The sequence below is a fragment of the Cetorhinus maximus genome, chromosome 16 (assembly GCF_964194155.1).
Source record: "Cetorhinus maximus chromosome 16, sCetMax3.hap1.1, whole genome shotgun sequence".
Classification (NCBI taxonomy): domain Eukaryota; kingdom Metazoa; phylum Chordata; class Chondrichthyes; order Lamniformes; family Cetorhinidae; genus Cetorhinus; species Cetorhinus maximus.
This window is the reverse complement of record NC_135894.1, coordinates 70774702-70846790: the sequence shown is the minus strand read 5'-3', so window position 1 is coordinate 70846790 and position 72089 is coordinate 70774702. Positions and strand designations below refer to the sequence as shown.

Below are 72089 nucleotides of genomic sequence, written 5' to 3'. Positions count from 1 at the left end.
TACTGCTCCAAAAGGTATACACAAGCTACAAATGAATTTATTCTTTACTTAATTGAATGAATTATTTTGAATTTTATATATTTAGCATTTAATTTACCTTGCAGCTATCAAAATATGCATTTTTATGATTCAGTGAGGGTTAAATTCATTAGCCCCAAAAATGGGCAGGGGGATTAACTAGACTGCTTGTCTAGTATCCAGTACTGGATGAACAGAAATTTCTTCCAATTAAATATTGAGAAGACCAAAGCCATGGTAATAAACATGAGAGGACATGACTTTAGAGTGAAAGGGGAAAGGTTTAGGGGTAACATTAGGGGGAGCTTCTTCACTCAGAGAGTGGTGAGAGTGTGGAACGAGCTACCATCTGACATGGTAAATGCAGGCTCACTCTTAAGTTTTAAGAATAAATTGGATAGATACATGGATGGGAGAGGTCTGGAGGGTTATGGACTAGGTGCAGGTCATTGGGACTAGCGGAATAATATTTCGGCACAGACTAGAAGGGCCAAATGGCCTGTTTTCTGTGCTGTAGTGTTCTATGGTTCTATGGTATTCAGGCCCCATAATAATTCCATTCCCTAGTCATCCCACTCTGTGGCAAATTTCGAATGCTGAGCCAGGCTGTTCTCAACCTTGCGGTAGTGTATTGAAAATTACATTGTGCATTTTGTCCACTTAGGGGTACCATACCCATATTCCAGCAGAGCGAGTCTAGAAGGAGAATAAAGGAATCCATGATTTAACTGCATGTGCTGCAGTTCTGCTTCTTACTGACCCTTGCTGATTCTTCCAAAAAAATTTGACATTGAGCAATGTAAGGAGATATTAGGTCAGATAACCAAAAGCTTGGTCAAACAGGTAGCTTTTAAGGAGTGTTTTAAAGGTATCATATTCGATCTCGAGATTAGACCCCCCCACATAACCACGCCATCACTCAGGCTGTTTTTTTCCACCAGTACCATTGCTTGACTCTGTCGCTGCCTCCACTCATCTGCTGCTGAAACCCTCATTCATGTCTTTGTTATCTCTATACTTGACTATTCGAATGCGCTCCTGATTGCCGGTCCATGTTTTAAACTCCATAAACTTGAGAAATAGGCTCCTGGCTGAGCAACGCCTCAATTTCAAAATTCTCATCCACATTTTCAAATTCCTCCACGGCCTCACCCTTCCCTATCTCTAAACTCGGGCTCTATAACTCTGTTAACGTATACTCCAATTCTGGCTTCAAACATTCCCGATTTTAATTGCTCCATCACTCAGGATTGTGCCTTCAGTTGCCAAAGCCCTAAACTCGGGAATTTCCTCTGTAAGCCTCTCCATCTCTCTTTCCTCTTTTAAATCACTCCTTAAAACCTACCTGTTTGACCAAGCTTTTGATTATCTGCCCTAATATCTTCTTACATTGCTCAATGTCAAATTTTGCTTTACAATGTTCGTGTAAAATGCCTTGGTTCATTTTTATTATATATAAAGCTCTATATTAATACATGTTGTTGTTTTTTGAAACCTGAACCAACTATAGAAATTGCACAAACTTCATAGAATTGCAACAAGACCCAGAACAAATAAACCAGCAAGAGGACTCTGCCAGCCAACACACTGAAATGGATCCACATGTGGACAGTAGCTAATAATCTCTTTAAACACTGCTGGTGTTTCAGGGGAATTTTTCATGCTATTGAATATGTGCTCAGTTGTGTTTGGCTAAGACTTGGTGTAGTTTCAGTGTTAAGCTCCAAATTTACAGTACTGTCAACTGCACAATAAAGGATTCAATTTTAAAGAGGTTGCAGGTATATGCACAAAAGCAAGGAAGTTATGGTGAACCTCTATAAAACACTGATTTGGCCTCAATTGGAGTATTTCAGGGAGGACAAAGGTCAGGGGCATGGAGGAGTGAAGTAGGAAGAGCCTGACATTCTGGGTGTGGTGGGGACTATCAGTCAAGGTAAGAAAATGAGGGGCCTAAAGAGCAGTGTCAATACTGTCCACATGTGGATCCATTTCAGTATGTTGGCTGACAGAGTCCTCACAGGGCTTTGAGATCACATACAGCACCTATACAGAGCTCTTGACCTCATTACAGCCTTGGTTCAAACATGGACAAAAATGCTGAACTCCCGAGGTGAGGTGAGAGTGACTACTTTTGACATAAAAATAGCATTTTACCGAGTGTGGCATCAAGGAGCCCTAGCAAAACTGGAGTCAATGGGAATCAGGGGGAAAACTCTCCTCTGGTTGGAGTCATACCTAGCACAAAGGAAGATGATTGTGGTTGTTGGAGGTCAATCATCTCAGCTCCGGGACATCACTGCAGGCGTGTCCTAGGCCCAACCATCTTCAGGTACTTCATCAATGACCCTCCTTCCTTCATAAGGTCAGAAGTGGGAATACTCGCTGATGATTGCAGAATGTTCAGCACTATTCATGACTCCTCAGATACTGAAGCAGTCCATGTCCAAATGCAGCAAGACCCAGGCAATATCCAGGCTTGGGGTAGAAAGTAACATTTGAACCACATAAACGTCAGTCAATGACCATCTCCAACAAGAGAGAATTTAACCATTGCCCTTGACATCCAATGATATTATCATTGCTGAATCCCCCACTATCAACATTCTGGGGGTTACCATTGACCAGAAACTGAACTGGACCAGCCATATAAGTACTGTGGCTACAAAAGCAGGTCAGAGGCTAGGAATCCTGTGGTGAGTAACTCACCTCCTGACTCCCCAAAACTTGTCTACCATCTACAAGGCACAAGTCAGGAATGTGATGGAATATTCTCCACTTGCCTGGATGAGTGCAGCTCCAACTACACTCAAAAAGCTTGACATCATCCAGGACAAAGCAGCTGGCTTAATTGACACCCCATCCACAAACATTCACTCCCTCGACCACCGATGCACAGTAGCGGCAGTGTGTACCATATACAAAATGCACTGCAGGAATCACGAAGAATCCTTAGACAGCACCTTCCAAACCTACGACTGCTACCATCTAGAAGGACAAGGGCAGCAGCACATGGGAACACCACCACCCGGAATTCCCTTCCAAGCCATACACCATCCTGACTTGGAAATATATCGCCGTTCCTTCACTGTCACTGGGTCAAAATCCTGGAACTCTCTCCCTAACAGCACTGTGGGTGTACCACTACCACATGGACTGCAGCAGTTTAAGAAGACAGTTCACCACCACCTTCTGAAGGGCAATTATGGATGGGCACTAAATGCTGTCCTAGCCATTGACACCCACATCCCATGAATGAATGAAAAAAAGAGGTTATTTAGGAAATGTCATGGACCCACATGATAGGCTACTTTGAAACAAGTCAATGTTAAATGCAAAACATTGGATACCAAGTTAATTCTCCCAAGGGCAGATTGAATGAGCCTTGGTTCTTAAGGTGGAGATTGTGGTGTATTGGTAATGCCACTAGACTAATAATTGTGATGTCACTAGACTAATAATTGTGAAGCCCAGGCTAATGCTCTGGGGGTATGGGTTCAAATCCCACCATGACAGCTGGTGGAATTTAAATTCAATTAATAAAAAAATTTGGAATAATAAAGCTACAGTAATGATGACCTTTAAACTATCATTGATTGAAGTGAAAATCCACCTGGTTCACTTTTCTGTCTCTTTAGAGAAGGAAATCTGTCATCCTTAATCAGTGTGGCCTTCTTGTGACTCCAGACCCACAGCAATGTGGTTGACTCTTAACTGCCCTCTGAAATGGCCTTGCAAAGTCACTCAGTTCAAGGGTAATTAGAGATGGGCAACAAATGCTGGCCTTGCTAGCGACAGCCACATCCAGTGAAAGAAAAAAAAATCTATACACACTCTGAATTTCAGTATTGACATTACTTTAAAACATATTTACATTGAAGTAGAGAAATGTTGCAAGAGAAAGCAAGTGAATTACTACATGTAGAAGTGCACAGAGAAAATAACTGAAATGTAAATCATTCTTCTTGTCTGTTCAACAGGTTATAGAACATTATTTTAAACATATTTAAAAGTACTATGTTGATAGCACTTCATAACCCCATTGAACAATTATCTTTTCTCAAAAGAAACCTAAATTTACATTCTGACTGGACTTCAAGGTTGTCTCACATATGCTGAGCTTTTAACAACAGTTTTGTGGTAACACATAATCTATTGATTTTAAAGATGGAGTTCAATTAAAATTCTTTTTTGTTGTAGAAATATGATAATCAACAAGCTCCCTTTCAGTGGATGCAATGTAAACTTTAAAACTTTGAAAATTTAATGGCTTTGATTCTGTTCTAGCCTGTATGCGGGTGCATGTTCTGACCACGGACAAGCTGCAACTCATAGTTGGGGTAACTACAGTTCATACGCTGTGAGGTTATACATCTGCCATCATACTGGTTATGCCCATGTGCTTTTACTTCCTGTCACCTGTGGCACTTAGCAATTTAGATCTGACAGTTCCAGCAAAGAACTAAGAATCTTTTGGTCGCTTTTGTGTTTGTCGCTTAAGCTATTATCTATATTTCTTCTTCATATTAAGTAACAGGAGTAACAGGAAAGTGAACATTAAAAGCAACAGACGGTCTTTTGAAAGAAACAAAGATCCCTCAAAGCCACTGAACTGGGGGACCCAGACCATTTTGCAACCGATAGTTTTTTCACTCACAAACTAGTGAGAATCAATGGCAATAGTAACTCCAACAGCAAAACCCTTACAACATTTTTTAAAGACGTATTTAACTGGAATGACATCTCTGGGAACTTTAATTTTGCTCTGCTTGGCCATGGAGAGTGAACTTATCTACTGCAAAGGTAGGACTGAGCAGACGGTCAGATTGAAATTCTTTCCTACACTGTGATAGGGAAGCTGTAGGCTTTGATCTGAATGATATCAAAAGATACACCTGAAGAACGTATTGCTTATTATTTGTTAAAATTATTCTATTAAAGTAATATTATTGGTCTGCCTATGACAATTGCTAGTTTTATTATTCCATATCATGAACCTGAGTATGTATATTTTTCACAATTATCTGCTGGAGAGGTTTCTAATCTAATAAAAGTCACAGAGAAATGCAAATAATGGAGACATGGATAACGGGAACTAGAGGGATCCATTAAACTAAATCTGCATACAGCCTTTGAACAGTCCTAATATTAGTTCAGTACTGCATTAATCCTTTAAGGTGTATTATGGTGATAGGATTGTTTCAGAAATACACTTATGACTGATGTTGATTTTCCTCAAAGTATTCAGAAATTGCAATTACAGTTTTTTCATGTTTACTTTTCTGATCATGGTTTATCCCAAATTGTATTTTCTCCAAAAGGCTGTGGAAATGTTTCCAAACATGCTAATTCAGAGTGAAAATCTGCCACTACTTTTGTTTTTCAGCAGACCCTTCTTTTGATAAGCACAATTATAATTTTCATACTATTTCATTTTCAAAGTCTCAGTGTTTCCCATTTAGAGCCATAGAAAATGGCAGGACTGTAAAGACCATTGTCCAGCTGGCTGGTACCAACGTGCCATATGGATCCTGCTATAATTCTTTCTTTTCAATCATCCTTATATTCACATAAAGTCTTGATCCCAAAGTTACCAGATCCTGTTCTTGAATATTTTGAATGTTCTCTATCAAAAATATTGTAGTGGATTAATGAAAAATATCAAGTTTTACTTACAAAGAAAACAATAAAAAGAAAGATCTAATTTTTAGCACCAATATTTGACAACATCCATATTGAGGAGTTTTTTTTTAAGTGCATTAAACTTTATTTTAATTGTCTAGGCTAAAGTTGAGTGTCACAGTTACTCACATGCCCAGGATCAGGATTTTCTCAGCAGATTTTTAAATGATGATATATATTTTACATTTTTCATTTGTCAAAACTTGCAAGTTTTGGCACATTGTGCCCCTTTGAATTTATTTGCATTTTATCTCAGTTGCTTAGCTGTTAATTTATATTTATCCCACAGTTATGCTATCACCCTTGTGTCACTATGAGGCAACTTGGATTGCTCACTAATGCAAATGTGCCAGTTAACTCAGCAGACATATGCAAAGCAATCCGCAGCAAAGTGGTGTGAGAAATCCTTCAATAGGTCATCACACACCACTCGGGCTTAGCATTGACTGTGGTATTGCTCTGTTCTGGTGTGAAGGTGAGTATAAAATGTGTGCAAGCAGTCCCCCTTGGGCGCTGAATACACTTGTAACATTAGAATTACTGAAGCTGCCAACATTCGCTCCTATTGTTAATTAATCACTGAAGTGCAGGGGGACATTTTGGGATATTTTACATAAGAACCATTTGCATCCATTCAAGTGTGCATATGCACAGCTCGCATCTGGAGAGCAGAGCATGAATCACAGCCAGGTGAGGTTTAGATATAACACAGGTTTTGTTGGCTGCACTTCATATTCATTTGATGTGCAACAACTGCACTCATTTTGTTTGTGAAGCATTTATTAGAAGTCATTTTTTTAAATTAATCTGAATGATGAGAAATCCCTGATTGCTTGACTTTGAATTTATGAAATACTTGTTTAAATTTGCCAGGTGCAGTAAGACTGAAGGGGAAGAGTGGTATCAATAAGACTGTTTCTGGTCACTTTACTGTGAGATCAGTATCATTAATAAATATCATTAAATTTGCAGGTTAGATGTTGTAGCTTATAAAATCTTATAGAAGGCAAGTGATTTACTCATGATTTTCTACTAACTCTTATTAGGTTATGGCAATAGTTGTTAAAAATACAACTACTGATCAAACCGTTGTTAATATTAATTCTGAATACATAAATACTAACTCTTTCTAGCCAAGAGATAATTTAAAATTTAGCGCAAATTCTTAATTTAATAATTAGATTCAAAATTCACACCCCTTTCCAGTGATTTCACAATTCCAGCTTAACTTAATTAAGTTAAAAATAAACTAAAAGTGGTGCAAGGCACAGAGCATGGCCACAAGTTTCTTTTAAAAACTAAGATAATGTGCAAAAAATTTCACCAAGAAAACAAATTAGATTAAAGCAATCAAAAAGTTAAACTGATGTCTTTCACGAAATCATGAGGCAATTATTCTTAGACTCCATAAAAATAACTTGGACACCATTGACGGCTCAGCTGGTTAAGGTAGTTAGTAACTGAGCCATTCAAACCAGGAAAGTTGCAGGTTAATTATATGATCTGTGCTGCATAAACTGATCTTAGGCTAGGTGTGGGTAGGATGTTACACTAGTCCTCAGCATTCCTGGCAAACAGAGATGAAATTGGGTGGATTTTGGCTTTGATTTCTAACCTGCAGCCCCAGTGTAAACGTGCATATTTGAAAATCAGGTGGCAATAGGATTGAGCATGAGTGTGTTTCATTTGGGGAAGGCTTACCAAGGCAAGGGAATACACAATAAACGGTAGTATATTGAGAAGTGTAAAAGGGACAGAGGGACCTGGAGTGCATGTCCACAGGTTTCTGAACGTGGCAGGACAGGTAGATTAGATGGTTAAGAAGGCGTAGTGGATATTTGCCTTTATTAACCGAAGCATAGAATATAAGAGCTGGGAGGTTATACTGGTTATGCTGTATAAAACCCTAGTTAGGCCACAACTGGAGTAATGCATGCAGCTCTGGTCACTGTACTATATGAAAGATGTCATTCCACTAGAAATGATACAGAGAAGATTTGTGAGGATGTTGCCTGGACTTTAGTAATTTAGTTATGAGGAAAGATTGGATAGACTACATTGTTTTTTGGAACAAAGGAGGCTGGAGGGAGATGGAATTGAAGTGTATAAAATTATGAGGGGTCTAAGTAGAGTGGTAGGAAGGTCTTATTCCCCTTGATTGAGGGGTCCATAACCATGGCATAGATTTAAGGTAAGAATTTGGAGGCTTAGAGGAGAATAGAGGGAAAGCTTTTTCACCCAAAGCATGGTGAGGATCTGGAACTTACTGCCTGAAAGAGTGATCGAGGTAGAAACCTTCATAACATTTAAAAAGTACTTGGATATACACTAAAAAGCTATGGACCAAGAGCTGGAACATGGGACTAGGCTAATGGCTACTTGTCAACTGGCTCAGACACAATGAACCGAATGGTCTCCATCCATGCTTGAAATTCCTATGATTCATTCTGAGCTCAGGCAGTAAGAGTGGGCTCTTGACCAATTTCAAAGAGGAGTCCTTAAACATGTGTTAGGGACCTTAGCACATATGCAAGGGGCTTAATGTTTATTATGCTATACAGAGTATTTCATGCCTCTTTGGGGCATGGAAATAGCCCCGTGAAACTGGACTTCTTTGTTGCTGTTTCATGAATAAATGGGCAAAGGAGCTACTAATTTGGGCCTTATATCTTCATACCTTTTAAACAATGAAATTAAGAAGTGGCTATTAAAGCCAGAGACTTTGCAGCAATTGTCCCATAATTTATATCATACTACTACTGTTACCTAATTGTTAGCTGATTAAAAATGCCTTCCAATGGATAACTGTGTAAGAGGTATATTGCCTTTATAACTACAGGAGTTGAAGCACTATATGCAATAAAATGTGGAATAAAGATCAAAATCAGCGAAAAGCATGTTCCACAATTACAAAACATGTTAGTCAATCACAAGTGAAACCTGATAACTTAACTTGGTTCTCTGTGTGTAGCTTAAAACTTTCAAATGACATAATATCTGAGCTAACATTGTAAGCTTCAGATGCTACATAACACATAGAATTTGTGAACTTTAAGGAATATTAAAACATTTAAGGTTATAATTGACAGATACTAACTTGCCCGCAACTGCATAAACAGCTTTAGCATAGACAAGCAAAATATTTAAATACATCATGTGTCTTTAGTACTGTGGTATAAAGAATTTACTTCATACTCCGTGTTATACTATCATGCTTAAGTTGGTGTCACATCAAAATGAGAATGAACTTTTTCTAATGCAGTAACTTCAGATATTACTGTTCAGCCATCTTGATGTATACTTCAGTGTTGGTGAAAATGGCGATCCATGGTTTTAACTGTTAGTGTAACTAAAGCTATAAAATATAGGCAATTACTGTTGTTGGGTAGATATTTGACTGTGAGTCCAAATAGAAAATGTAATGACCGACTTGAAAACCTAACTTGCAATTATTATTAGAAACCACCAGAGAAAAGGATTTTTTACATTATTGTGTCCTTTGCATATGTCTTAATAATTACCTTATCTGCAAAAATTAAGAATTAACTTTACTTAATACTACCCTCAATTTCACAATTGATTAGATCCTAAAATTGCAATGGTAGGTGTGTGTTACAGTGTCTGAAGCACTAGCATTTGGACTTTTGGGTTTCTTTTATTAGAAGAAATAGTCCTCAATATAGGAAGCTGACTGGTTTCAGAGAATAAGAGTCTCCCAGTAATATTCCCAGCCTTGACCTTTACAAGAGCTGGATGAAACAATGCAAATCAGCATAGGAGATTAGAATACAAAACTAGAATGTGGTCAGTCACAATACAATGAGAAGAGATACTGCCCATCTAAACAGGCAAATTCTAATGCCTGAAGCTTATGTCTGAAAGTCCTCAATATATAGGCTTTTACAAATAAAGTTCTGACTTAACTTTCTGGAACCACAGAGCTTTTCTCGATGTATTGATTAGATAATCAAACCAAAATGTGTTTGTTACTCATCACTAGATTAATAACAGATCAAGTGATTGTTTTTTGTCTTTGCCTTTTATTCCTACAGAGATTCCTATAAAGCAGTATCCTTTGCATCTTAGTGTTGAACCTGGGCATTCAGCTACCATCATTTGTACTTTTGAACTTGATGTTGGGAATGAAGATGAGATTGACATTTACTGGATTAAGCAAGTAAACCAAAGTGAAACTCATGATTTACTCCACATTTCTTCAAAGAGGTTTCCCACACTGAATATAAGTACAATTCACAATGGCTTTGAAGGACCCTTCAGTTTCTCTGGGAATCTAACACGAGGTTTAATTGTTCTAGAAATTAAAAACATGCAAAAAATAGACTTTGGCTTGTACATCTGTCGGGTAACTAGAACTATACCCCCTCCACCAATGGAAGGAAGAGGGAGTGGTACCAGCATTGTTGGTAAGGGTCACTGTTTTTTGTCACTATTGAACATTTGTATTCATTAAGATGAATGATGACCTGGTTAGGCCATGGCATCCTTTTTGTCACTACTACAGAATTATTTGAGAAACTGTAATCTCATTTAGAATTCCTATGATAATGCAGAAATGTTTAGATTTAATGTAGAGTACTCTCTACACACCCCAACATTGTGCCTCATTTTTTAGTATAAGCAGAGCAGTCATAATGCATTGCTACCTGTTAGACAATGAGTGACTGTAGCTGTTTAATAGGAAATGTTCTGTATAAATCCATTTGGGATTTGGTTTCAAAATTTCTATCGAACCTCCTATTTGAAGATAAGCTAGCAAATGCTCATTGTAAATGCAGAATCTTGGACATTGCTGTGTGGTATTTACAAATTATAGTTTAAGTTTAGACTGACTTGAGTGCATAGGCATTATGCCGTGAACAACAAACATTAAATAAAAGTCAATGAAAAATTATTTTTAGAAAAGTTAGGCATATTAATTATTTATCATAGTGAGAGATGTCTGGGCTAAGGAATGGAACTCTCCACCACTCCTAATCTCCAGTGTCAGCATCTAGTGCTGTTAGATAAAAGTAGGCCAGATATAGCATAAAGCTTTCTCTGCTGTATTCAAACAAAGGTTTTTAATGCTAATCACAGAATTATACAGCTACTTCACCAGAGCAACAATTCTAATGTCTGGAACATATTTTAGCCTCTCCATGATACGGCCAGTTTGTGCCGCAATGTTGTCATCCCATTTCCATTGGAAACCAGGTTGAGTCGGCCCATAGCATATTTATATCGGAATTTACATTCAGCAGAGAGAGCAGAATCTTATTGCATTAGTCTGGACTGTCTTTGAACTCATGTCCCAATGGTGAACGAATACACTGGGCCATAATTTGCTGTGGCAGGGCATCTCTCAGTCTCCCTGGCACATTTAGGCTTTATAATTTTTGCATGGCAAGTTGCAGAAAGAGCAAACTGATAATGGCACTGTGAGAAAGCCTGGGCATCTGGGACCGGGGTGAACGGGGCAAACAACTGGGTGGCTCCTTAACCGATCAGATTGAAGGATTGTGAAATTAATAGTGTGAAGAGAAAGGAAGGTGAATTAAAAAAGGTATATTCAAAGCCAAATCAGGTACATTGAGTGACAGAAAGATTGGATAGAAAGAAATAAAAGAGACAGAAGAGAAATGTAAAAAAAACAACACTTTTTAAAATCTCCATCAATTAAAGCCCGAAAGAATGAGACTCCATACTTTTAATTATTTATTTTCAGTGCCAAGGAGATTATTTGGCAGTAATTAGCTTACCCTTTAAAGAAATTTAAAAGGGTATTTAGACTGAAATTGACAAGATTTATCATATCGTGGCAAACTTAGATTGTATCTACAGTGCAAATACAGCAAGTTCACACTGTTCAATACATTTCAATGGTGATGCAGACAGATAGGTGCTGTTTTCACAAATCTAACAGTGGAACAGAACAACTTGGGCAGCAATTTTTGGATTTCAACATTTAGTCATGCATTTGCCCACGCCAAAGTTGCTTTACCATTTGTGCACAAATAAAAGTGAGTGTTATTAACCTCACCGTTTTTTGATAGCAAATTATGGGCCAATGCTTCAACCAACTGGATTAAAATCATATCTCATCTATTTAGCAATGTATTGATTCCTCGTGGTTTTCATATTGTAACAGCCTTTGTCAAGCTCCCAATGTTATTAGAAACAGTAGATATATTGTCCAATTAGAACTTGCGTTTATAGACATCAGTAGCATATCCAAAAGCACTCCACGGGCAGTGAAGTACTCTTGGGCCAGGATTTTTCAGTCGGCGTGTGGGGGCGGGCCCGACACGCCAACGTGTAAAATGATGAGCAATGACATCGGGTGTGTGTCCTGACGTCATCACGCTGTCTCACGATGTTTCGTTCGGCAGGCACGCATCAGAGTCAGCTGCATGCCCGCCGATATGTAAACAGCCTATTAACGCCATTAAGGAACTGATTAAGATCATTGTTAACGCTGCCCGTCCAACCTTAAGGTTGGCGGGCAGGTGAAAAGGCCAAACAGCCTTCGTGTTTTTTAGGAAGCCTCATCCACAAGCGGGATGAGGTTTCCTAAAGCTTTTATTAATTAAATAAAAAACTTTTCATAAATATAAAAACATGATATAGTCACATGAGGGGACATGCTTAAATAAATTTTTAAACTTTTTATTCATTATTTACAATAGTCAGGATTTTCCCCTCAGCGATTTGGGGGCAGGGCCTACTCGCCAAGGGGAAAATGACGCGGGATGACGTCAGGAGGAACCCCCGACGTCATCCCGGTCCATTTAAATCCCCAGGAAGGCGGGTGGACAGCGAAATCAGCTGTCCGCCCGCCGGCCTGTCAATAGCCAATAGCCAGGCTAATTAACCTTGTTAAAGACCCTGCCCGTCCAAGTTTAAGGCTGGCGAGCAGACCAGGAGCCCCAGCAGGTTCCAGATTATTCATGAAACTTCATCCACTGGCGGGATGAAGTTTCATGTCCGTTTTTTAAAAATTTAATCAACTTGTGTTTCTTATTAACATGTCCCATCTCGTGTGACATTGTCACATGAGGGGGACATGTTAATAATTTTAATATTTCTCTATTTTTAGAGTTTACCTACCTCTCACGAATCTCCCTGAGACAGGACTTTGCCTCAGGGAGCAGTGCGCTCTTTCGCGCGCATGTGTGAAAGAGCGCAATTTGACAGATGGGGATTCCCTCCACCCCCTGCACAGGAAGTGCATAGCACTTTCTGTCGGGCAGGCTACTGGGCGGGCCTTAATTAGCCCGCCCACTCAAAATGGCGGTGGGCCCCGTTTTGGCGGCAGGGGTTGGCTGCCCGCCCGCCGCCGAGCCAGTGGGGCCCGCCCGCCAGCCAAGGGCAAAATTCTGCCCAATAGCAATTCAATCTCCCTGAGGCAGCTCCAGCCCGCACAGGCAGCGCTGAGCACTACAGCTCACATCTTACGCTGGACGGGCCTTAATTGCCCTGCCCTTGTAAAATGGCTGCGCAGAGCTGATCTCGGGCAGCGATCGGCTCTGTGACCGCCCCTGTCCGCTCCCACCGAGCCCGCCCGCCACCTGAAAAATTCAGGGCTTGAAATATAGGCTGGGATTTTCCAGCCCTGCCATGGCGGGACCCGCTGTGGAGAATACGGCCACCCAGCCAAAAGTCCATTGACTTTCCACAGGACCAAACAGTCCCAGCGGCATCTGGGGCCAGAAAATCCCGCACATAGTCACTATTGTAACACACCTACAAGCTTACAGACAGCAAGTACCACAAACAACAATGAGATAAATCAGTGGATAATCTGGTTTAGCAATGTTAGTTGAGGGATAAATGTTAGCCAGGACAGCCCGAGAAACCCACAGCTCTTCTTCAAATAGTGCGATGGGATATTTTACATCCACTTGAGAGACTAGACAGTGCCTTAGCTAAACATCGCACCTGACGGCTAACACCTCTGACACTGCCTCAACATTAGATTCTGTGCTTGAACTCCACAACCCTCCTGACGAAGTGAAAATGGCACTATTAACCGAAGTATGAGTAGAAAAAATGAAACCATTTTATTTTTGTTATCAGTTTCCTTGGAGATGTTTTCTACTGTGTGATTAGTCTTAAAGCATTCTATCGTTGTTTGTGCTACTGAAACTTCCTGCTTATGTAGATGACTACATTGACCTTCGTATTCTGTGGAAAGTTTGTTCTACAATAACAAATAACATTGACACTCCAAAGTAATTTGTCACAAAAATGTCAGTAGGGTTGATTCTTCAATCACATTATTAATAAATGATAAAGTATATGGCAGATTGGAGAGAACCATGTACAACATCTATAACTGAGGCAGAAACACTAAAAATTAAGATTTCAATCATGTTGGAATTCAAAAAATAGCAGCAGTTATGCATTATTGAAATGTATTGCCATGAAACATCTGAATAGTTTTCACTGTATGTGAATAAGGGCTATAACTATTGATTCTAGAGTTTACTGTTGATTAACATGTTCCTCAGTTATTAGCTGTTTCAACAAATCAAATCACATTGAAGGTTGTCATGTATTTCTTCTCAGAATACAGGAAACTTTCTCCCTAATTAGATCAATATATCATATGGGTAAGAAAAGCTTTCAGATAAAGAGCATATTTGGAAATATTTCATGAGAATGTAAAGTTTCTGTATAATTCCTATCTGAAACAGAAAAACATTTAGAGTATGATAATGTAAGTGTCCAAACTTTAGAAATGACTGTTGGCAATAATGGTGAAGCACACTCAAAGAATTTATGATTTTTCTTAGCTATTTTAATGGTGGTGTTAATTTATTTAAATTAATTGTGCAAATTATTATTTTAAACAGCAGATGAAGGAATATTGTGGAGACATGTTAAGCACTGTATGCCGATACCTGCAGAAGCCACTTCTCGCATTTAAGTATCTGAGGATTTCAGCCCAATATCCAAAAAAAACCTTAATTGTTTGATTAGTCATATTTTTTAGTACTCAAGATCTAAATTTTCTATGGCTACTTCTGTAATTAATTATTTATTTACTTTCAGAGTGCAAGAATCTCATGGGAGAATTAGGTAAACAAAATTAACAATTTATTTACATCTTTCAAATGACTACACTACATAGAGGATAATCCCTAGGGGTCATTGAGCGGCATGACAGTTTTGTCAGTGTAAAAACCCTACTATGTAGGAGCTCATGACTCAAAACCTAGTTCTATTCATTGTGAAAAACATGTGCCTGTGAATTGTGGTTATAATGGGTTGCAAGAGTTGAGTAGAGCATTCTCATCCCTTACCAATTTTATCTGACTCAGTTCCATCCGACGCTTTGAGTTTTGCTCCTCTTACACATTGAATCTCACAATTCTCTCTGCTCTTCCCATGCTCTGGACTTAATGTAATGACAGCTCTTGGTTTCTTTAGAACTGGCATTTTCTGTCTGATAATAGGTAACAGTTAGTTCATATCTCTATTCAAGTTATAGCTATTATTGAAATATATCCAAATCTTTATCATTTACCACTTAATGATTTTGTGTGGCAATGTTGTACACTGTGGTAAAGGCATTAGTTTAATACTTTGCAATGATCATTTACATGTAAAAAACACACGGTCAGATTTGATGTGGGCTGGTACCAGGACATGGCCAATACTATTTTTATTTTTTCTCAGAATTTGGGTAGCACTAGCAAAACATAATTTATTTCTCGTTCCCCTGAGCCTGAGAAAGTGGTGGTGGGTCTTCTTTCAAACTCGGTGTTATCTTAAAACTGAGTAGTTGGCTTATAAGGTCATTTCAGAGAACATCGAGAATCAACCGCATAATTTGTGACTAGAGGCATATGTCAGTCAGAACAAGTGGGGGTGGCAGGTACTCTTCCTGAAGGGCATTGCGGAGTGGGCGTTTTTTTTATGACATTCTGGCAGCTCTCGTAGAGATTTGTTCTGGTGCCATCCCACAAGTTGCCAGACTATTAAGTTTAATTCCAGGATTTACCACAGCGCAATTCAAATTTATGGGGCTGGATTTTACGGTCCTTCACTGGGCATGTTTTCAGCGGAGGGGCACGTGAAATATGAGGAGTGGCAAGCCCACCATCTTTCCGCCCACCCTCCAGCTGTCCGCCAAAATGTGGTGGGTGGATGGGTGGCTGCCGAAATCAGCAGGCTGTCCACCATCTTTAAATAAATAATTAATGGTCAATTGAGCTTGTTATCAAGCCAATTGACAGGAATAATACACTGCCCATGCCACAAAACAGCTGATGTGGGCAGGCAGGCAAGAGTGGGCAAGTTTTTTTTAAGGAACCTATAAAAGGTGGAAAGGAAGTGGGGTACACCCTTTATGGGATGCCTTGTACACTTCAGGGGCACTCCCCACAATGATAGCCACCACCTTTGCTCCTCCCTGCCTGGCCTCCAAAACCCACAACCCTGACCCGCCTCAACCCCTGCCTTGGGCTCCCCGACCCCTCCCCATCCAATACCCCTGACTTACCTCTTTCCGGGATCCATATCCTCTTCATCCGTGGGCATCCTTGCAGTCCCAACAGCATCCACTACTGAGTTCTGATGCAGCTGGGGCTGCTAGAGCTGCCAGCCAAAAATGCTGGGCAGTGACTCTCGAGTTTGGGGCTTCCTCCCATTGAGGGGCAGAGAAGCCCCACTCTCTGCTCATTTAGCCCACCGGCAATGCATTATGGCTGCAGGTTGGGCTTCTTTCAGATCCATTGGCTGCCAGCTGACTCTTGCAACAGTGTGGGGGAAGGGGAAAATACGCCACCTCCCCCCCCACCACCCCCACCACCCCTCACCAACCCTGTCCCGATGAAATCCAGCCCATGGTCTCCAAGTTACCAGTTAACCACCATAACCACTATATTATAGTGTGCTCGATTATTATTGGTACTTTTACTCTGCCGTACAGCATTAAGGTCCAATGATAAATGGCAGTTTGCTTTTCTGATCTGGTTATCAGGAAGGAATGGTCATGGGTGCAATAGTAAGTTAAGGGGTAATTTCCCCTCGAAATTATTGTTTTCTCCCTTTATCTGTGCTAAGGTTGAAATGAGTAAGTATATGTCCTTCAAAAAATATATAAGAATGCCTTGTAAAATAAACTTTGTCATAGAAATAACAACAAAGATTAATAAGGTTAGAACAAAACCCATTCTTTGATGGTGTTATATAATAAATTTTATATAAATTATAATGATTAATTATAGCAATTTCTTCACCTGGTACCTATACATGATCCCAAAGGGCAGAGCATTTGAATGAGCCGCAATAATTGTAAATACAATTGGAATTAAGTATTTTTTGTGCCAACATAGGCATTCATTGTTTCCCGTAAAGCAAAATGGAGGCAATGCTTTACAGATGTGCACTAATTTACTTTACTGAATAAACAATAAAGACTTACATTTAATTTAGTTTATTTTATTTTTTAGGAGCTGAGAATGCAACACATCAGCAGCAGCATAAAATCAGTGAAAATGCACTTGTTACAGTAATTGTGAACCTTGTGATACTTGCTTCGAATATGACAGTCCTTGCATTAGCTTGTTGGGTAAGTTGGTTTGCAGTATCTTCAACTTGCACATCCAGACCATGGTGTGTTTATACAGAAATTGTAGCGAAAGAAAAGTCTTGCCAGTTGATAATATATAATCATCAGTTCCCATCCGAATCACTAGGAAGGATGGGTAAATTCCGAGAATTAGTTTGACACGTGTTTGCATTGAAATAACACGGTCACCAGGGCCAGAGTTTTCCCGTTGGTGTGCGGGGGCCAGCCCTGCACACCGACACATAAAATGACGTACAGTGACACCGTGCGAGAGTCCCGACATCACCACACGCCATCGCGATATTTAGGTGGGTGGGCGCGCGATATTCTCGGATGCGCGCCCGCCATTAATTATTCATGTACTTTAGGCCCTTGAGGCAGCAATTGGCCGCAATTTTTCGGGGCCCATGCAATCTTCAGGACATCACACGGGCACAACAGGCAGATGGGTAGGAGATATTTGTATAATCCTCATCCATGGGCGGGATAAGAGGGGTGAGTGGGGTCACGAATGTTATCTATTTATGTCAGGTATTTAAGTGTGAAAGTTACTGCTACTTTTCTGTGTGAGCAGGAATGTTTCAAAATTCATACCAGCTGCTTGGACAAGAGTAACAGCCTTCAGGTCAGGACGCTACAGTAAAGATCATTTCTGGGGCCTGTAGCTTTCAGGAAGCCTTCCCTTACCCTGGGAATAGGAGTTATGCTATCCACTGGAGGGACCTCCTCTGAGGAGGAAGGGAGAGCCAGAAGGGGGAGGAGGCCAGGAGTCCACATTCAGCCTCCAGGGGAGTCACCTTTGGGAGGAGAGATGCAGGCACAAGGGGCGCAGGGCCAACAGGAAGTGCAAGGTGGAAGGGACCGCAGAAGACGCCACTATCCTGCTGCTAGGGTTTACAGGGGGCAAAGCAGCTACCTCAATATGTCTGAGGTGCAGTGCCGAAGAAGGCTCCGCCTCTCAAGAGAGACAGTCACCTCCATTTGTCAGGTGATAAGCCCTGAGATCTCCGCAAACTGTGTGAGTGGGCACCCCATGCCAGTTACTCTAAATGTCATAGCTGCCTTCAACTCCTTTGCCTCTGGCTCCTCAGGGGTCGATGGATGATCTTTGCAGAGTCTCTCAATTACCTGTCCACACTTGTGTCAAGCAGGTGACAGATGCCCTGTTCAGGTGTGCATTGACTTTCATCCACTACCGTTGGGATCAGGCCAGACAGACAGAGCGAGCCACAGGCTTTGCCGCAATTGCTGCTTCCCCCGCGTCCACGGTGCAATAGACTGCACACATGTGGCCATCAAGGCGCCAGCAGGTGAGCCCGGTGCCTTCATCAACAGGAAGGGCTTCCACTCCATGAACGTGCAGATAGTGTGTGATCACAGGATGCAGATTCTACAAGTCTGTGCAAGGTACCCAGGCAGCTCCCATGACGCCTACATCCTCAGACGCCCCCAGGTGCCGGGGCTCTTCAGTGCTCCTGCCCGGATGGATGGATGATTGCTGGGTGACAAGGGCTATCCCCTCAGAAGGTAGCCCATGACGCTTCTCTGCCATCCAAGAACAGAGGCTGAGCAGCGGTACAATAGGAGCCACGCCTCCACAAGAGCTGTGGTGGAGAGAACTATCGGTTTTCTCAAGATGTGCTCCTGATGCCTGGACCGTTCAGGGGCCGCACTCCAGTACCCCCCAGATCGTGTGTCGCTGATAGTGGTTCCATGCTGCGCTCTCCACAATCTGGTGCCAGAAAGGGGCGACACAGTGGACGAGGAAGACATGGACGCAGTTGCTCCAAATGCACACAATGATTCCAGCAGTGAGTCCAAGGATGAGCACGCACAGGAGAACACTGAGGGGATAGACGCTGACCCGTGCATACTCCAGGGAGGCAGGGACACCCAGGAGGTTTTAATCCAAAGAACCTTCAGCCAGCACACCACAGATGGACCTTCAACACATGCCAGGGCTGCAGGCTCCACACTAGTAACCTGAGTGCAAAATCTGCCTGGATAATAAAATTAACTAAGGCCCTTGTCAATAAAGCTCAATGTCAAACAACACATTCATTACATCATGGGTTCCCGTACACATGCAGAAGTAAGGAATCACCCTGAGGCATGGAAACATAGCAAAATTTATTGAGAGGACAAATGTAACTTCATCAACCAAAAAAAAAAGTGTTGCACATCACACCAAGTATTCAATAAAGTACTATGGGCCAGCATAAAAGCACCAGTAAAGAAAAACCTTGGTGTGCCTAAGGTGCCTTAAATTTACACTTATGGGTGCTACGTCTGAGCGTTGTCCCTTCACTGGCACTGGCATCTGAGATAGCCTGCTCACTGTGTTGTCCTGTTGGCCGCGATGACCTTGGCGACCGTCCTCTTACCCGTGGAGCCTGTGCTGGCACCGCCCAGGAGGGAGCAGCCAGTTCCACAGCTGGCTTCTCCCCAGTCGCTGCAGCCTCATCGGATGCCATGATCACTGGCAGAGGGGCGTAGGAGCTGCCGCCCTCATCCAGAGCGCCCTGAGAGGAGCCCACAGAGATAACAGGCAGCTGCTGCGCCGACATGAGGTCGCTTCAGAGCTCCCTGCTCACCGTAGATGGATGGGCGCCGAGCAGGGATACTTGGTGCCCAAACCATCTCACACATGGGCAATGACCAGCTGAGGTCAATGCCGCCGTGAGAGTTGCAGGTCCAACTGTATCCCCAAGAGGCCCTGATTGTTCTCCTGGAGAAGCCTCTCCACGAGAGTCACCACTCTCTCCATGGAGGACACATGGCGCTCGGCCATCAGACTCAATGCATCCGTGATGCTCCACGTGGACTCCTCAAGCACGGGCACCATGCCACACATTGTCTCATGTATCTCCACCAAATCCTCCCGTACACCCTGCTGGACTTCCAGCATTTGCTGCCTCACGGATGACTCCAAAGGCACATCATCAGCCACAGACTGAACATATGCCTGGTCTCCAACAGTCCTCTAATTGCCAGTGCCCTGGGCACTCTCTGTCTATGCCTACATCTCAAGCAAGTGTGAAGTGCCCTCACCGCCGTGCCCTAGGACACTAGCCGAAGATCTAATTCCCACCGAGGTGCTAGTATCTGTGCTGGTGCCTGCCTGGCTGAGATGGTGTGACGCTGGTGAGTGGATTTCCTCTGGGCCCTCAGGTGTGATAAGGGGTCCCTCTGCCTCCTCCTCCTGGCCCTGCTCCAGTGATGCTGAAAGGAAAAACAAGGGCATTGGATTAGTTACAGTGCAGACAATGTCAATGTGCATGCCGGTCTCCCGGATCAGTATGCGCTCACCTTTCCATAAGCAATGGTAAACCCATGTTGCTAAGTTCAATCACTGAGCACTCAGCAGTGCCATGGCTTCTGGGATACACATGGTGACCTGAGTGCTCGCCAAACATACCTCCTCATGGCACTCCAGCCTCACCGCCACCTGTGGACCTGGGGGCATGGCACCTCTCCAGATCCATGGCCTGCTTCTCAAAAGGTGTCAGGATTGCCAACTGGGCCTGGCCTCTACCAGTCCACACCTGCTCTGCAGTGTTGTGTGCAGTCTTCTCCTGAAAAGGAGGGAAGAGCATTGATTAGTCCAGCCTGAACCTGAATTCCCATCGCATCCCTGCCAACCCAGCCAGAGTGGGACATTGCAGGACTCCAATTCTTTGTTACCCCACAGCTGCCGCACACTCACCCAAACAAGCCAGGGCTGACCCCCTCCCCCCACCGCTCCATTGCCCAAATGCTGCCTCCTTCGCATGTGGCACCACAAGGTGTAACTTTGCTAAGCAAGGAGGCACAAGCATGTGGAGCGCAAACACCAGCAGATGGATTGGTGCCCGTTCCCTGGAAGATCCCCTCCCAGAATGTTAGTGCCCTGACTTGGACATGCTTACCAGTTCCAGCACTCTGCCTATGTGCAGATCCTTGACTTTCACCCCCATTCCATACTCTGGGTGTCAGTGTCACACATGCTGTGGATGCAGAACCCATCCTAGCTCAACCCTCTCAGGGTGAACTGGGTATGGGCAATCCCTGCTGTCACACCCAGCGAGGGATACATGCCGTGAGGGGTTCAATGCCGTTACTGTACTCAGAGTTGCGAGCGTGGGCGGTGAAGGGTGACGGCTGCATTAAGTGACCTCAGCCAACATGGTACTCACCCTTCCCGAGCTCAGGAGGTCATTGAATCATTTACGGCACTGAACCCGTGTGCGCCACACCACACCATGGGAGCTCACACTCTCAGCCACCTCCTCCCACGCACGTTTGGTCAGGTGGGGAGGCCTCCACCTCCTGTCCCTCGGAATCAGGACCTCCCGCGGCGCCGCCACCTCCTCCAGGAGAGCAGCTAGGCACTCATCCAAGAAACGAGGGGCACACTGCCCCGCTGGCCTACCCTCCGTCCTGACCTGCCCCGCTGGCCTACCCTCCGTCCTGGCCTGCCCCGCTGGCCTACCCTCAGTCCTGGCCTGCCCCGCTGGCCTACCCTCCAGCCTGGCCTGCCCCGCTGGCCTACCCTCCAGTCTTGCGTGATGTGCAGTAGCCCTCTGCTGTGCTTTTCTCCTGGCCATTGTGAGCAGCCTTGCAAAGGCCTTAATTGGCCCAACTGCCTAAAACGGTGGCACAGACCTAGTCATGGGTGGTCATCGGGTCCAACCCAGCCCGTACCCTCTCCCACTTGGCCCGCCCGACATGGGGAAAATTCTCCCCCAGGATTACTTAGTGGCATTGTACTCATTAATTAATTAAATATAAATTAGAATAGAACACTATAGATTTTTTATTATTCTTTCATGGGGCGTGAGCATTGCTGACAAGGCCAGGATTTGTTGCTGATCCTTAATTGCCCTTGAAAAAGTGGTGGTGAGCTGTCTTCTTAAACCATTGCAGTCCATCTGATGTAGGTACACCTACCATGCTGTTAGAAAGTGCTCCTACTAATGCAAAACAAATATTAAAATAGTTCTATTTATAATTATCATATGAACAAATACCTTCTGAAATTCTATAACATTTATAGGCTATGGATAACATTTTCTGATGAGTTTCATTTCTTTTAAACTAAACAGGTTTGCAAAAGAAGATCGAAAGAAACACAGAGGGACTCATTGATATATGAAGACATGAATGTAGGAAAGGGTGAAGTGAGGCAAGTGAGGACACAAAATTAGGTTCTTCTCATTCTTGGAAATATATTATTCTTCACACACCAACAAATTAAACTCAAACTTCCATAGAGACAAATCACATGGACACAAATCACTTTATGAATACTTAGTGCATCAATTCTACACTTGTGATTTGTATACAAATCCCGTTATGTAACTAACCTGTCAGTATATGCAATATATTTATTGTATAGCTAATATAAGAGCATTGAACATGTGGAAAATGATGATGTCATCCTATGGCCAATCAAGTGAATGCTAACAGTAGAATTCTAAGAGGAAGGTGCACCATTTGATTCAGACCCAGGACTTGCATTCTCTTCAGCAGATTAGTTCAGACAATAATGCTTGAGGAAAGTATAAGGATTTCTCTGAGTGACTTCTAATGTGATACTGCTCAAGGACTGTAGATATTATTGCATGACATTGCAAATCTCCAGCCAACTCACTTTCCTTTTTCCAAAGAGACCCTGGGCAGAATTTTACACCGGCAGTATTTTACAGTCCCGCCGAAGTCAACAGACTTTTGAGTGGCTTACCGCTTTTTACGGACCACCCCCGCCACGATGGGACCATAAAATTCTGGCCCCTATATCTGCCTGGAGATAATACTGCGAAATATTCCCCACAAGCCATTTAGCTAACTGCTCTGTAACATATTTGCTTATTTCCTTATCTTCATAAGAAACAAAGTAGGTCAATCTCTGCAGAACCCCAGTTCTTCGTAAGTAAAGTGACTTGAGGCACTCTCTCACAGCACACATGGCTCACCATTTCAATAATTACTTCTGCTAGTTGGTGGGCTAAGAATTTTGAACAATGTTATGGCTAACATATAAATTCCCACAAAACGATCAAGTCCAAAACATCACTATTTATGAAGTTCACTGCAATGGAGTCATCAACATCTCAAAGAGGACCAGTTAGCTCAGTTGGTTAGGTGGCTAGTTTGAGATTCTGAATAATGCCAACCCCACGGTTTCCATTACTGGGAATGGCCCAGGATGAAGCATCAGCAGACAATGAGCCAAGGAGGCTGCCTTCAGGCAGAGCACACATGAAGGAACATCTCAAAGTCATTGTGCACTATGACCTATAAAAATTAGTGTGGTTTCATATGTATTTATGATACTTGAACTCATTAGGCTCTTAATCCATTTGTCCTGTAAATATCTTATCACTTGACACCAAAACTAAGGGGTGGAATTGCAGAATGCAACATTCACTATAAACGTTTCACAGTTCAACACTACTGAAAATGTTTAATTAATCTTTCACCTTTAGGGCCAGAGTGGTGAAAGTGGGTAAAGTCTATTTGAGTGGAATTTAATTCCCCCTCTCCCCAGGAGCAGGCTGTGCAGTGGGGGGGAGGGAGGGAAGCGACCATAGAATCAGGAAGGAAGGCAGGAGATGGAGTGCCCATTGTCTCCCCAATTCCCCCCAATTAAATCGGGGGTGTAAGGTCAAGGACGGTCTTACCACCCTGAGGCCAATTGAAGTCTTAAGTGACCAATTAAGGGCCAGTTAAGGGCCTTATCCCACCGCCTCTTGGTTGCTACCAGTGGTGGGGGAGCTCTACGCCATGTGGGGAGGCCGCCCAGTAAGAGCTGGCAGCCGACCTGCAGAGTTATGCGTTGTGGGGTCCCTCCTGATGAATTAAGTGATGCACTGGTTGAATTTTTTACTATCACAGCAAGAAGATAAATATCTCTCTATAAACTAGACAGTTAAAAAAAAAAATCTCTTGACGCTAACTGACAAAAAAGCAATTTTTATGAAACGATCCACCAAATGCAAAATCGATAGAATACTTTATCTGATTTTGAATTACAGTCACAGAGCAGCTGAAGCTAACAGGAGCAAAATTCTCTGAATACCCCTGAGTGGGGTTTACACATGTAGGAGAAGGAAATCAACTGATTGATATAATGAGCTGAAAGCATCTGAAGTCGATTTTTTCCCTCAGAAATGGCATAAATTCATTGGTGTGTGAAGAATAGCATATGAAGAAAATGAAAGTTTCTCCAATGCAGTTTTTAAAACTGCAATGTAATGTTCAGCAATTATACAGCTAGTGTTGGTATTATCCCTTGCAAATCTGCACTTCTTGGACTGTTTACAGAATCAAAAAATATTTATTTACTTGACACCTCTAACCCATCAAAATGCATAACTCACAATTTATGAAGACAAAGTTATTCTGTTGACCTTAGAATACTTTGAGATGACAGCAACCACTTCAGCTAGAGCAAAATTATCGCCCATGCAGTCCTTTAAAAATATTACACCACCAACTGCTTCTTGAAGAATAATCGTTGAAATATTTTGAATAGAACATTGTGAGACCTATGGCACAAACTGTACCATACCTTAAGGTGGAAAGTAGGATAATGTTAAATGGGAACTTTTATTTTATCGCAATACATTTAAGTATTACTGGCATCTCCAGAATGCTTTCTCCAGAGATTCTGAGCTGCCTTTAGAATATTTTCTAGCTCCAGGTAGGTAATCAAGGCAACTTATGCTTAACACAGATGAAACATTTTTACATAACAAAACTATTCCTAAATTATATTACTATTTCCTTAACATCATATGCAGCAATACAGCACTATTTGTGATCAAGGTGCATCTCAAGTATGTTAAGGTTCAATTTATCAACCTTTGAATGTTCATAATTTAGAGGGGCAGCTGGATAAATCTCTGAATGAGACTTAAAACATTCCAAGGATCTCTGTGCTCAGTGAGAGTGTCATCTAATTTTTGAAAAAATTACTTTGTCAGGAATGCTGTGAAGATTTAGACTATAATTATAATGCTTTAGGATAATGTTCTGAGACAACTTTTGATGGTCTATAACAAAATGCTGTGAAATATTGTACATGTAGGCCTTTTTTTCTGTAAAGATGAGTATTTTTGTATTTAGATTTTAAAAGTAGTTGAAGTTGGTTGTGGGAAAAATATTCCACACATTTCCATGAACGGGCATTGTCTAGTTGGGAAAGCTGTTCGCATACGATGTGTTCCTTTGAAGCATTACTCAGAATGTTTGCTGAGATTTCATTGCTATTCAGAGTCCTAAGGAGGCAAAACCTTGCAAATGTGCTATTTTTGGTAGAAGCAGACTCACTGTCAAAAACAGTTCATTTTGAAGAAGATTACATTGAATCCCAATTGTCTGCTGTGGTTTATTTGAAGATCCAAGTAAGGTTTTGTCTTGAGAGAAAGCTGAAAAATTAAAATCTGTCTTTTTGAACTGTCACATACTGGAATGGATTAGGCAACCTGTGTTGGAATATCGCTGATGATGATCTTTGAGATTATAGCTTTTCTGTACAGATTTGTACTTTGAAAACCTCCTAACCACGTTTCATTTCTAAAAAGTGTAGTGTGATGGGCTTTTCAGATTACTATGTAGATTGGTCTTGGTGTAGAATGTTGAACTCCCCATGTATCAGCCTTTGTAATGCTGAAACTTGGTAAACTGAGTGAGCAAGCCTCTCTGGTTCTTAGTCAGGTCCACTAGAGGGACTGTGGAAAGGAGAGAAGACAGACAACTTTGTCAGGGAAATGACAGAACTACCTCCTCCTCTGCCCTGAGTAAGTCCACCACCTGTCAGGTCTGTTATGAAATAGCAATGGTGGCACCACTGGAGAAGCAACTGGATCATGCTGCCCTCTCCTGTGTGACCTCCAGTACTTCAGAATCTCAAGTGGAGTTCCTGTTAATTAAACTTCTGCTATGTAAAGGAAGAAGATGGAGATATCTACTAGTGATCAAATTGTGCCTTTCCTATCATCCATTTTAAATGCTTTGCACAATTGGTCTCCACAATTTGCCACCAAGATCTGGATTCTGAAGAAGGATCTACATCCAAAATGTTGACTTTGATTCTCACCCCAGACACTGCTGAACCTGCTGAGTGTATTCAGCATTTTCTGACTTTGTTTCAAATTCCTAACATTGACAGTCATTTGAATTTTGGGGAAAGAATAGAAGTTGGCTACGATTCCACTCATAAATGAATAGTCTGCTTCTATAGGTTTTTAGTGGGTATTTAAGCTGAGTACCTAAGGGAAATCAATATTTGATGAACTGCAAACAGGATGAGTCAACTCCTTTACTTTCAAGGAGTGAGAAAAGTTGAGGGAAAAAAGTCATACACTGTACCAAAACCTCTGGCTGTGGTACACCAAACAGGGATGTAATGAGATTTTAGAGATAATGCAACAATGCTTAGTTCTGCATAGTCCAAGTTTCTGAGTCTAAAAGAGAGCTTCTCTTTGTTTGTCTATCAAGTGATATTAGTTCTTTCTGCTGTATATTATCTGGCCATTTGTACTGATCAAGGTATCTTTGAAACTAATGCTTTTTATCAAGAGAAATAAATTCTTCAAATTTGAGAGATCAAATGTAGTTTATATTTATTCTGAATAAACACAATATTGAAAACCATTTTCTGAGTGTCAGTTTTGTTACAGCACCATTATTTGACATTGCCAGACCTTTATGCCACTTGTCATGTAAGCTTCATTTGGGCTGTATTTTAATACTTCTAACAGTCAAAAGTTAATACCTTTAAATGTTGTTATATTAGAATGTGCTATCTAAAATAAGTGCTTTAACCTTGTTTTTGCATTTTGAAATGCTGAGCTCCGTCAATTTTAGCAAAACTATTCATGTATTATAAACTATTGACAGAATTTTGCCCTTGATGGGCGGGTGGGCCCCACCACCATTTTAAGTGAGCAGGCCAATTAAGGCCCGCCCAGCCGCCTGACGGGAAGCGCTATGCACTTCCTGTGCCGGGGTGGGGGGAGGGGGGGGGGAGGGATTCCCCAACTGTCAGAGTGCGCTCTTTCGCAACTTTAAAAATAGAAAAATTAAAAAATTATTAACATGTCCCCCTCATGTGACAATGTCACACGAGCTGGGACATGTTAATAAATATCACATAAACTTTATTAAAGTTTTTTAAAACTGACATGAAACCTCATCCCGCCAGTGGATGAGGTTTCATGTTTTTTCAGAAGCTCACTGGGTTAAGGTTGGACGGGCAGGGCCTTTAATTGGTTTAATTATCCTGTCAATGGCCTCAATTGGCCATTGACAGGTCGGCGGGCAGACAGCTGATCTCGCTGTGCCCCCGCCTTCCAGAAAATTTAAATGGAGCAGGATGACGTCGGGGGTTCTGCCCGACCTCATCCCACATCATTTTTGCATCGGCGAGCGGGCCCACCCCCAGCTCGCCAACGGAAAAGTTCTGCCCCATGAATCTGGATTTGCAATGTTTTGAATACAGATCAATGTAGCAAAACTTAAATCATAGGGCAGAATTTTCCACTCGGTGTGCAAGCGCGCACCCAACACGCTCGAGTGTGAATTAGCGCGCGATGACTTCTGGCGAGCGTCCCAACGTCATCGCGCACTCACGCGATATTTCGGTTGACGGGTGTGCGAGAGTTGGCAGCGCGCCCGCCAACAATTAAGAAGCTTATTAAAGCCATTAAAGTGTCAATTAACAGGACTTTTTCGGTGCCTGTCTGGACACTTTTTACAGAATTTAAATTCATCAGATCCTTGACACAGCTCTATGTCTTCAAGGAGCTTTCCTTCAGCACCCACCAGTGCCTGTGCAGACTTCAGCGCTCGCCCTCTTCCTGCCCCCACCCTGGCAGCGCTGATCTTTTCATGCTGGCTGTCCGTTAATTCCAATGAAAATTCCATCCCTAGTCTCTGAAGAAAAGCAAGAATGAAAGCAAAACTGAGAGGCAAGGAATATAAAAGGAATTAAATGTAGAACATTGTGATTATCTGTCATGAAGGAGCCTGCACAATTAAGTGACCAGAAGCAGCTTAAATCTTAAAACAGCAGGTAAATAAATATAAATTGAGTTTCTCACATTTATGCAGATTGCTTTAACAAAACTTCAATGTACAGATAGATACACCTCGCTCCAATTCCACCCCCACAATTATTTTTACAACAATAACTTGTATTTATATAGCACCTTTAACATAATAAATCTTCCCAAGACACTTCACAGGAGTGCTGTAAAGCAAAACTTGACACCAAGCCGCATAGGATGATGTTAGGGCAGATGACCAAAAGCTTGATCAAAGAGGTAGGTTTTAAGGAACACCTTAAAGGAAGAAAAAGAGGCAGAAGTTTAGGGAGGGAATTACAGAGCTTGGCTTGGGCAACTGAAGGCTGGTGGAACAATTAAAATTAGGGATGCGCAAGAGGCCAGAATTAGAGGAGCACAGATATTTCGGAGAGTTGTGTGAGTGGTGAAGATTACAAAGATAGGGAGAGTTGAGGACATAGAGGGGTTGAAAACATGGATGAGAATTTTAAAACTAAGGCACTTATCAGGAGCTATTGTAGGTCAGTGGGCAAAGGGGTGATAAGTGAATGTGACTTGCTGTGAGTAAGGGGACATGGGCAGCAGAGTTTTGGATGACCTCAAGTTCACAGAAGGTAGGAGATTGGCCAGGAGTGCAATAGAATAGACAAGTCTAAAAAAGGATATGTATGAGGGTTTCAGCAGCAGGTGAGCTGAGGCAGGTGCAGAGTTATACAATGTTATGAAGGTGGAAATAGATGGGCCTGGGTTTTTCCTATGGCGGGCGGGCTGGGCGAGAGCAGGCGGGGTTGGGCATGGAGCCAATTGCCACCCGCGATCGGCTGCGGGCCGCTATTTTGGCCCATCCAGCGTAATAAGCAGCTGGTAGCACTCAGTGCAACCTGTGCGGGCAGGGGGAGGAGGGAGAGTCGGGGCTAGCGCTCTTTCGCGCAAGCGCACAAAAGAGTGCAGCAATCTCCCCGTGGCACGGAGCTACTTCAGGGAGATTGAATAGTTATGAAAGTGATTAAAGAATCAATTGAAAAATTTATTCAAACATGTGCCCTCGTGTGACTGTATCACATGAGTTGGGACATGTTTGTAAAGGTGGGAAAATGTATTTATTTTATAAAAGCTTCAGGAAACCTCATTCTGCCCGTGGATGAGGCTTCCTGAAAAATGCGAAGGCCGCTTGGGCTTTTCGCCCGCCAACCTTAAGGTTGGACAGGCAACGCTCTTATGTACTTTAATTAATCCCTTAATGGCTTTAACAGGCCCTTAACATTCTGGCGGGCGCGCAGCCAACTCCGGCACCCGCCCGCCGAACGAAATTTCCTGATGGCGTGTGATGACGTCGGGATGCAAGCCCGACATCATCGCGCGTCATTTTACACGTCAGCATGTCGGGCCCACCGCAGCACGCTGACCGGAAGATTCTGCCTCTGTTAGTGATGATGTGGATATGTGGCCCGAAGTTCATCCAGTCGCCAGGGAGAGGGATGGGGTTAGTAACTAGAGAACTGAGTTTGGACCAAAGACAATGGCTTTGGTCTTCTCAATATTTAATTAGAGGAAATATTTGCTCATCAAGTACTAGATGCTAGCTATGCAGTCTGTTAACTTAGCAATAGTGAAGGAGTCGAGAGAAGTGGTGGTGAGGTAAAGCTGGGTGTCATTAGCATACATATGAAAACTGATGTTGTGTTTTTGGATGATGTCACTGAGGGGCAGCATGTAGATGAGAAATAGGAGAGGACCAGGGACAGGTGCTTGGGGTCACCAGAGGTAATGGGGTGGAAGCCATTGTAGGTGATACTCTGGATACGATTAGGTGGATAAGAATGGAAGCAGGAGAATGCAGTCCCGCCCAGCTGGATGACAATGGAGAGATGTTGGAGGAAGGTGGTGTGGTCAAAGAGGGATAGTTTCCCTTTGTCACAGTCATGTAGGATGCCACTTGTTATTTTGATGAAAACCTTTTGTGGGAAGAGTGGAAATGTGATTGGATACAGGATACAACCTGCACTGAGGGAAATGATGGTTATCCTGGTAAAGCCACATGCTCGCTCAACCTGCTTCTCTCTGGAAGTATTTCCCTCTCTTGACATCCAGATCGTCAGTGGCCTCCCTTATGCAACAATGGACAGTGAACTGCAAGATGTTGGAGATGTCACCTGCTCTAACCTAGAGCGAACCCAACACAAAGGAGTTTTTTTATTTGTTCATGGGATTTGAACGCAACTGGCAAAACCAGCATTTGCTGCCATCCTCAACTTCACTAGAGAAGATGGTGGTGCAGTGCCTTCTCAAAGCCCTGTAGTCTATGTGGTGTAGGTCCACACAAAGTACTCTTAGGAATGGAGTGAGTCAGCAACAGTGAAGCAATGGCAATATAGTTCCAAGTCAGGATGGTGTGTGACTTGGAGGATACTTTCCGTTAGTGGCGTTCCTATGTGTATGTTGCCCTTGTTCTTCTAAATAGTCAGGGTCAAGGGTTTAGAAGGCACAGTTGACAGAAGTTTGGAGAGCTGCCGCAGTGCATCCTGTATATGGTACTCTGCTGCCACTATGCGCTGGTGATGGAGGAGTAAAGGTTTAAGGTGGTGAATGGGTTGCTGATCAAGCCATCTGCTTTGTCATGGATGGTGTTCAACTGCTTGAGTGTTGTGGGAGCTCCACTCACCCAGGTAAGTGGAGAGTATTCCTTCACACTCCTGACTTGTGCCTTATAGACAGGCTTTGTGGAGTCAAGAGGTGAGTTACTTGCTACAGAATTCCCAGCATCTAATCTGGTCTTATAGCCACAGTATTTATATGGCTGGTCCAGTTAAGCTTCTGGTCAATGGTAGCCCCCAGGTTGTTGATAATAAGGGATTTTGTGATAATAATGTCATTGAACATCTTATTAGAGATGATTATTGCCTGGCACTTGTGTGGCACAAATGTTACTTGCCACTTATCAGCACAAGCCTGAATGCTGTCTTGCTGCAAAAGGGCATGGGCTGTCTCAGTATCTGAGGAGTTGCAAATGGTACTGAAGACAGTGCAATCATCAGCGAACAACCCCACACCTGACCTTATGCTGGAGAGAAGGTCATTGAAGAAGCAGCTGAAGATGGTTAGGCCTAGGACACTACCTTAAGGAGCTCCTGTAGCAATATCCTGGGATTGAGTTGTCTGATTTCCAGTAACTACAACCATCTTCCTTTCTGCTAGGTATGACTCCAACCAGTAGAGAGATTTCCAGATTCCCATTGACCTGAATTTTACTCAGGGTCCTTGATGCCATACTCCGTCAGATGCTTCATGTCAAGGTCAGTCACTCTCACCTCAAAACTGGAATTCAATTCTTTTGTCCATGTTTGGATCAAGGCTGCTATGAAGACTGGAGCTGTGTGGCCCTGGCAGAACCCAAACTGAGCATCAGTGAGAAGATTATTGCTGAGTAAGTGCTGCTTGATAGCATTGTCAAAGATATCATTCACAACTTTGCAGATGATTGAGAGTAGACTGATAGGGTGATAATTGGATGAACTGCATTTGTTGTGCTTTTAGTGAATAGCAGGTGCCTGGGCAATTTTTCACATTGTCAGGTATTATACGCCAATGTTGTAGCTGTACTGGGACAGCTTGGTCATTTCTGGAGCACAAGCCTTTTGTACTATTGCCAGGATGTTTTCAGGGCCAATAGCTTTTTGCAGTAACCAGTGCCTTCAGCCATTTCACGTGGAGTGATTTGAATTGGCTGAAGACTGGCATCTGTGATGCTGAGAACCTCAGGAGGAAGGCAAATAATTATTCCCTCGGCACTTCTGGCTGAAGACGGTTGCAAATGCTTTAGCCTTCTCTTTAGCACTGAAGTGCAAGGTTCCTCCATCGAGAATAGGGATATTTGTGGAGCCTCCTCCTCTGGTTAGTTGTTTAATTGTCCACCACCATTCATAACTGAATGTGACAGGACTGCAGAACTTTGATCTGACCTGCTGGTTATGGGATCATTTAGCTCTATTGCATACTGCTTATGTCGATTGGCATGCATATAGTCCTGTGTTTCAGCTTCACTACATTGGCACCTCATTTTCAAGAATGCCTGGGGCCTAACATGCTCTCCTACATTCCTCATTGAACCATGTTGGTCCCTTGACTAGATGGTAATGACTGAGTGAGGGATATGCCGAGCCATGCAATTATAGACCGTGGTCCAATACAATTCTGCTGCTGCTGCTCAATGGCACACTTTGCCTTATGGATGCTCAGTTTTGAGCTCCTAGGTCTGTTCTGAATCTACCCAATTTAGTGCAGTGGTTGAGCCACTCAACAAGATGGAGTACCTCCTTAGTGTGAAGGCACAAGAACTGTGCATTCCTACAAATGCACTCATGGACAGAAGAATCTGTGACAGGTAGATTGTTGAAGATGAGGTCAAATAGGATTTTTCCTCTCCTTGGTTCTCTCATGAACTGCTGCAGGCCCAGTCTGGCAGATGCGTTCCCTCAGGACGTGGTCAGCTTGGTCAGTATTGGTGTTATTGTGCTACTCTTGGTGATGAACATTGGAGACACCCACCCAGAGTATGTACTGTGCACTTTCCACCCTCAATGCTTCCTCTAAGTGGTGTTCAACATAGAGGAGTACTGATTCATCAGCTGAGGGAGGACAGTAGGCGGTTTCCTTGCCCAGGTTAGACCTGATGCCATGAGACTTTATGGGGTCTGGAGTCAATGTTGAGGACACCCAGAGCACTCCCCCTGACTGTACACCACAGTGCCACCACATCTGGTGGGTCTGTCCTGCTGCTGGAACAGGGACGGTGATTGAGGTGTTTGGAACATTGGCTGTAAGATATAATTTGGTGAGAATGGTTATGTCTGACTATTGCTTGACCAGTCTGTGGGACCACTGGCTGTTGGCATGTGATCTAAGTCTCCGTTTCCAGACAGAGGCAGAAATTCCAAAGAAAAATAGTTTGGGGGCATAAGTCAAAATCCTGCCAATTTTCCCATTGAGTTCCTGGTCTTCTGGTCTCAGCTAAAGTTCTGTTGTGGGCAGAAACAATGTGAGATATTGTTATAAATACCTAGTTCATGGTTTATAGTAATATTTTAGAGGTAATATTTAGTTCTGGGAAGATTAAAGTTTAACTGTAGAAAATGGGATAAATGCAACTAAAGTAGCTTGAAGTCTATTACACTTAAAAGGCCGGGGCCATGTTGACTTAGAGGGTTAACAGCTAGAAAGGTAAGGTCATCAAACAGCAGGTTGGCTTACTTAGCTGGAGAATTGGAGACGTAATGTCTGTACTGCTTGCAAAGAAATGCAGCCCAGAGAGTTGTTTTGTTTTGGTGTTAAAGCTACAGTTGATTGAAAAGCATTCAGTGAGCCCTGGAAGGCTATGTCATCATGGAGATGGATAGAGCTTAAAGAAGGCTCTAGGGTCAATTTATCTGTGTGTTTGTTGGGAGAGTGAGTGTTCTGCAGCAGGGGGAAAGGCCACACCGGAAAGATGTTGCTGTTAGCAGGCTCCAGGCTGCAAAAACTTTGCTGTTACCTGTCTCTGTACATTTAGGGCTCAGTTCTCATCCTGGGGAGCTGAGAAGGTGGCAGAAAGTCACTGGCTCTGTCCTGGAAAGGGTTAGGGCTCAGAAGAAGCCCTGGGGACACATTTATAGCTTGGTGTAACTGGGGAGATTGGAGCTTGGTGACAGCCCAGTGAAGCTAGCTGGCTATTAAAAAGCTGAAATTGTGCCAGTAAAGTAGAGGCTGGAATGCAGACTCAGAAATCCAGGTGAACAGAGTCTCAGAGATTGAAAGCCTGGGAGGTGTGCAGTCGTTGAGGCAGTCCTCAGCTTTAGATTGATCTACAAAAGTGAAAAGTTTGGAGTCCCTTGTGAGGGAGACAGAATTTCATTGAGATTGGCTGACTCACAGTGTTCACTGATGTCTGGGTGGGTTGATAAGAAATCCATGGGATGTTTTGGTCACAATTGCTATTTATTGTACAGTGTGGTCTGTTCAACCATAGTTTGCCTGTTAATTCACATGTACCTCATATTAACCCTGAATGTTAGAGTGTAAAATAGATATTGCAAATGTTTTTATCTTTTTACCTTGTTTAGTAAAGTTTATTTTTGTTTATTCAAAGCCTGTGGAATCTTGTGGCTTTATCCTCTTAGCAAGATTTTTGAATCACAAAAAACTTCATCTACTTTAAACAAAACATTATTGGTACCTAAACGGATCCTACCAAAAACTTGGGGTCTTGTCTAGGATCATTACAACATGTAACATAAACATTTTGCATAAAGTTTCAATAGTATTAGATGTTTTTGAAAATTCTAACTAAGAAATATTTTGAAAATTTGCACAGGTTTTTAATAATCAGGTTAAACCTAATTCTCATAATCCAACCAATTCTGATTCCTTCCAGCCCGCCAACAAGTCCGATAAATAAAATATTTATCATTTTTTTGTTATAAAATCTAAATTAAAGAGTTATATTTTTCAATATCTGAGTCAAAACCCCAGAACTCCCTCCCTAACAGTACTGTGGGCATACTTACACCACACAGACTGCAGCGGTTCAAGAAGGCAGCTCACCACCACCTTCTCATGGGCAGTTAGGGATGGGCAATAAATGCTGGCTTAGCTAGTGACACCAACATCCCATGAATGAATAAAACAACTCTATTTTTCAATATCAATAACAGGATATATTTTCCTTCACTTGCTGATGTTATCAATAAAGATTATGTGAATATAAAGAAAGTAGCAAGCAAAGAAAAATACATCCCCATGTATTTTTGGAAAGTACATTATTATTGAAAACTCTGACTGTTAATATAACCAGGGAGCTCTAGGGGCATTAGAGAGCAGATATTCATGAGGGAGATTTTCAAAGAAAGAACTTGCAATTATTAGAGCCCTATTGCACCCTCTGGAGGTCCAAATATTCACAATATATATCAATGATTTGGATGAGGTTACCAAATGTAGTATTTCCTAGTTTGATGATGACACGAAACTTGGTGGGAATGTGAGTGTTGAGGAGGATGCTAAGAGGCTTCAAGGCAATTTAGAAAAGTTGAGTGAGTGAGCAAATACATGGCAGATGCAGTATAACGTGGATAAATGTGAAGTTATCCATTTCGGTAGGAAAAACAGAATGGCAGAATAAAATTTAAATGGTGATAGATTGGGAAATGTTTAAGTACAAAGGGACCTGGGTGACCTTGTACACCAATCACTGAAAGCAAGCATTCAGGTGCAGTATGCAGTTAAGAAGGCAAATGGTGTGTTGGCCTTCATTGCAAGAGAGCTTGAGTACAGGAGTACATTTGGGGCAGAATTTTCACCTCGGCGGGTGTACACGCACCCGACCCGCTCGAGCGTGAAATGACGCGCGTTTATGTCGGGCGAGCGTCCCGACGTCAATGCGCAGTCGCGCAATAGTTCAGTTGGCGGGCGCGTACGGGAATCGGTATTGCACAGGCTGACAATTAAAAGGCCTGTTAAGGCCATTAAAGTATCAATAAGTTCAATTTTTTGCTGCCCGTCCAACCTTACGGTTGGCGGGTAGGCGAAAAGACCAAGCAGCCTTTGCATTTTTTGGAAACCTCATCCACGGATGGGATGAGGTTTCCAACATCAAATAAAAATAAAATAAATTTTTTAAAATTTCACTAATAACATGTCCCGACTCATGTGACAAATTCACACGAGGTGACATGTTCTACAACATTTTTCAAATCTCTTTTTTTTTGAAAACTCTTCATCTCCCTGAGGCAGCTCTGTGCTTCAGGGAGATTTATGCGTGAAGTTGGTGCTCGCCCACTCACCCTCCTCCCCACCCGCCCCGCACAGGCAGCAATGAGCAATGCCGCTCGTGTTTCACGCTGGGCGGGCCTTAATTAGTCTGCCGGCATGAAATCACCTACCGACCTCGATCGCGGGCGGCGATAAGCTTCCCAACCACCCCCGCCCGCCCTGCCGAGTCCGGCCGACAATGGCTAAATTTTGCCGGAGTATTGTGTGCAGGTTTGGTCACCTTAACTAAGAAAGGATATGCTTGCCATAGAGGGAGTGCAACAAAGATTCACCAGACTGACTCTTGGATGGCAGGATTGTCGTATGAAGAGAGATTGGGTCAACTAGGCCTGTATTCAGTGGAGTTTAGAAGAACGAGAGGGGATCTCATTGAAACTTATAAAATTTTGGACACACTGATTGCAGGGATGATGTTTCCTCTGGCTGGGAGTTTTAGAACAAGTGGTCACAGTCTAGTAAAAGGGGAAGGCCATTTAGGACTGAGATGAGGAGAAACGTCTTTGTGGTGACCTAACACAACTATAGGGCGCCCACTCAGTAATGAAAGGGTTAATGGAGCAATTGAATTAAATACTTAAGCCTAAGAGAAAAATACTGCAACCTTGAAGAACAATAGCATCTTGTCTGACCACTATAGCAGGATGGGCCTTGAGACATTCCATGTCTCTCTCTCTCGGGCCGGATGTAATCAAAGTTGTGATAACCAAGTGTGTAGATACCGCATCTGCTGTGGTGGGAATGGAAATTAACTAAAACATGGATTGGTCAGTTAACGTATGCAAATAAGTAGATTGAGATGTGCAAAATTTACTGATTGGTGGTAAAATGCTTTTAAGCAAGTCTTTGTGTATTCTGCTTTGAGACGGTACAATAACTCTCGCTGTATTGTTCTCCCTTGTGCACAAGTAATAAATGGGGTTTCTACGTACAAAATGATGCCTCAGTGTGATTAATCTCCGACACCTTCACTCAGAGGGTTGTGAACCTGTCAATTCTTTACAACGGAAGGCTGTGGAGGCCAAGTCGCTGAATATATTTAAGAAGAAAATAGATTGATTTCTAGACTCTAAAGGTGTCAAGGGATATGGGGAGAGAGCAGGAGTATGGTGTTGAGATCAGCCATGATCATATTGAATGACGGAGCAGACTCGAAGGGCTGAATGACCTACTCCTGCTCCTATTTTCTATGTTTCTATGTTTCCATTTTAAAATACTTTACAACCAATGGATTGCTTTTCTGAATTGTAGTCACCATTAATATCGTCAAACATGACATCCAATCTGCACACAATGATACCTCAAGGTCAACAAACGAATGGCCGTCCAGAGAATCTGTTATTGTTAACGTTGTTTCATTATTTTACTTTAGCTTATTTCTCCCACAGTTTCATTCAGTAAGTGTTTTGCTTTATTCCATGTTATTAACCTTCCTTTCAAGTAACAAAGGAATTATCTTTACAAAGAATTTCATCATCAATATCAAGCACGAATAAAAGTAAAACAGTAACTTTAGGATATATTGATGGATACCATACTGTAAATGGAATAAAAACAGAAAATGCTGGAAAAACTCAGCAGGTCTGGCAGCATCTGTGGAGAGAGAAACAGACTTAACATATCAAGTCAGTATGACTTCTTCTGAGCTCTAAACATTAACTCTGTTTCTCCCTCCACAGATGCTGCCAGACCGGCTGAGCTTTTCCAACATTTTCTGTTCTTATTTCAGGCTTCCAGCTTCTGCAGTATTTTGCTTTTATGTAAATGGAATAGTTGCCTACTGTTGAATGTGTGACATATAAAAGGAAGGTAACCAGAAAACAATTAAAATGCACTTGTTTACAATCTATAAATATTCAACTGCCCACTCACTGCCATCTCAATTGTCTCTGTAAATGTTAATCATTTGGTTGTTGCAATTCCCAATCCAACCCTGAAGGAATTTTAATCCAATCATCAGAAACTTGGCAAATGTATTTTTAAAATCCCAATGATTTCCAATTGGGTACCACTCTTTGTAAACCATTTTGAATGTGAATGTGTTGACATAACCTGTATACTGACCTGTAATCCCCAATCTCTGTTACTGCTCCTGACTTGGTGGCAGGTTGGAAAGAGCCAGAATGGTTGGGTTAGGGGGTGATGCCCTTTTGGATTCAATATATTATAAATAATATCCTGTGAAGGAATAAAGATGATTGAATATTACATTAAAATGAGCCAGCAATGTACACTGTGGTAATGAGCCATACAGAGCCAAGGGTTCAATCTCAACAAATGGCCATGGTGGCACAAACAACTGGCCTGAATGCTGGTTGAGAGATCATGGTAGCAAGTTATGGAAAGTTCCTGAGCCTGATTGCTGTCCAATTACTCCTGGAGAAAAGTCTGTATATGTGGACATTTGCAGGAGGCATTCATCTCGCCCAGGTGACATTTGTCCAAATGACTACAGGTATTGGCCAACAGAGTGCGGCCGAGGAAACTGCATGCAGACTTGGAGGTTCGTGAGAGGGGGAGTTTAAAGTGTTAATTTTGTTCTGAAATTCTGCTCATAAATTTAATCTAGCCTGTGGTTAGCAGTAACTAAGTACTGTGTAAGCAGGCTGAGTTCTTTTTCTCTTGCAGCTTAGACAGGGTAAGCTCACTCTCTGCTGTGAGAGCTGAGTAACTAAGTAGCTAACTGGTTGAATCTGATTACTCTAGCCCCAGGCTCTAAATGGAGGCCTCTTTAGTGTAGCCTTGGCAAACAAAGTGCAGCTGAGGAAACTGAGTGCAGACTTGGAGTTCGGTGAAGGGGGGAGGGGTGGGGGGCTGGTGGGGGAAAGGAGGTGTTTGTTTCTTTTTTCAATCTTTCTCACCCTATAGGAATTGGTCCTTGCTCTACTACAGGGAAAGGGACTAGCTGTTTGGTGAGTATCTGGTGAGTGGCTAAGGTCTATTCAATCCCTAAGGTTTAAAATAATGTACAAATTGATGGTAAAGTTAATCAAATGTTTTAAAAAGCAACATAAATAAGTGAATAATATAATTAAGTAATTATTTAAAACACATTAAGGATCATAGGACAGGTGATGTGACAAGGCTGCAGCATATGGGAACTCCTGGATAACATTGTGATCCAGAGCAAACACGTTTGCAGTAAGTGTTTCTGGCTCAAGGAACTTCAGCTCGGAGTCATTAAGCTGGAGGCTGAGCTGCAAGCTCTGTGACACATCAGGGAGGGGGAAAGTTACCTGGATGCTTTGTACCAGGAGGCAGTCACACAACTTAGAATAGGGTCTTCTGATTTGGTCAGTGGTCAGGGACAGGGGGGCGTGCCTGCAAGTGACGCAGGTAAGGGGACCCAGAGGGCAGGAGTGCAGGAGTGTGACCCTCTGCAATTGTCCAATAGGTTTGCGATTCTCCCAGCTTGTTTGGGTGAGAGTGGGGGCTGCAGAGTGGATGAGCAAACTGACTGTGGCACCATGGTACAGGAAGCCAAGTGGTGGTGGGGGGCGGGGAAGCAAAAAGGAATGTAGTGATAGTAGGGGACAGTATAGTGAGGGTGGATTGACACTGTTCTCTGCAGCAAAGAGCAAGAGTCCAGAAGGCTGTGTTGCCTGCCTGGTGCCAGGGTGCGGGACATCTGCTCAAGGCCGGAGAGGAACTTGCAGTGGGAGGGGGAGGATCCAGTTGTTGTGGTCAATGTAGGTACGACGACATTGGTAGAACTATGAAAGAGGTTCTGCACAAGAGTGTATGAGGAGCTAGGTACTAAATTGAAAAGCAGAACCCCAGAGGTTATCACTTCTGGATTATTACCTGAGCCACATGCAAATTGACATAGGGCACATAAAATTAGAGAGATGGACACGTGGCATAAAGACTGGTGTGGGAGAAGTGTGTTCCAGTGTGTTCCAACACTAGCACCAGTACTGGGGAAAGTGGGATCTGTACTGCTGAGACGTTCTACCCCTGAACCATGCTAAGACCAGTGTTCTTGCAAACCACATAACTAGGGAAGTAGAGAGGTGTTAAACCAAATAATTGGGGCTAGGGATCAACTATGGAAAAATATAGCATATCAAGGAGTAGAGACAAGGTAAGAGAGGAGAATAGTGATATGGGAAATGAGGGTCGGAGATTGGCAGGAAGAGACAGAGAGAAAAAACCTACGAATGCACCAAGAATCAAGACTAGGTGTCACAAAGATAACAAAAAGACAAAACTAAAGGCTCTGTATCTGAATACGTTGCATTCTTAACAAAGTAAATGAATTGATAGTGCACATTGAAGTAAATAAATAAATCAGGGTGACAAGGATTGGGTCCTGAATATTGAGGGCTATATGACATTCAAGAAGAATAGGAAGCTAGGTAAAGCTCGAGGTGTAGTACTGTTAATCAAGGATGGCATTTGTGCAATAGTTAGAGATTGCCTTGGTTCAGGAGATCAGGATGTAGAATCAGTTTGGGTGGAGATGTCGAATAGCAGGGGAAAGAAGTCACTAGTGGGAGTGGTCTACAGGCCCTCTGACAGTAACCACAACGTAGGACAAAGTATACAAGAAGAAATATTGGATGTTTTTGATAAAGGGATGGCAATAATCATGGCTGACTTTAATCTACACAGAAACTGGAAAAATCAGATTGGCAGTAGTAGCCTGGATAACGAGTTCATAGAATGCTTAGGAGATAGTTTCTTAGAGCAGCACATCCTGGAACCAACCAGAGAGCAGGTTATATTAGACTTGGTACTGTGTAACGTAACAGGAATAATTAATGACCTCATGGTAGGTAGCAGTGACCAGAATATGATTGAATTTTACATCCAGCATGAAAGGGAGAAGAGTAGGTCTAAGACTAGTATTTTAAACTTAAATAAGGGCAAATATGTGGGCATGAAAGTTGAGCTGGCTGAAATGAACTAAGATACTAGGCTAGGAGATAGATCAATAGAGAAGCAGTGGCAGACATTTAAAGGGATTTTTCAGAATACTCAGAATAAGCATATTCCTACTATAAAGAAAAATTCTAAAGGGAGGACCTGCCGTCCAAGATTAACTAAATAAGTTAGGAAAAGCATCAAACTTAAGGAATAAGCATATAACTGTACAAAGGTGAGTGGTAGGCCAGATGACTGGTCAGAATAAAAAGAACAGCAGAGAATGACTAAAAGTTTAATCAGGAGAAAGAAATTAAAGTATGAGAGGAAGCTAGCTAGAAATGTAAAAACAGATAGCAAGAGTTTCTACAGGTATTTAAACAGGATAAGAGTAGGTAAAGTGAGTGTTAGTCTTTTAGAGAGTGAGAATGGGCAGTTAATGGTAGATAATAAGGAAGTGGCAGGTGAAATGAACAAATATTTTGCTTCTGTCTTCACTATAGAGGATATTAAAAATATTCGAGCAATAGCTATATTCAGGAGGCGGAAGGGACAGACGGACTTGGTGAAATTACAATCACTAGGGAAGTGATACTGAGCAAACTGCAGGCTGCAGGCTGATACAAGTCTCCAGGTCCAGATGGGCTTCATCCTAGGGTCTTAAAAGAGATGGCTAATCAGGTAGTAGATGCATTGGCGTTAATTTTCTAAAATTCCCTCAATTTTGGAAAGGTTCCATTGGATTGGACAGTAGCAAATATAACCCCTCTATTCAAGAAGGGAGGGAGGCAGAATACAAGAAACTATAGGCCAGTTAGCTTGACGTCTGTCATGGGGAAAGTGTTAGGTTGTTTATTAAAGAGCTTGGCACTCAGAAAAACACAGGGTATTGAGGAAGATTCAGCATGGTTTTATGAAAGGGGAATCATGTTTGACCAATTTACTAGAGTTCTTTGAAGGGGTAACATGCGCAATGAATAAAGGGAGCCTGTAGACGTACTGTACTTGGATTTCCAGAAGGCACTTGTTAAGGTGCCACATCAAAGGTTATTGCAGAAAATAAAAACTCATGGTGTAGGGGATAACACATTAACATGGATAGAGGGTTGGCTGGCTGGCAGAAAACAGAGTATGCATAGATGGGTCTTTGTCTGATTGGCAGGATGTGACTAGTGGGGTCCTGCAGGGGTCTGTGCTGGGGCCTCAACTTTTTACAATTTATGTCAATGACTTAGATGAAGGGAGTAAAGGCATGGTAGCTAAATTTGCAGACAACACAAAGATAAGTAGGAAAATATGTTGTGAAGAAGACGTAGGGAGTTTGCCGATGGATATAGACAAGTTGAGGGTGTGGGCAAAAATCTGGCAGATGGAGTATAATGTGGGAAAATGTAAAGTTGTTCATTTTGGCAGAAAGAATAATACTTAAACGGAGAACGACTGCAGAACTCAGAGGTGCAGAGGGATCTGGGTGTTCTCGTGCATGATTCACAAAAAGTTAGTATGCAGGTACAGCATGTAGTCAGGAAGGCTAACAGAATGCTATCCGTTACTACGAGAGGAATTGAACATAAAAGTAAGGATGTTATGCTTCAGCTATACAGGGTATTGGTGAGGCCACACCTCGAATACTGTGTGCAATTTTGGTCTCCTTATTTAAGGAAGGATGTAAATGCGTTGGAGGTGGTTCAGAGAAGGTTCACTAAATTGATACTTGGAATGAGTGGGTTGTCTTATGAGGAAAGGTTGGACAGGTAGGGCTTGTTTCCACTGGAATTTAGGAGAATGATTCTTGTTAGGCAAGCAAATCAAAGGTCATCGGGGGTATATAGGAATGTAGAACTTGAAACACAAACAGATCAGCCATTATCTTATTGAATGACAGAGCAGGTTTGAGGGGCCGAATGGCCTACTTCTGCTCCTATTTTGTATGTTCGTATTTAACCTTGTACCTCAATGTGATTCTGTTCTCACTTGATCCACACAATTGCATTTTCCAGCAGAGGCACCTCTGATTGTTGTTATTAACTCATCACAAAGTTGAGTAGCACCTTCCAGGTTTTGTTTGAAACCAGGTAAATTTACTTATTAAGCCATTAGATGACAGTTTCATTGTGTATTTGATTCCTCACTGTTGTTGGGGGAGGAAACAGTTAAAGGAGTTCAATTGCTAATTATTAGTTAACAACCTAAATACCCCTCTGGTTGTATAGAAGGGATAACTTTTCCCTTGTTTTCTTGAATTTAGTTTAATTGGTTTCAATCAAAAGAGGTAACAGGTGAGACAAGTTAGCTCTCTAGAGAGTTTTATACACCAGAAATAAAACTCTACCTGAAGGAGTCTGTCTTGGTCTCATTCATTATTACCAAACAGTTACTGAAGTTTAACAGTGGTAGCAGAGGATGGTTACTATTTGTAAGTTTAATAAAAAAGACTGGAAAACTGGAAACTAAGCTCTCTTCGGACAAAAGACCGTATTTGGAGTTAACTTTAAGAGCAGAGCAGTTTGGAGTCACTCAAAAAATGGCTGAATCAAAGTGTAGAGTTTCAGGCCATAATTACCAACCGGTGTTTTCTGAGAGTGAACCCTATGAGCAATGGAAGAATGGAGTCACTATGTGACATGGGTCAAAGAAAAAACAAGGAATGGCCTTGGCACTTTCATTACTGTACAAAAGTGAAATAAGATGCAAAGTATTTTTGGAGTTGGAGCCTGAGCATTTGGATACAGGTGAAGGTTTAGAAACATTATTAGATTTTATGGATAAGATCTATCAAAAGGACGATTTATTAAGTGCTTATGAAGCATGGTCAGATTTTGAGAAATTTAGGAAGTTGAAGGATAGTCCCATATGTTATGATCCCTGCTGAGGTTACCCCAGGACAAGCCTGATCCCAGAGTGGAACCCAGCTTGATAGATCCTAACTTTTAATTTGTTTATTTAGCTACATGGAGAGGTGCTACTGAATGGAGTCAACTAATGAACTTCTAACAAAAGAATATAACATTTATTTAACAAGAAAAGATGAACTATACAACAAGACTCCTTCACCCATAACTACCTTTACAGATTTGTAAGGATAACAGAAGTTACAAAAGCTATCTTATACTTTAATGTTCACTGTAAGTACACAGTCTATGTAAACCAATAGGCAACTTGCAGTCAGACACAGCACACTCTGAAATCAAGTGACATGACACCTCAACCAGGTGCTATGGATCTCTCCTCAACTCTGCCCGCCCACCCTCCTGACACTTGTCGTATTGTGAGCCAACTAGTCTCACTGAACTCCATCTTCCACATGAGGATTTCCACTGTCCAAGAACTTGCTTTGGAATCCTCTCCCAAACCAGCATTTTCTCTCGGACGCCTTCCACAAGGGTTCACCTCCAGGATTTCAAACTCTCCTTTCAAAGTCCCTCTCCCCTGGGTCACCACATGCATTCAAGCTGTCTTCCATGCACTCTCTCTCACTGACTCAGCTATCAATAGTACCCCATTTTTTCACATGCGCATAGCAAAGAGTTACAGACCTTTAGCCGTCTCTTTGGATCTTCTGGCCTCTTGCAAGCTGTTCTCAATTTAAATCTGCTTTCTGCAGCTTTTGTCTCTTTAAATCTGAAGCTTGGAGACTTTCTCTCTCTGCCCCTCACTCTTAACTTCACTTAACTGGACCTTTTCCATGTTCCTGTCCTTCCCTTTGACTAGAAGGTCTTCTTGGGACTTTCTCCTGTTCCACTCCCCTGGATTTTGGTGCCTTTTCTTTATGTCTGGACTGACTGTCTTGGTCTCATTCATTATTACCAAACAGTTACTGAAGTTTAACAGTGGTAGCAGAGGATGGTTACTGTTTGTAAGTTTTTAAAAAAGACTGGAAAACTGGAAACTAAGCTTTCTTTGGACAAAAGACCCTTTGCTGCAGTCTCTCCTGGTAGCTGTCTTCAAAACCAAGTGAACTCAAACAACTTCTAAATCAAACTGTTGTTTCTAGTTTCTTGTGTGTATGTGTGTGTGTCTGTGGAAGGGACATGCCTCTCTGGACCCCTGTTGCTATGCAACAGCTCAGTTTCTCTACTCTTTGCTTAACTTAGCTGCAACTGTCGTAAAACTCTCATTTGAAATGCAGGCACCATTTAAAGTGAAACTAAAACTCAAACTGGCCTTTTCTTAACACATAGATATAGAAATACAAATCAGACTTAAACATTAAAGCTAAAACTCATTCCTAACAACCACAAATACCAATATAACTTACTTAAACTATCTCTATTTCCTAACACATAGAGAAGAATTTCCCCCGTGTCGGACGGGCTAAGCAGGAGCGGGCGCTGATAGGCACAGACCCGATCACCACCCGCGATTAGGTCCGCGCCGCCATTTTACGCAAGTGGGCCAATAAAGGCCTGCCCAGCGTAATACGCGACTCCTGAGGATAGCAGGAGTGGGTGGGCGGCGGCAGGAGTGCACTGACTGCTAGGCCCAAGGGCGACCCGGTGGCCTGTTTAAATGAAGCGCTGGCAGCCCTTGCAAGGCTGCTCACAATGGCAGGTAGAAGGGCTCACCAGAGGGCTTCTGGTGAGCAGGCCAGGCCGGAGGATAGGCTAGCAGAGCAGGCCAGGCTGGAAGGTAGGGCAGCGGGGCAGGCCTGGCCGGAGGGTAGGGCAGCGGGGCAGGCTTGGCCGGAGGGTAGGGCCGTGGGGCAGTGTACCCCTCAGTTTTCAGATGAGTGCCTAGCTGGCCTCCTGGAGGAGGGGGCAGTGCGGTGGGAGGCCCTGCTTCCAAGGGACAGGAGGCAGAGGACCTGTCACCTGACCAAATGTGCCTTGGAGGAGGTGGCCGAGACAGTGAGCCCCAGATGTTCGAGAATAAGGAGATTGCCGAGATCAAATGGATGGTAGCAGCTACTAGTTATCTGACTGCTTCACCAAAAGAGGAGTGAGCTCCAAAAAGTTAATGGAGATTCTCAAAAAGGGACGTATTTTTCTTTAAGATGACAAAAAGGAATATTCCATTCGTGTGGACATATCTATAGAAATGTTCCCTTTGTTAAAGGAGGGGAAATAAGGTGAATTTATTGAATGAAAAAATATATATTGATGTTTGTTATTACCATTATTTTTTGTGATTATATAAACTTAAGAGTTACTTTCTTTTTAAAAAGAGAGGAATCTGTTAGGGAAGGAAACAGTTAAACAATTGCTAATTATTAGTTAACAACCTAAGTACTCATTTGGTTGTATAAAAAAGATAACTTGTCCCTTGTTTTCTTTAGTTTATTTGGTTGCTCAAAAGAGTAAATTGTTTTGAGGGAGAGATGTCTGGTTGCGGTAAAATCAGAGGCAAAGGCAGCACCAAAGCTAAGACTCTCCTCCAGAGCCGGTCTCCAGTTCCCTGTTGGCCGTATCCACTGGCTGCTGCGCAAAGGTCACTATGCCGAGTGTGTTGGGGCCAGGGCTCCCGTCTACTTGGCTGCCATCCCCCAGTACCTAACGGCTGAGATCCTCGGGTGGGCTGGCAACATGGCCCAGGACAACAAGAAGACCCACATCAACCCCCGCCACCTGCAGCTCACCATCCACAACGACGAAGAGCTCAACAAGCTGCTTGGAGGGGTCACCATAGCCCAGGGCGAGGTCCTGCCCAATATCCAGGCTGTGCTGCTGCCCAAGAAAACTGGCCACCTAGAAAGGTTTATGCCTGTCAGGGCAAAATTCAAAAAGATCAAAAGAGTAAAAGGGATAACAGGTGAGATAAGCTAGTTCTGTAGAGAGTTTCATACACCAGAAATAAAAGTCTATCCGAAGGATACTGTCTTGGTCTCAGTCTTTATTGCCAAACAGCTATTGAAGCTTAACAATTGTTATTATCCTTACAATAGTGAGGTGAATTCAGTACCACTTTAGGAATTGCAGGCTAGCTCTGTCCATATAACTAAATCCCAATCAGCTTTTTGGCCAGTTTAGATTAAGTAATACCAGGTAAAACCTCTGTTTTCTTTGCATCTTTTTTGTGGAGTCCCTTGTTGCATTTTTCTCTATGAAATGCAAATAATCATTGATCGATAACAGTAGCTGAGTATTTGAATTTTAGCACCATCTTTTCACTGTTACCATTACACTTATGATTTCCCAACCCAATGTACAACAGAACAAAAATCTCCTAATAGCTCCCATTATTAAATGTCCCTCAGGTGTCTGTTATACCACTTGTTCTCCAAGTTTATACTTCAAGAATGATCACATAAGCAGGGAAGGCATAGGAATGCTTTTATGAGCTGGGGAATCCCGCAACTCATAAGATTTCCAGGTAATTAAGGATAGTCTGTTCAACCCATTCAAAAATGTCTTAACTTCCACATTCAATTGATTTCAAATGATTAGAAAGAAAGAATTTGTTTTTATATACTATGGATTGTGACATATAAGTTGATCTTTGAAGCTTCAAAAAATTCTTCCAAAAATGGAATCGACTTATATGTTAAGTGTAAAATGTGAACTGCTGGAGTAGTTGTCACTATATTGAAATGTGAGAAGAAACATAACACCAGTAATTCAAATTAAACTAATGTGCCACATTTTATTTCATAACATTATTCTACAAGGGTAGTTTGAGCCACAATCATAACATTTTAAAATTCATCATCTCCAGCATCCAACGCAAAGAGTTCATTGAAATTGAACTCATCCTCAGTCGCTTTGGCTATGGCATCATCAAAAGGATCCCATTCTGGATCAAACCTGGCACTTTTGGTCTCAATCTCATCCCTCCACAACAAATCACCTTCCTCTCCATCCACTGAATTGGATATTCTGCATTTTTTTGAACAATCTGATGACAGTTTGTGCACTAATAGTAACTCACGGCTTGACGACAAATCCACATGAAACATCAAGCAGGGCAGTGCACATATTTCTATTCTTTGTGCAGGTTTTTTCTTTGGCAACCATCCACTTATCCCATTCAGATTCCTTGAATGACTTGTTGAGACACACATCCAAAGATTGAACAATGGATGTTAGACCCCCTGGTATAACTATAATTTGGGTATTATTTCTTTGCAGGCATCTCGTGATCCCATCGATTGTATGGGATCTAAACACATCACGCACTGATAAGCTGCGTTCTTTGCATAGGCTACAAGGATGCCGATTCCACACATTATCGGTCCACAACTTCACTTCATCCTCATCCATCCAGCCATTGTCATGGGGTTGCGCAAAAACCCCTGCAAGGGACTTGGTTTTCGGTATGGTTTTACGTTTGAAAATTGCCAGAGGCTTTAATTTAATTCCGTTGGTCATTTCATCAGTTTGGTTGCGGGGCATATCGAAATATATGGATGTTTCATACATGTTGTCATTGTGAAATAATGGGTTGTCATGTTTTTGCTGATGCCTGATGATAAATTGCTGGAAACTAGTCATTTTGGCATTGAGATCTTCTGGTAATCTCCAGGCGATCTTGGTCATCTACCGTAACAATGGACATTTTTGTTCCATGAATCAGCTGCACTAACTTGCTGTTGCTCTGAAAGCTTTGCTGGACTCGGGGTTTGATTTGCGTATTTACATACTGTATTTCGGGTGACAATGTTTGTCATTCTGAACATTTTCAAGGACCCATTTCAATACATGTTTCTCAAGGTGAGGCCACTAACTAGTCTCTAGTTCTCACGGTGCATTTGGTCCTCGGCATCTTTTTCAGGGCGGATTCCTCCTTCTTCCATTCTCGCAGCAGTTTTTCACTAACATTGAATCCCCTCGCTGCAGCACAGTTATTTAATGAGTTAGCAAATGTTATTACTTTTAGCCTGTAACCAGTTTAATACAGCATCCTTTCTGCTAGATGATCCATTTCTATTCGTCAGTCGCCACGCACAGTCTGCTTTGTGTGGGCCTGACTTAAACTCCCACATAGCTTCTTGGCAACACAGCCCATATCACCTGCTTTATCCCATGTGTCCAGTCCGGAAGACAGGAAGGAAAATATATATCTCTGTCAACCTGCCTACTTTATAAAATTATTATTTTATTTTTAAGGCTTAACCTTGATATGCCTGACTAGCCATGTCTCATACCAGAAGAATTTCTAACCTTCATAAACCAGCAGGGACCTCATTACCTTTAAAGAGGTGCTACTGCCCCCAGCAACAGCAGAAAATCAAATTCCAAATAAACACACCAGCACCCTTTACATTTCTAAGATCTGACCCACGGAGATGGTGTGTCTGCAAGGACAAAAGGGAGAGTCACATGGACAAGAAACGTTAACTCTGTTTCTCTCTCCACACATGCTGTCAGACCTGCTGAGTTTTTCTAGAATCTTCTGTTTTTATTTCAGATTTCCAGCATCCCCAGTATTTTGCTTTTATCGTACTGATCTTAAACTGACTGACCTGTAGTCACTAGGAATGTCATTTCCCTTTTTCTTGAATAAAGGTGTCACATTTTCCACTTGTCAATCCTCTGACACCTGCCCCCTATCTAGAAAAAGTTAGAAGATTATGGCAAATCCTTCTGCTATCTCCACTGCTATTTCCCTTAGCAACCTGGGAAGCAAGCCATCAGAACCAGGCAACTAATCCAGTCTAAGCATAGTCAGCTTTTCCAAAGCATCCTGTCTATCAATTTTCACCCCATCCATTATTTTTGCCATCTACATTTCTACTGATATTTCGCAGCACTTTCTTAGTAAACACCAACACAAAGTGTTCATTAAGTATTTTAGCCTTGGCCTGTGCCTCCATGTATATATTTTCCTCTTTGTCCCTGACAGGCTCCTCCCCATCTATTATTATCCCCTTCACGTTTACACGCTGGTAGAAAATTTTTGAGTTCCCTTTAATATTATCTGCCATTTTATTCTCATATTCTCTCTTTATCAGTCCTATTTCGTTCTTCACTTCCCTTCTCAACTTATTGTATATGGCCTGGATTTCACTTGAAGGATTCACTTGACATGCATCATACACAATCTTTTTATTTAATCATGTTCTCCTCCCTCCTCATCCAAGGAACCCTGACTTTCATTCCCCTATCTTTCCCTCATGTTGAATATACCGAGCCTGTGCCTGAAACATCTCCTCCCGAAAGATGACTCATTGTTCTGCTGCTGTCTTTTTTCCTGTCAGTCTAGATCCCCTCTCATCCCATTGAATTTAGGCCCGTTTCCAATTTAGAAGTTCTACTTCATATTGTTCAGTGCTCTTCTCTGTGCCCACAGTATCTCCGCTCTATAGCCCTTGCACATCTGTGATTTCCCTCCAGATTTGCTTGTCAGGAGAGGGTAGATGAGGGCAGCAAATCTTCATACAGCTCATATCTTCATTATTTTATCATTCCAAATTAAACCTTTCTGTGAAACTATTATATTGCATATAAAATTATAATTGTTTTATTTTAAATTGTTTTACTCCATGTCTAGTTTTCTTTTGCACCACATGCATTCATTCCATAACGCACATAAATATTTAGATGACTCATTTCCCTTGGAAAATGCTTTACCTTTATAAAGAACAGTATTTGAAACAAATGTAACATTGCATGTACCCCACCCCCAGCCGTATGCAGTCACTTGTTGCACTTCCTGATGGAGATGTGATCCCACCAGATTCAGATCTCAGAAAACGATGAAGACCCATCTACGATCAGGAAACATGAAACTTCAGAGATTCAAATAAAATATGACAGGACCTAAATGTTACATGAATTAAAGGTACGAAAAGCCAGTGTCTCCTGTTGAAAATAACAATTTTTGTTTACTTTGAGATTTTTTTTTAATCCTTTGTTGAAATTGTTGCTTCCTCACTTGTTTGTTCTCTAGGTGCTAATCATCACCTTAACCAAAGGCTTGAGCCATGAAAGTGAGTAATACTAAGGTATTTGTCTAACCAAGTGTCACAACTGAGGCCTAATCTGTCGTCAACCATCACCACACATGTACACCTCCAGGAGTCACTGTACAATGATCAGGAACACAAACCCTGTCTGATTTCCCCAACTCCAGCCCAGGAGTGTTCAAGCCAAATAAAGCAAACCGCTGTCCTGGTTAACATGGGAAATTCAGCACAGACAAGTTCTGAACCTGAGTTCTTCTTGGTTGGTATGACTGAATACCAAGCACCAGATTGTGCTTTAAAAGGTGTGTACTGTGCTCATACATAGGGTTGCCACTTTTTTGCAAATGGGGTGCAGAAATGTTTGACTTCTTTTTGCTGTTATTGAAAATTGAGAAACTTACCTCATTTGCTAGGTCATGGGTACAAAGCGATGTAACTATCTGAAGTAGACTCCCTAACAGACAAAAATGACACTATGTCCAGTATGTACTGTCCTGCTTACAAGCTATTTCCAAATTAGAAGTCCCAAATTAGAGTCCCGAATATACTACAACAACATTATATACTACCTTAGTTTGCAAGTGGACTCCAAATTAACAATAATGCAATGTCTTATGTCTGCAGTCAGTGTTTACAATTGATCCCACATCCACTTGCTTGTAATTCAGCAGTGCCCTGAAAAAAAACAGAGAATTACTCAAGACCTGCAACAGAACCTAATTATTTTGTGCACATGATTCATCTGTTGGTCTCCAGAGAATATAAAAGGACCATAGCACTGGGAAATTCATATTCAATGCCAGCATGACGCACGCCTCTATAAAAAGGTTCCAGGCCCTACAGACTTAAGGTAGTTTTGGGAGGCATCAGAACATAGGAATATAGGAATTGCCAGACAGAAAAAAAAAACCTAATTCACTTTCTGTCATCCTGTTATGATTCAATGATAATGGAGTTGTGGACTGATCACAGCAATCAATCTCTATTAATTCAAACACTGTAAGGAAAATGCCAGTAGTGGGAAGCTTTGGGAATCATAGGTCCAAAATCAACATGTTCCTCCTCAGCCTGCTATACTTGCCATCACTAATTAATCATACTGTAGTGCAACATATTTTCACTTCAGTACTTGTCTTCTCCTTGGTAAAAGCTGAGACAATAAAACTTCTTGAGCACTTTTGCAGCCTGCTTTGCTTCAGTTATCATGCCCCGACCTGATCTCACTTTTAGTGATCCCACTCCATGCCTCGTTTTCAGTTTTCTCTAATATAAATAGAACAGTTTACAATTGCTCTTCATTTCTCGTGTCCTCTTCGATTCAAATATTTTCTTTGTCATTTTGATGCCCTTTTTCCACTTCAGGCATGCTCTTTGCATTGAATTATTTTCAATTACATACATTTTCCTCCTTAAATGCATTGCTTTCTTTGTGAGTTGCTTGGTAGTCCCATTTAATCAGGCAGGTGCATCTTTAAGCTTGGTCCATTGTATTCAGAATCACCATCATGAAGGATTCACCCTCCTAGCCATATTCAAACGTTCAAGACTCACTCTTAACAAGACTTCTCAAACTCTTAAAGTTGGTCCTCTTACATTTCAGCAATTTTGTTTGGGCTTTAGTAATCTCTCCAATTCTTGTAATGTCAAATGTGATCATTGTGATCACTGGCACTTAAAGCTCCTCCCGCTGTTGTGTTGGGGATTTGAACTTCCCTATACTCAAAAACAAATTCAGACTTGTTTCTCCCCTTGGTGGCTCTCTAGGGATATGCAAGACATGCCAGCATTGCCACTAATGTTCACATCCTAGAAATTAAACTCCTTTAGTTGACTATTATGTGGAGGCAGGATGAAGAAACCACTATATTCACTCTCTCCAGCAACTTGACAAGCATCTTTAATAGCATCTCCCAGGCCTGCGACCCCTACCACCTAGCAGGACAAGGACAGCAGAGGTATGGGAGCACCATCACCTGCAAGTTCTCCTCCAAGCCACACACCACCCTGACTTGGAACTATATCGCTGTCCCTTCATTGTCGCTGAGTCAAAATCCATCATAACAGCACTGTGGGTGTACCTGCACCAGATGGGTTTCCAGTGGTTCAAGAAGGCAAACTTCTCAAGGGCCGTTAGGGATGGGTAATAAATCCTAGCCTTGTCTGCGATACTCATATCCCATGAAATAATCTTTAAAAAATATTCACATTTGAAACATTCGTTATATGAAAACATTGCTGACAACAAAGTATTTGTAGACCACACCTTTGTGGGTGCATTCACACTAGAGCTGCAAAGTGACTTTCCTTCACACCAGTACTATATGATGAGTGAAATGCAGCCTCGATGCACAGTCATACCAGACCTGATAATAGAACAAAGGAAACTGAGAACATTTCAGAGGATCAAGTCTTGACATGCTTTGTTTCAGAATCAGTTTGGGTATTTCACATTGAAGTTACATTGCACTAGTGTCGGTGTGAAACCAAAACAGCTTAATGTTAACACTAACGTTCTATGTAAATACATTTAACTGCCTTTTGTGCTGTTCACATAATCACAAGATTTTTATGGATGAGAAAGGCCATTTGGTGAATTGCAGTTCATTCATCCTGAATAACACTAAATTCTCCCCAATTTCAGCATCTAATTGTTTCTTAAATTATTCCAGGGTTGTTCCCTCCACTACTCCATCTGGAATCCATCATATGTTGATCATTCTTTGTCTGAAGCATGTCCTGATACCACTCCTAATTTTGCCTTTTGCTAGTTTGAACCTTGGCCCCTTGGTTTACGTGCATAATTCAAAACAATTGTGTAGATCCTTGCCATTTAATACCATTTCTATCTCGATATCTCTTCTCAGACTCCATCCTTCATGACTTAAAGGCACAGTCCTTCCTCATAGCACTGGGGCTCGATCAACCTTGTAACTGCTCTCTGCTGTCTCAATGCTTGAATATCCCCCTTATGTTCCTGTGGTGAGAACTGGGCACAGTTTGTGTCTTTCAGCTGTGGTCTATCCATTTTTGAGTTGCTGCGAAGATTGTAGACTGGATTTGTACTGTCCACATATACCATTTGAAAAGATGCTCTGGGACATGTTTTCTATGTTGTAGGCACTATATGAAAGCAAGTTTTTGTTGGTGAATGTTGCCCACTACTCCCTGGAAACTGGTGTTAATGCCTTGAGATACATATATTGACGTGTGTACATTTCTGCATGCTAGCGTTTGAGCTCTTATGTTTGGATGTTGATCTATACTGCGAGGAGCAATATTGGGGTGGCTTTGCACAAATATCACCCCCACACCTGATGGAAAACATTCCCTGGTTTTTACTCCATGATGCAGAAGGCATGATAACAGAAACATGAGACGACTGTCTCAATTAGTAACTTTATGATCAAGCAATCAGACTATCAAATTCCAAAACGACATTTCAGAGGAAGTTCTTTGGACTAGAAGAACAAAGCCCCAAGGTAATTCAGTTCTCTGGGTTCATTTTTGCAACGAATTAAACGGAAAGTAGTGTGGAAAATGCAAAATTAGAACACAGGAATGCAAGCTTCAAAAGGCAAAGCATTAAATACAAAGACTTAAATGCTCGTGTTTGCAATTTCTCCACTAGAAAACGAGAGGACAAATCAGTGGGACTAGGTGACGTCGGGGATTCGCGCACAGACTCCGAGGCTCCAAAGACCCTGTCAGTGGGTGATGACCCTTGGCTGGGTTCTGGGCACCAGTCCCACCTCAGAAAGGCGCCCCACCTTTACACACGTGTCGCTGAGCAAGCACACCGTGTCCAGGAAGCCAGCGAGAGCCTCCTGCAGTAGCAAGGCGTCGTACGTGCTGCTGAGAACCAGTTATTTTTTCATATTCCTGAACAGACCCCAATCTAAGAGGGAAAATATTTCTCAGCGTGTTCCTCCATTGTGGGTTCCATGCAGCTCCGGGATCAGGGAAGGAAGGATCGAGATAGACTTGCATAACAGACACTGGATGCAACCAGATACAGAGAAAACTAAAGACTGGGGCAAAGACTCGAGAGGCTGGAGCCCGACTAGGGGAATTAGTGGAAGATTGGGGCGATTGGACAGTAGGAAACCAGGACGGAAAACCTGGAGCGATTAGAAACCAGGGAATCAAAGAACTTGGAGACACTGCACACAGTGAGGTCAAGAAAAATTGTGACTGGAGGAACAGCAGCAAGGCAAAATATTGGAAGGAAGCACTTGGAGGCTCAAAGGAGAGAAAGAGCAAAATGGGACAAGACACGTTGAACTGGTTCTTCGCAATGAGCTGCATGATCCTAGTTCTGTGGATTCCCACTGATCAGGCAAAAACCTATAGTGTGGGTGGGGAAAGTGCAAGGCGCTCGTCATCTAACTGGAGCAGAAAGGCATTTGAGATGCTGAACGGTAAAGTCCTATGCCAAAGACGGGCAGATTCAGGACCTATCAGTGATCTTCTCAGAAAGGGAGACACACCTATTGACACTTACTGCAAATACTTCTCAGGTTTAAGGAGAAATAAAGGGGACAGCAGGGAAGATGGTGATATAGATGAAAGGAGAGGGCTTGCCAAGGAGGTTGAAGATGGGTCAGATCTGAGGGCACTGGGGAGATTGTCAGACTGCCTGAATGCTTGGGAGTGGGAAATGCTTAAAGCATTTTTACTGACTGGTTTCCCAAAGTCCAGCTTCAGCTGGTGTGATGCTGAGAAGGGAACAACAGCACAGAATTTCAAACAGGGTTTAAACCTGTATTTGCTACATAGCATAATAACACTGCCATTAATACAAGGTGAGTAGAAAAATAGTCTGCTTTTCTGCTACATTGTTAATATTGCAAACTGAGAAAATGAATAGGGGTATTGTATAGCTCCGTGATAGTAAGGGTAGAGCTCAGTGGAATACAAGTAGGCTTTAATCTGCAAGATGGTTTCACTAAAGAATAGCACTCCTGAACCACAAAATATCATTCCAGCGCACATAATCTTCAGGGTGGGAGAAAACTGGCATTATTGCATTGAAGGAATATATGAAGCCATCTCAGTCGTTTATTCAAGTTTTAACATTGCAGTTCCTGGAAGATAATTGTTAATGAAAATCGAATAAATATCCAATCATATTAACTGTACGATGCTGACCAATTCAGAAGAATGCCCTAAAGTGAAAGTTGTATGTTTAGATATTTACAGTCTGTCTAACCTCCTTCCTCATCCCAGCACTAGCCTCGTTTATAAGAGTTAAAGATTGTAGGAAAGAATCATACACCACAGAAAGCGGCTATTCAGTACATCAGGCCTGTGCTTGCTTTCTGAAAGAGATACCAATTTGGCCAACTTCCCTCCCCTTTCCCTATAGCCTTTCAAATATTTCCTTTTTAAGTAGAGATCCAATTACTTTTTGAAGTTACTATTAAATGTGATTCCACCATCCTTTCAGACCGTGCATTCTAGATTATAACAATGCGCTTAGTAAAAAATATAATTTAATAGAGCAAATTTTCTGCATCTTACATTGTCATGCTGCCATGTACTGAATACCATCTGGCAGTTCACTAGATAACAGAATTAATTGGACAACATTGTTCCCTAACTGTGTGAATTGAAGCAGTATTTTGTTATTTAGTAGTACAACTGATTGGTAAAGCTGTGTTACTTCAGTTTTAAATATTCTTTTAGCAACCACCATTGAAGTACAAATGCAAGAGCACTGTTGTTCCCTAAGGATGGTGTTGTGAGTTATGTTCCTGCTGTCTACCAAAAATGCTCTGAAGGGAGATACTAGAATGTGCAGTAAGCGAAGAAAGGATTCTCGCTGTAACACCTCAATATATTGCGAAACTACAGCCAAATTGCACCTGATAGTACAGCGAGGGATGACTGCATGGTAAAATGGAAGCAGAACAGTCAGGCAGTTCTGTGGCCTTGTAGTTTTATGTTCAAAATCTGCTCAGTTTAAGGTAGAACTTGAACAATAACGTTATCAGATATTCACCATGTAATTTAGTAATTCATAACATGTATTAATCAAATGTAAGGGTTTTTGTTTGTTCATGAAAGAATTGAGCAACAAGATTCACGTGCCATTTTCATCACAGGGGCTTCACATGCAGGTGGAACAATGCTCTGATTTTATGACATTGCATCTTAAGTTTAGCAAACAACTTCTCATTTGTTTACATGCACTTTTTCGTCAAGAGACTTTGAATAAAAATATACACAGCACCCCCACCCCACCCCCCTTGTGTTATTTCTGGGAAACAATGAGGACAGCAGACTGAAGGGATGAACTTCAACAGCTGTAATTAAGCTTGTACAAAATTGTTTTGGACACAATGATAACCAATAATAACTTCAAATTAGAGTAGACCCTTGGGTCACACAAAAACAAAAACAACAAACACCACAGTAACTGTCAAATTCTTTTGTTTTCCTACGATAATTTGCAAAGTATTTGTGCCTGTATTATCAAACAGTGAGCTGGAAAGAAGAGATTGAGCTGGAGTTCCGAAATTATTCAGCGGAGAAGGAAATGCTGAAGAAGGTCAGGCTGTTAGGTGCCTTCCTGGTGTTCTTTCTGGGTGACAAAGAAAAAGATTGGCTTCAGAGTGAAGAGAGGAACTTCAGTGTTACTCTCCGAAAAGGCAAATGGTCTAAATACAAGGTAAATACATATTATTCATGCTGCCCACTGGGTAGACTTTGAAGTTATTAGCAGGAAATTTCTTACTCCATCTTCCCCTATTCCCTCATACAGGCAAGGGTTCCTAAAGGCTTTCCTAAAATAGAGTGTAATTCCTGGCCTCTGGCAGTTCATGTCTTGCAAATAGCGAGGTAATCTTGTGATGTTATAATTTTAAGAAGCTCACTGAGCAACAGACAAGAGTCTATTTTGCAGCCTACTGTGTGTGTCAATAACTGATCACGTCCTGTGTAGCTGGTATATATAGGATTTAAGACTTTAATTTGATAACGGTTTCAAGATATAAATTGCAGCATACCTGGGAGCCACATTGCAGCATGACCACGCATAATCAGCTATGGAAGGACTGTGAGGCTTCATGAAAGTTTTGGCATTCTGAATAATGTAATTCCCAATATCTAGATTGATTAAAATAAGCGTGTAGTGCATTGACTACTGGAGTATAAAGAAGGAGCCAACAGTCTGACAAAGGCTTAGGAAATTGTCACTGCCAAGATTTGGTGTTTTCATAAAAATGTTGACCAGGGTTTTTACCTCCAAAGTGATGAGCACATGAGTTTATCTCCTCCTATTTTTAATTTTTTTAAAAAATTAAATCTCTTTAATCCCTCTGGGCCATGTGTCCTTGCAGGTGGTAGAGCAGAGAGCTAGGTTCCTTCCAAACCACCAGCTGTGAATTATTTGACTAGTTATCATGGGCTGGCTTGTTGCAGCAGCTCAGATTCATTTGGGACTCCTAATAGATTTCAACTCTGCTTAGCAATTCTCTGGGCAGTATGACATAAAATTGGAAATGAAAGGAGCAATCTACATTTTCTGCTAGTCTGTGGTGCTGCATCTCAGTGTTCTAATACACAGTGTCACTCTTCTGTTTCTTTTAAAGGTGCAGTAAATGTGGTATAAGCATGGTTACAATTCTGGTGACCGTATAAAGCCAGTGAAGTTATCTTCTTTTTCTTCAAGAGATTTTGAATAAAAATATACAAGGCACTATTATGCAAAGAGCCTTGATGAAAACATTTTTGTACATTGGATATGATCAAGTGACATCACATAATCATATGGCCTACCAACAGTCATTGTTTAGGCATACTTTGAAACTTTACAACTTGGTTGAGGCACCTTATGGGAAAGAAGTGGGACTTTATTAGAAGGGGTTGGGGAGAGAGAGAAGCAATACTCAATGAACAACTGTGGAATTCCACACTTTCTTTGCAAGGGAGATCTTGAGAATTCAGACTTTGCCTATATTTGGTCATGGATTACTCGCTGTGCATGTCATGTTCCCTTCATCTTTGTTCTGCAATTCTCTAATTCTTGTTCTTTCAGCCAGTGTGTGTTACCAATGACTCAAACTATATCATACTGGAGTTGCCGACCAAAGCCTGCAAGTGGTTTTATTCCAGACCCCTTCGCCTTTCAATGCAGATGTGGCCTATAACTGTTAATGGTAAGTATTGTTTTAGTGTCATCCTCCAAATTGGAGCCATTCTAATCTAGTAATTGGTATTTTTGAACTTAAAATATATTGGATTCCTGCTAAATATGCTGTTCCTAGATTGGTGTGTGCAGCAGCCATCACACAGTGTGGAAGAAATTGGTCGTGGCTGTGCCCATGTTAGTTTTGGACAAATTTCAGGCGTCTGGAGTGGCCACCTTAAGCAGGTGGTTAGGACCTTATATGTGCTCATAATGAGGCTCTTAATTTCTGCTAAGGTTCCATCTTAGAAATTGGGCTGCACTGAGCTTAGCTGGTGTTGATTCTGCTCTGCTATGATTTTCCTGGCTTGATTGCAGCTGAGCAAATAGCCATCACAATAAAAGGCAGGTAATTTTTGTTAAGGTTGAAGTGAAGGCAGGGGAAGCAGCGATACTCCTTTCCCCTTTATAGGACTCGTGAGGTCAGCTGTCAGCCTGTGATCATTCTTACCCATCCTCTCTGGCACTTAACCTGCTATTGACGAGACAAGCAGCCCAAATTTCATCTCTTTCAACTAGGCCAGCTGTCCCTAAGGGTGCTGAAAACAGACCACCTTCCTGTGCAACAGAAAAAATACTTTATTGTTGGATGTATTAGAAATGCTACTTGAAATACTAGCAGTTAAGATTCACGCACTGTTTCTGTCGTTTGTGGAACTATTCACAAAAGCTGGCACTCTATCTCCCTTCATGCCCTCTCTGAGCTCAGCTTGTCCATCAGACCAATCTCCTGCTTGCTTGACCAACTACCACTGCAAATGGTTCTCTTTCCACTGAAATCTGAAGGAAGTTGGTTAACTACAGCTTCAAACCTGCAGATGGAAAGTCCTTTCCCTAAATTTTCATCTTTCACTCAAGCCCCTGCCTCTTCAGCCTTCTCAAACGCTGCTCAGGAGTTTAGATTTCTTTCAAACCTTTGTGAAGGCTTTCAGCTTTATGCCCCCCTCCCATTCCCCCATTCTGATCCTCACATTGCTCATCCCCATACTTTGGCCAAAGTTTTGCGTTGATCAGGCAGACAATTTGGATCCAGAATTGGCTGAGTGGCAGGAAACAGAGGGTGATGGTCGAAAGGTGCTTTTGTGACTGGATGCCTGTGTCCAGTGGGGTTCCACAGGGGTCGATGTTGGGTCCCTTGCTGTTTGTGGTATATATAAACAATTTAGACTTGAATGTAGGAGGTTGATCAGTAAATTCGCGGATGACACGAAAATTGGTGGGGTGGTAAATAGTGAGGAGGATAGCTTTGATTACAGGAGGATATAGACGGGCTGCTCAGTGGCAATGGAATTTAATCCGGATAAGTGTGAAGTGATGCACCTGGGCAGGACAAATGAGGTACGGGAATACACGATGAATGGCAGGGCCCTGGGAAGTACCGAGGATAGGAGGAACTGTGGTGTGCATGTCCACCGGTCCCTTAAGGTAGCAGGAGAGGAGGATAAGGTAGTTAGGAAGGCATGTGGGATACTTGCTTTTATTAGCCAAGGCATAGAATGTAAGAGCAGGGAGGTTATGCTGGAACTGTATGAAACGCTGGGTAGGCCACAACTAGAGTATTGCGTGCAGTCCTGGAATCCGTATTATAGGAAGGATGTGATTGCACTAGAAAGAGTGCAGAGGAGATTTACCAGTATGTTGCCTGGGCTGGAGAGTTTTAGTTATGAGGAGAGATTGGATAGACTGGGGTTATTTTCCCTGGAGCAGAGGAGATTGAGGGGGTACATAATTGAGGTGTATAAAATTATGAGGGGCATAGTTAGGGTAGACAGGAAGGAACTTTTCCACTTGGTGGAGGGATCAGTAACCAGGAGGCATAGATTTAAGGTAAGGGACAGGAGATTTGGAGGGGATGTGAGGAAAGATTTTTTCACCCAGAGGATGATGGGTATCTGGAACTCACTGCCTGAAAGGGTGGTAGAGGCAGAAACCTTCATAACATTTAAGTATTAGATGCGATGCCATGGCATACAAGGCTAAAGGCCTAGTGCTGGAAAATGGGGTTAGAATAGTTAGGTACTTGTTTGACTGGCGCAGACTCGATGGGCCGAAGGGCCTTTTTCTGTGCTGTAGACCTCTATGACTATTACTAAATTGTACAAAATGACGTTGGGCGTGCATCTCAACGTCATCGCGCACGCGAGTAATATTGATGTCGGCGGGCGTGGCTGCGACTCCCACATGCACCCACCGACAATTAAAGGGCCAATTAAGGCCATTAAAAACCCTATTGTCCACAATTTTACATTGCCTGTAGATTCACACTTGTTGCACAGGCAAAATGGGCAGGCAGGCAGCCTGTTTTTAACAAAACCTCACCTAAGGGCGGGCTGAAATGTCTGGGGTGAAATATAATAAAAAATGATATCTGGGGACTGATGTTTTTTGAGTTCTGCTGTCAGGTGCTTGAATGTGTTACATAGGCGCAGTTTGCTGCATTTTTTTCTTGTGAGTTAATCTGTATAGGTCTGCAGCTCCCTGAGGCAGTTCCGCAGCAGCTGTCTGCCTTCAGGGAGCTCGCTAGAAACACCCACCTGCACCCTCACTATTGTCAGCACCTGCCCTCTTCCTGTACCCCACCCCCAACAGTGCTGAGGCTTTCTCAGCGCGTGATTCACACTGGCCGGCTGTTAATTGGCCAGTCAGCATGAAATTACATTCATTGTGGGGAGGGGGGTGGGTCCAATCACAGGCAGAAGCGCATTTTGCATCTGCTTCCAGGCCCGCTGACTTGGCGGACACACACCAAGGACGCAATTCAGGCCTTTTAAATTTTATTTGCATGCAATTTTCCTCTCCCACCAGTAGGCTGCTCATTTGCACTTCCATCATTCTGCAGTGGCACCTGTGCAAAATGATGCAAATGAGCTGTCACAGGAAATCTGAATATGGTTAACACATTAACATTCAGATATGCTTAGCTTGAATGGTAATGTGTTCTTAACCTTTTAGACATGACTTGCATCAGTTAAACAAAATTGAGCCCATTGAGGCCTAATTTTGATCAAATAGTATGGAAATAGTACATCTGCGCCGCCAGCACTGAAATACTAGGCCACTGCTAAATTGGGCATTATCAATATTGATCAGATACAAGTTTGTTGTATGCCTCAGCTCACCTCACTGATCTTGCTTTTAAACCAACAGAAAGAAATGGGTTGAGTGCTTCACAGCGGAGTTGCACCAAAGCCCAAGGGACTGCCCAGTGCCAGGAGTCCTTACCACAGAAATTACTATTTGGCTGGGATGAAAAGCGTTACACACGCATTCCGCCCATCGTTCTCGTGGTACTCAAAAATAGAAGATCTACCAAAAAGAAGGAGCCCTAAGGTGTTTTGCTGTCCACTCGCCGAAAAGAGTGGGGAAACAGTAACAATGCAAGAGGAAAAATCTGAGAGAAGATAGGCTTTGCTGAGAGGCATCGCACTTTGTTATCTAAGTGTGGAGTTACATGGAGGTGCAAGGTTTCATGATGATATTTTGTTTATTTCTGAAAAATGCATGCATGTCATTTTTCATTTGCATGCACATATCCTCACATCTATAAATGTGTTTTTTTTTAAATTGCTGTACCAATATTGTGTAAGGAAAGCACTTAAAAAAAACATTTTATGTTTATTAAAAATTTGCAGACCATTTTGGCCTGTTACTGATAGTTTTCTTTTTGGAAGCTCTTACTTGAGCTTTCCAGAAGCGATGCACCAGAAAATATATTCTAAAAAATAGCGAATGTGGTAGGAATCAAGCATGAAAAATCAAACTGTTATTTCAGATTAGGATCAGTAAGGAAAAGAACTTTGGTGTGTTTTGAGTTCTCCACAATTATTTGAATATGGTTTTATCAAGAGGTGGATGAAGATTGTTTACAGACTACAATGTATAGCATTCGTTTGTTCTCCACCTGACTGATTGATAATAAATGTTTCTGCATTAAGGAGGCATTAAGGCACATTAGTGGACATTAATTCTGAATAGCACGGGATTTTGTTTATGTCATCTACTTAAGATAAGTGTTTTGTGTTCGGTGTAAGAATTTAAAGAAAAATGTTATTTTATTGGTTCCACGTGTCTTAAGTACTGTAATTTATTTTTTTTGCGGTGTCAAAGGGGCTGTCCTGATTGCATAACTAAAATAAACATTGAAAGTGGTAACGGTAATTGCCATGATTATTTGTACTTGATGTCATACATGTCCAAGCACTATTGGGAAGATTAATATTTTGAGTCCTGCCATGCTGTTTCTGGTGTTTCAAGATCACAAAATCAGGATATCATTTTGTTTTGGGTAGCGAAATGGGGCAGAAGCCTATTCTGCCAGTTTTCAGTAACAAAATCTGTGCCTCCTGAGGTTCCTAATACAATTTGATCCTTCCTGTCATCTGCCTGATATGGCCCAAATGAATTCATTACAATATGGTAATGGAGGCCAGTGTTACTGCAGCCCTGAATTGACTGGTGTCACATTGCAAAGTAACAATGAAAACAAGTTGGAATGTCAGAATTCAGGGTTAGCTGCAAGGTGGAGGTGAGGTATCTCTGAGTCTGCAGAATGTGAAGAGCTTCAGCAGCAATTTCTTTAGGAGCAACTTTTTTTTGGCTTTGGGCTTGTCTCCCACTGCTCCTGGGAGTGAGACAACTGGGTGATGAGTATAACATCCACCTCCACCTACACTGATAGCTTCTCAGGAACAGGTATGACATTCTCTTTTGGACACACCATTGTATGTCTGTTATAATAGAGGAGGACCAACAGAAAATGGAGAAAAGGAAAGTGAAACGGCCCATAAAGTGAAAAAAATACTGCAGATGCTGGAAATCCGAAATAAAAACAATGCTAGAAATACTGAGTAGGTCAGGCAGCATCTGAAGAGAAAAACAAAGTTAACATTTCAGATAGATAACGTTTCATCGGAACTGATCTGCCTGCACTGCTCTCTCTGTGGCTATGAGGGTGAGGATCATTTCAGGCAGCAAAAGGGGAAGTTTGTAATTTCAGCCAAGGTGCTTAGCGGGCAGTTTACAAGAGAGCTGGGTAGCTGATCCACTTTGGCATCACTGCAACGCAGCAGCAAGATAAGGCCGTCCAGTTTGATGGGTCGCTGGCTGTCCTAGGATTCAGGGTGTAATAGGTGGTGCTCACTTTGCAAACTCTGCCATAAAAGTACAATTTCCTCATAGGAAGGACTTCTCACTGAATGAGCCATAAAGTCATAGAGGTCTGCAGCACAGAAAAAGGCCCTTCGTCCCATTGAGTCTGCCGGTTAAACAAGTACCTAACTATTCTAATCCCATTTTCCAGCACTAGGCCCATAGCCGTGTATGCCATGGCATCGCAAGTGCACATCCAAATACTTCTTAAATGTTATGAGGGTTTCTGCCTCTACCACCCTTTCAGGCAGTGAGTTCCAGATTCCCACCACCCTCAGGGTGAAAAAATTCTTCCTCACATCCCCTCTAAACCTCCTGCCCCTTACCTTAAATCTATGCCCTCTGGTTATTGATCCCTCCACCAAGGGGAAAAGTTCCTTCCCGTCTACCCTATCTATGCCCCTCATAATTTTATACACCTCAATCATGTCTCACCTCAACCTCTACTCCAGGAAAAATAACCCCAGTCTATCCAATCTCTCTTCATAACCAAAACTCTCCAGCCCAGGCAACATCCTGGTAAATCTCTGCACTCTCTAGTGCAATCACATCCTTCCTATAATGCAGATTCAAGAACTGCACGTAATACTCTAGCTGTGGCCTAACCAGCATTTCATACAGTTCCAGCATAACCTCCCTGCACTTATATTCTATGCCTCGGCTAATAAAGGTAAGTATCCCATATGCCTTCTTAACCACTTTATCGACCTGTCCCGCTACCTTAAGGGACCAGTGGATGTGCACACCAAGCTCCCCCTGATCCTCGATGCTTCCCAGGGTCCTACTGTTCATCGTGTATTCCCATGCCTTGTTTGTCCTGCCCAAGTGCATCACCTCACACTTATCCGGATTAAATTCCATTTGCCACTGATCGGCCCATCTGACCAACCCGTCTATATCCTCCTGTAATCTAAGGCTATCCTCCTCACTATTTACCACCCCACCAATTTTCGTGTCATCCACGAACGTACTGAGCAACCCTCCTACATTCAAGTCTAAATTGTTTATAATACCACAAACAGCAAGGGACCCAACACCGATCCCTATGGAACCCCACTGGACACAGGCATCCAGTCACAAAAGCACCTTTCGACCATCACCCTCTGCTTCCTGCCACTCAGCCAATTCTGGATCCAATTTGCCAAATTGCCTTGGATCCCACGGGCTCTTATCTTCGTTATCAGTCTCCCATGTGGGACCTTATCAAAAGCATTGCTGAAGTCCAAGTAGACTATGTCAAATGCATTGCCCTCATCTACACACCTGGTCAACTGTTCGAAAAATTCAGTCAAATTGGTCAGACAGACCTCCCCTTAATAAAACCATGTTGACTGTCCTTGATTAATCCCTGACTCTCCAAATGTAGATTAATTCTGTCCCTCAGAATTGCTTCCAATAGTTTCCCTACCACTGAGGTTAGACTGACTGGCCTGTAGTTCCCTGGTTTATCCCTTTCTCCTTTCTTTAATAACGGTACCACATTGGCTGCCCTCCAGTCCTCTGGCACTTATTGCCAGCGCCACTCCTATCTCCTCCCTTACATCACTCAACAGCCTGGGATACATTTCACCCGGGCCTGGAGATTTATCTACTTTTAGGCCTGCCAGACCACTTTGAACGTCCCCCCTTTCTATACTAATTTCTTTAATTATATCACAATCCTTCTGCCTAATTTCCATAACCACGTTGTCCCTTTCACTTGTGAACACCGACACAAAGTATTCATTTAGAACCCTACCTATGTCTTCCGGCTCCACACAAATTACCACTATGGTCCTTAATGGACCCTACTCTTTCCCTAGTTATCCTCTTACTCTTAATGTACTTGTAAAATAACTTTGGACTTTCCTTTATTTTACCTGCCAATGTTTTTTCATGCCCCCTTTTTGCTCTCCTAATTTCCTTTTTAAGTTCCCCCCTACACATTCTATACTCCTCTAGGGCTTCTGCTGTTTTGAGCCCTTGGTATCTGCCATAAGCCTCCCTTTTTCTCTTTATCCAATCCTGTATATTCCTTGACATCCAGGGTTCCCTGGATTTGTTGGTCCCACCCTTTATCTTTACTGGAATATGTTGACCCTGTACTCTCCCTATTTCCTTCTTGAATGAGTCCCAATGCTCTGACGCAGATTTACCTACAAGTAGCTGCTCCCAGTCCACTCTGGCCAAATCATATCTCAGTGTGGGCAAATACCCACAGAGGAGCACTACAATGAGGCCCATAGTTCTACAATAATGGTCAATGGGAGGAGCACTAGGACCATCAAGTGCTGCTTTTGCTAATGTGCCAAGCCTACAGGAATTATGCAATATGCTTTAGCACATAATTGCAACTTTCTGTTGCATTCCATTCCATGAGTGCTTTGCCCAAAGTCAAGTCCTTGGCTTATTGTTTGCTGATGCTTCATCCTGAGCTGAATTTCTTGGCAGTTTTCATCAGTGGTGGTTTGGCATTGCCTTGCACTCTCAAGGGCAGTGAGGAGGCAGGCCCCATGTCTACATCAGCTGGAACAGCAATTGAACCCATGTTGTTGGTGTTTTTCTGAATCACATGCATGCCATCTAGCCCACTGAGCTAACCTGCCCCCTTAGCTTGCTGTGCTCTGGATTTGGACTTTCCTCGGGAAGTGGCCCCGGAAGCTTTGGAGGCAAATTACATCAGGGTGACCATCGTTCAGAGAACTCCATGGTGATTGCAGCAGCAAGGGCATCAGAGCACGGCTGACCACAGAGGTTTTCTCTTCAGTTCAATATATAATTACTCAATTCAATAATCACTATCAAATAAATGCACCCATAACCTGAATAACAAACCATGGCATAAATGAACATTTTATTTGGTTACGACAGTCCAAAGGGAACACAGGCCCAACACCATGCTGTTCTTGAATGGCTAAACATGCTTTGCTTTCTCATATTCAAATGCATCTGCCACCTGAGGTATTGCGAGAGTTAGCTGGCAGCTCATGTTCTGCAAAAGGGTAATATGAGGTAACATGAATTTGGTTATCATTTTTCAGGTAAGTGAAAATGATGTTAGATGCATAGCCCTCAATAAGAAATATTCACTGCTTTCTTTGGCATGTTGCTACAAAGATATTTTCCTGTTCCACCACTAGAGGGGACAGTTAGCAAGTTATAGACACTGAGCTAATGAGCTACAGCATAGAAACAGGCCATTTGGACCAACTGGTCTACATCAGTGTTTATGCTCCACATGAGCCTTCTCCCACCCCCCTTCACCCAACCCTATCAGCATATCCTGCTTATTAAAATAATAATTTTGCAACTGACTATTCTTCCAACCATTGTAAAATTGGCACTAACTGTAAATTTCTTTGCTACATGTTCATTCTAGGTAAGAAGGGTGATTTTGCCAGCAGTCGCCAAACTACCTGCTTGTTAGCAGATAGCTGATTAGTGACGCACCATTTTGTAAACAGGCATCAAGTTTTATGATGCGGCCATTTTGCTTAGGGACAGTACATTCAAGTGCAAACATGGGCAACTGTAAAGGCTTCTGAACTCAGCGCTCAAGTCGTTTGTACGCTAAATACATACTCCTCAAATTCTTTAATACACAATCCTCTACCTGATGATCCAATTGTTGTTTATCGCACTAAAACTAACACATGTTCAGCAGCAAGCAGCCATTGTTGAACTAGCTTTATTTACACATCCCCAATAGAGAGGGCAGCAGAGTGGGCAATATATCAAAATGCTGAGATCTTGCAATGTACTACACTCCCTTCCCACTTAAAAAAAAAACAACTTATACATTAGACTGTAAAATGGTATATGCACATAACTTCCCAGGATACGATATGACTAAACCAACATTGACAATACCTGAACATATAACAGGTTAGGTTGCATACATGTTTTTACTGTAATCACAACGAAAACATATATGCCCGATATTAACAGAGTAACCTACATACGAAAAAAATGTTTTTCCTTAACACCATTATGTGTTTAACAAAAATATTGGCACGGAGTAAGGGAATGCACAGAGAGGAGACTACACCAGAGTGAGACGTAAACAGTGTGTAATTGGGAATGAGAATTCAGAGCAAAGAGGTGCTCCTTTTTCTAATTTTTTTCAGCCTCCAGCAGTTGGTGAGTTTTCTTCCTTTGCCTCAAAGCTAGGTGAATGCAATTTTCAATCACTTTATCAGTGTAAATTATTAATTCATTGACTAATTAAATAAATAAGCTTAGACAGAAGTGGCATGGCTGGGGTTGTGCCGTGACTACAGCATGCAGGAATCTGGAATTCACTGCAATCGCAGACAACCATTTCTGCAGCAAGTGCCAGAACTTAGGCAACATCGGCTCTGAGTTTCTGAGCTGGAGTCTGAGTGCAGACATTGCAGGCCAGCAGGGAGGGGGAGAGTTATCTGAACACTTTGTTCCAGGATGCAGTCACATCCTGCCAAGGTTAGACAGAACATTAGAGTTGGTCAATGGTCAGGGACAGGAGGATGTGACTGTGAGTCAGACAGGTATGGGGAATCAGCGTGTAGGGGTGGAGGTGCCTCAGCCTCTGACTTTATCCAACAGGTATAAGATACTTGCTACCTTTGTGGATGTGGAGAAGGACTGCAAGGTGGATGTGCAGACTGGCCATGGCATCATGGCAAAGGACACCATTCAAGTGGGGGAAGTGAAGAGGAATGTGGTAGTGATAGGAGACAGTATAATCAGGGGCACAGACACTGTTCTCTGCAGCTGCGACTGGGAGTTCCAAAGGTCCTGTTGCCTGCCTGGTGCCAGGGTTAAGGACATCTCCTCATGGCTGGAGAACAACTTGGAGTGGGAGGGGGAGGATCTAGTTGCTGTGATCCATGCAGGAACCAGCAACATAGAACCAGGAATGATGTTCTGCTAAGAGAATTTGAGGAGTTAGGTAATCTCTGGATTGTTACCTGAGCCATGCACCAATTGGTGTAGGGTCAAGCAGATTACACACGTCGCTCAAAGAGTGGTGTGGGAAGAAGGGGTTTTGATTCATGGGGCACTGGCATCAGTACTCAGGGAAGAGTGAGCTATCCCGTTGAGATGGCTCCATTTGAACCGGGCTGGGATCAGTGCCCTGGCTAATCATAATCCCAGGGCTGCTGACAGGACTTTGAACTAACAGAGAGGGATTTGTTCGGGTTCGGGTGAAGGGAGATTTAGAAATCCAAAGAGAAAGGTCGAGACATCAGAAAAGTATAACAATGTGGGTAAAGACAAGCAGATGGGACAGGAAGGGAGAAAGTTTAACAAAAATTGTACATTGGGGAATAAGGTCATTGCAGGGAATAGAAGTAAAATAATGAAATTAAAGCTTTTATCTGAATGCATGAAGCTTCTGCACTAAGACAGATGAACTAGTGGCTAGTAAATAGAGATAAATAACTTAGATCTAATCGCCATTACAGAGGCACGATTACAAGGTGATCAAGGTTGGCAAATAAATATTCTAGGTTACTCAACATTTCAGAAAGACAGACAGAATGGCAAAGGAGGAGAGGTAGCCTTGATAGTAAAGGGTGACGTAAGGACATTAGAATCAGTATGGGTTGAAATTAGGAATAGCAAGAGTCAGAAAACAAATAGTTGTTTGGTAATACGGAACATGAGTATTGCTAAAAAGAAAGACACGTTGTCAAAGCTTTTCATCTTGCACACATCAGGACAATTCACAAGAATACCAAATATGAAGTGTACAACAAGTTATACTTCATGAGAAGAGAGTGGTGATTGGTTGGCAAGTGGATTCTGATTGGTAGACATTGCCAGGAAGAATGCACCATTTAATTGATGACTGACAGTTAACTGCCAAGCTTTGTTTAAATTCCAACCAGGCAGGTTGACTCTGATAAATCAAGGCATATCCCTGGGGAAGGAACCAAAGAATGGCTGTTGCCTATTTTTCACCACCAATAGGATGCTGCCATCAAGCTAAAAATATGTTCCGCCTATCACACAAATAAGTAATGTGATAAATGAATGTCAGTGCCGGTCTGATGCTAGGTATGTAGGCCATACATCCCAAAGATTGCCAGTGGATTGCATCAAACAGCATGTTCCTTCGGCTGTTCGAAGAAAGTAAGGTACTGACCATATTCAAGTTGCCCATGCTTGCAGAACTCAAAACAAAGGACGGGATTTTCCAGCCCTGCCCACTACCAGGATCGTCTGGTCCCATCGAAAATCAATGGACTTTTGACTGGGCCGCCAAATCTCCTGCAGCAGGTCCAGCCACAATAGGGCCAGAAAATCCTGGCCACAGTATCCAACATTAGGTGTGATTCCGTAATTGGAAAACATTTGCTAAACAATGCTGAGTGTGCTAAGAATTATGCTGACAACTAATTTAAGGTTGTCAGTCAGGCTCGTAGTGCAGCCCACTTACACGTGCTAGAAGCTACATATATTAATACACAGGGCCCCATTCTTTGCAGGCCTAAAGAACATGTAGGTACATTGTTTCAACTAAACTAAATAGGTGACAACCATTCTCTGGTTCATTCCCCAGGGTAATGTCTTGACCAATCTGAGTTAACCTGCCTGGTTTGAATTTAAACAAAGCTTGGCAGTTAACTGTCAGTCATCAGTTAAATGGTGCATTCTTCCTGGCAATGTCTACCAATCAGAGTCCACTTGCCAACCAATCACCACTCTCTTCTCATGAAGTATAAATTGTTGTTCACTTCATATTTGGTATTCTTGCAAATTGTCCTGATGAGTGCAAGATGAAAAGCTTTGACAACATGTGTCTTTTTACATCAATAATCAAGCCAGAAAACACTAGTGGGAGTAGTTTATAGGCTCCCTAACAGTAGTTATACCATTGGGCAGAGCATTAAAAATAAATTATTGGAGCAAATGTAATAATTGTAGGGGAATTTAATCTTCATATAGACTAGGACAATCAAGTTGTCAAGAGTGATCTAGAAGATGAGTTTGTAGAATGTTTTGTGGCAGTTCTTGCAGCAATACGTTGTGGAACCATCTGGGGACAAAGCTATCTTAGATCTAGCATTTTGTAATGAAGCAGGATTAATTAGTAATGCTGCAGTAAAAGATCCACTGGGTTATAGTGATCGTAATACCATTGAATTCCTTGCTAAGTTTGAAAGTGAATATTTCAGTCACAAACAAGAATCTTAAACTTAAACAAAGCCAATTATGTAGGTGTAAGGGTAGAACAGGCTGAGGTTCATTAGGTAAATTGACTCAAAGGTATGGAGGTAAATGAGCAGTGAGAAAGATTTAAAGAAACAATTCAAGAGTTCAACAAAAACACATTCCATTGAAAGACAAAAACTCATCAAGAAAGATCCATCAATGACTCGCTCAGGAAGTTAAGGATAGTATTACATGAAAAGAAGTGGCTTACAACGTTGCAAAAAAACAGTAGCAGTCTGATGATTGTGGGGGACATTAATCTTCATATAGACTAGGACTAGGATTGTTTTAAAAACTAGCAGAAGGCCACCAAAAAGTTGCTAAAAGAGGGCAAATAGAACATGAGTTTAAACCAGCCAGAAATATAAAAACAAATTATAAGATCTTTTATAAGTATATAAAAAGGAAGAGAGTCACTAAAGTAAACATTGGTCTCTTAGAAGCAGAGGCAGGAGAAATTATCATGGGGAATGAGGAAATGGAAGAGACATTGGACAAATATTTTGTGTCTGTCTTAACAGTAGAATACGCAATTTTCATATCAGAAGTAGACGGTAACCTAGGGGCTAAAATGAGTGAGGAAATTAACAGTAGCAAAGAAAAAGTATTGGAGAACCTTAAGGGACTAAAATCTGACAAATCTCCAGGACCTGATGGCCTACACCCTAGGGTTCTAAAAAAAAAATAGCTGCAGAAATAGAGGATGTGCTGGCTATGATTTTCCTCCTATTCAGGAAT

The 72089-nt window shown here is 42.2% G+C and overlaps 1 long non-coding RNA gene across 1 annotated transcript; it reads left to right on the top strand.

Moving 5' to 3' along the window:
- The first annotated feature begins 57379 nt into the window (after nt 1–57379).
- On the top strand, nt 57380–62342 carry LOC144691965 (uncharacterized). Its single transcript, XR_013579240.1, has 3 exons — nt 57380–57506; nt 58875–58995; nt 62172–62342. It is a non-coding gene; the product is annotated as an uncharacterized LOC144691965 (long non-coding RNA).
- The last annotated feature ends 9747 nt before the right edge of the window (nt 62343–72089 follow it).